The following is a 72089-nucleotide window of genomic DNA, read 5'->3' as shown; positions in this document are numbered from 1 at the left end:
AAACAATCACAGTTCGGCAAGAATGAAAAAGCCCAGGAATAGTTAAAGCCTCGTAGTAGCCAAGAGTCGATAAGAAGTAATCAATATCTAAACAGTAGGCAGTAAAAACCATAGGAAATTCGGACTAAATAAGAAGATTATAGTAGTATAAACAGCAGAAGGCTGCAGAAATATGACTACTCTTATAGAGACCCGTGGAAGGACCAAGGGAATAGAGCTTCAAGGTAAATATTCCTACTCTTATAGAGACCAGTGGAAGGACCGAGGGAATAGAGCGTCAAGGTAAATATTACTAATCTTATAGAGACCCGTGGAAGGACCAAGGGAATAGAGCTTCAAGGTAAATATTACTACTCTTATAGAGACCCGTGGAAGGACCAAGGGAATAGAGCTTCAAGGTAAATATTACTACTCTTATAGAGACCAGTGGAAGGACCAAGGGAATAGAGCTTCAAGGTAAATATTACTACTCTTATAGAGACCCGTGGAAGGACCAAGGGAATAGAGCTTCAAGGTAAATATTACTACTCTTATAGAGACCAGTGGAAGGACCAAGGGAATAGAGCTTCAAGGTAAATATTACTACTCTTATAGAGACCAGTGGAAGGACCAAGGGAATAGAGCTTCAAGATAAATATTACTACTCTTATAGAGAGCAGTGGAAGGACCAAGGGAATAGAGCTTCAAGGTAAATATTACTACTCTTATAGAGACCAGTGGAAGGACCAAGGGAATAGAGCTTCAAGGTAAATATTACTACTCTTATAGAGAGCAGTGGAAGGACCAAGGGAATAGAGCTTCAAGATAAATATTACTACTCTTATAGAGAGCAGTGGAAGGACCAAGGGAATAGAGCTTCAAGGTAAATATTACTACTCTTATAGAGACCAGTGGAAGGACCAAGGGAATAGAGCTTCAAGGTAAATATTACTACTCTTATAGAGACCAGTGGAAGGACCAAGGGAATAGAGCTTCAAGGTAAATATTACTACTCTTATAGAGACCAGAGGAAGGACCAAGGGAATAGAGCTTCAAGGTAAATATTACTACTCTTATAGAGACCAGTGGAAGGACCAAGGGAATAGAGCTTCAAGGTAAATATGTGGGTGTTTGCTTTGTTTAAAGAGTCATAAAGAAGTGTGTTAAGCGATTTACCTTTGCAACATTACGTGTCATAGCATAGCACATAGCATAGCACATAGCATAGCACATAGCATAGCACATAGCATAGCGCATTAAGGCTTGATTGAGCATTATTGATGTATTGGTAAACTGTATAACCATTGAATTGTAATAACGTGTATAAAGACCAAAAACGGATTGACTTAATAAAAGCTTGAAACTTTGACAACCAGGCCAGATTAACGATCTGGAGAGCAAATGCCTCGGACACTCTCACGGAACAGAAAGTGACCCTGGTTATAGGTTAAAGTAATTGCACTAAAGAATATTTCATTGTGTGGACAATAATATATCTTTGGAAAAGTCAATACATATAACAATACTAGTTTCCAAGTGACTACTAGCTGACCAGCATAATAACTAACAGAAGATTAGTTATTAGGTATTGATATATAAAGCAAAGAGGACCCAAGGTTAGGGAGTATAGGAAGAGTCTATAAACATAAAGTAATAAAGTACTCATCTATCCAAGGCCCCACACCCGACCGGCAAATAAGGGAGTGACAACGTGAACGAATGAACAAACCCAACTCACGCGAAGGGCCATTACGAATAAATAGAAGAGTTGGTAGGGCCGCATGGCAAGGCCCTTGTTACACCGAAGTGACTAATATCCTAAAGTACTCTGCCTAGCCAGGGGACGGTATAGAGGCTTTTACTGCAGGCGACGGGCAACAGTCAGCACCGTGACAGATGAACCTCATCTACATGGCAAGGAGATGTCAGGGGGTCAGTATGCCGACAGAGGGAATTTGGCAGATTCCATTTTGCATGTGTGTGGGTGTGTGGGTGTGTTTTGGCACATTAGTGTGTGTTATCACAATGGTGATACATTCCCATTCTTGTCCACTTAACTCCAGAGTGAGAGTGAGAGTGAGAGAAAGAATTCTGGAGACAGAGAGAGTGAGAGAGGGGGCAAGCTGGAGTCAGAGAGAGAGAGAGAGCAAGCTGGAGTCAAAGAGAGAGCGAGAGAGGGCAAGCTGGAGTCAAAGAGAGAGAGAGAGGGCAAGCTGGAGTCAAAGAGAGAGAGAGAGAGCAAGCTGGAGTCAAAGAGAGAGCGAGAGAGGGCAAGCTGGAGTCAAAGAGAGAGAGAGAGAGGGCAAGCTGGAGTAAAAGAGAGAGAGAGCTGTAGTCAGAGAGAGAGAGAGCAAGCTGGAGTCAAGAGAGAGAGAGAGGGGGAAAGCTGGAGTCAGAGAGAGAGAGAGAGTCAGAGGAGCAAGCAAGCTGTAGTCAGAGAAAAGAGAGAGAGAGAGAGGGCAAGCTGGAGTCAAAGTCAGTCAGAGAGAGAGAGCAAGCTGTAGTCAGAGAGAGAGAGAGAGGGCAAGCTGTAGTCAGAGAGAGAGAGAGAGGGCTGTAGCTGGAGTCAGAGAGAGAGAGAGAGAGAGAGGCAAGCTGGAGTCAAAGAGAGAGAGAGAGAGGGCAAGCTGGAGTCAAAGAGAGAGAGAGAGAGAGGGCAAGCTGGAGTCAAAGAGAGAGAGAGAGAGGGCAAGCTGGAGTCAGAGATAGAGAGAGAGAGAGGGCAAGCTGGAGTCAGAGATAGAGAGAGAGCAAGCTGGAGTCAGAGAGAGAGAGAGAGAGAGAGAGAGGGGGCAAGCTGGAGTCAGAGAGAGAGAGAGAGAGAGAGGGCAAGCTGGAGTCAGAGAGAGAGAGAGGGCAAGCTGGAGTCAGAGAGAGAGAGAGGGCGAGCTGGAGTCAGAGAGAGAGAGGGGGCAAGCTGGAGTCAGAGAGAGAGAGAGAGAGGGCAAACTGGAGTCAGAGAGAGAGAGAGCTGGAGTCAGGCAGACATGGCTCTCAAGAGAAGACAGGCTATGTGCTCACTGCCCACAAAATGAGGTGGAAACTGAGCTGCACTTCCTAACCTCCTGCCCAATGTATGACCATATTAGAGAGACATATTTCCCTCAGATTACACAGATCCACAAAGAATTCGAAAACAAATCCAATTTTGAGAAACTCCCATATCTACTGGGTGAAATTCCACAGTGTGCCATCACAGCAGCAAGATGTGTGACCTGTTGCCACGAGAAAAGGGCAACCAGTGAAGAACAAACACCATTGTAAATACAACCCATATTTATGCTTGTTTATTTTATCTTGTGTCCTTTAACCATTTGTACATTGTTAAAACACTGTATATATATATAATATGACATTTGTAATGTCTTTATTGTTTTGAAACTGTAATGAAACTGTAATGTTTACTGTTAATTTTTATTGTTTATTTCACTTTATATATTCACTTTAAATATTACCTACCTCACTTGCTTTGGCAATGTTAACACATGTTTCCCATGCCAATAAAGCCCTTGAATTGAATTGAATTGAATTGATAGAGATAGAGAGAGAGAGACTGAGAGAGAGAGAGAGAGAGAGAGAGAGAGAGAGAAGGTTAGTGAGAGAGCGAGAGAGAGAGGGCGAGAGAGAGAGAGAGAGAGAGGGCGAGAGAGAGAGGGCGAGAGAGAGAGGGCGAGAGAGAGAGAGAGAGAGAGAGAGAGAAAGGTTAGTGAGAGAGCGAGAGAGAGAGGGCGAGAGAGAGAGAGAGAGAGGGCGATAGAGAGAGAGAGAGGGCGATAGAGAGAGAGAGAAGGCGAGAGAGAGAGAGGGCGAGAGAGAGAGAGGGCGAAAGAGAGAGGGCGAGAGAGAGAGGGCGAGAAATCGCTTGATTCAGATTTTCTAGGATGGATAGGGCTGAGTAGTTGTCTATAGAAAGACAGTGTGTGTACTAGATGGTTTATTTATAACATATGAATTGTGTTTATAGAAAGACATTGTGCACCAGATGGTTTATTTATTCCAGATGTGAACAGATGGTTTATTTATTCCAGATGTGAACAGGAGCTTGTGGAAGTCAAGCCCCGCCCCTTCTCAGAGCTCCTCCAGGGTGGAGCTGTTAGCCCCTCCCACTCAGCAGAGTGTCTGGGTCCTACTTGAGGAGATATCCCCCCTTTGTCTTTACACTGCTGCTATTCACTGTTTATTATCTATACATAGTCACTTTGCCCCTACGTACATGTACAAATGACCTCGACTAACCTTTTCCCCTACACAAAGCCTTGTTATTGTTATTTTATTTTGTTATTGTTACTTTTTATTTAATTACATGTTTTACGTTAGTTTATTAAGTAAATGTTTTCTTAACTTTTCAAGTAAGCATTTAACGGTAAGGCAATACCTGTTGTATACGGCGCATGTGACAAATACAATTTGAATTGATAATGGATAAGGGACTATCACTGTCACTCACTAGCATTGTGCTGTATAATGTTATAGGGACTACCACTGTCACTCACTAGCATTGTGCTGTATAATGTTATAGGGACTACCACTGTCACTCACTAGCATTGTGCTGTATATTGTTATAGGGACTACCACTGTCACTCACTAGCATTGTGCTGTATATTGTTATAGGGACTACCACTGTCACTCACTAGCATTGTGCTGTATATTGGTAAAGGGACTACCACTGTCACTCACTAGCATTGTGCTGTATATTGGTAAAGGGACTACCACTTGCAAAAATAACATTTATTAGAAGTGCACAGGCTTTGGTCACAGGTTCTCTGTATCATGATGACTTGGTCACCACCTCCTGTTTCTCTTCTTCCTCTTCCCTAACATCCCTCTCTTCTCTCTCCATCACTTTCCTCTCCTCCGTCGTCATCTCAGTCATCTCAACACCAACGTCCTCTTCCCTCTCTCTGTTCACTCTTTCCTCTCCTTTGTCTCTATTGCTACCTTTCTCGATCTCACTCACGTCTTTCTCCTCCTCCTCCTCCTCCACCTCCTCACCCCTCTCTCTTTTCACTCTTCTTTGTCCTCGGTCTTTATCGCTACCTTCCTCTTTCTTTCCCTCTTCCCCCTCTTCTCTATCTTCCTCCTGTTTCCTTCTGGCATCTCCCTTGACAATGACAGACAGAGACAGGTGACGGTTGACATCTATCCAGTGCAGTAGAGGATGCTGGGTAACGGCGCCCTGTTCGATGGCAGCCACCCAGAAGTGTGTGTGTCGTTCTCTCTGCTGGTCTCTGAAGCGGTGCACTAACACGCATGACACAGTCAGCACCAACACACACACCATCAGGGCCGAGAAGTAGCCGATGTACCACACATACCCACCTGGAGGGAGAGGAGAGAGTTTTAAGGATCAGGGTATTTGATCATTGATAGAAAGAAAAGATCTTCTCTTTAGAAAAATGAAAAAACATAGTTTAATGCTGGAGTGGCTGTATACATACTCTATATGACCAATGTTAAACTCACAGAATTGCCTTTTTGGTTGTTTATGGATGACATTCTTGCTTACCAAAACTGCATTTAAACTAACAGACATTCCTGCTTACCAAAACTGCATTTAAACTAACAGACATTCTTGCTTACCAAAACTGCATTTAAACTAACAGACATTCTTGCTTACCAAAACTGCATTTAAACTAACAGACATTCTTGCTTACCAAAACTGCATTTAAACTAACACATTCCTGCTTACCAAAACTGCATTTAAACTAACAGACATTCTTGCTTACCAAAACTGCATTTAAACTAACAGACATTCTTGCTTACCAAAACTGCATTTAAACTAACAGACATTCTTGCTTACCAAAACTGCATTTAAACTAACACATTCCTGCTTACCAAAACTGCATTTAAACTAACAGACATTCTTGCTTACCAAAACTGCATTTAAACTAACAGACATTCTTCTTTGTTATTGGTTGTATCAGTGGCCCATACTGGTTTGCAAAGGTCTTGGGTAACGTTAGCGGATAGTCACTAGAACACAATACATCTCTGACTTTGTTGTCATTGTTTAGAAACATATAGTTGGTTTAGTTTGACTTTTCTACTTACTCTTATGAAGTGTCATTGGATGGAGCTTCTGTACAAGTTCCAGCTGGCTCTAGGCTGCAGCTCTCTGTTTCTGCAGTGAGATTGCACCTATACAAGGATCCAAGGATGGTTTGGTTGCTAAGGGACACAAACATTCTCAGCACCAGAATGTGCATGTTTTGAAATGTTTTGTATTCTGTTAGAACTCTTCTATTTCTGGGACTCAGGCTGATGTTCTGATTCTCTCATTAATAATCATGGTGAAATGGGTTAATGGGTTTATGAAAGGGAGTCATATATCTAGAAATCTGAGGCTGATGTTACTAGACTTGGTTGAGTATTGTGATCTATTGGATAACTTCACTGTTATCTTATTTTGGGATTTTCAGAAAGCTTTTGATTCAGTAAGTCACAGTTTCATCTTTGATTGTCTTTAGCATTTGAAGTTTGGTCATTTTTGATGCTATTAAAACTCTGTATAATGATGGCCATAGCTGTATCAAACTCCATCATGGAACATCCTCAAGGTTGAACATTTACAAAGGAATACGACAAGGTTGTCCAATCTCACCTTTTTTTATTTTTGTTAGTATCTCAATTCTTATGCTCAATAGTTCATCAAAGTCAATTTGAAGGCATGACACCTCACTTTTGGGGAAAAATGTGTCACAAACTAGATTAGCATTGGATATTGTGAAGCAGTTCTCCATAATCTCGGGTTTGGTATTAAATCTTTCCAAATGTGAGATGTATGTTCTGAAGGGAGCTGTCTATCCAGCAGATTGTAACATCTCTGAAAAAGATACTGTAACCTACTTCGGTGGAAAGATGACCAAAAATGTTAAGGCTTTGAATTATCTTAATTTGAACCCTGTAACTGAATCTGTCAAAAAAATATTTTCCTCATGGTTAGGGGGAATTTACGTCTTCAAGGAAGGGTGTTTTAATCCAAAGCAGAGGGGCTCTTTTTTCATCTATTGACATTCCCAAATCCACTTGCTGTTCCTTAGATAGGTGTTTGTACAACTTCATATGGAAAAACAAGCCACATAAGATAAAAAGAGATGTTATCACCAACAGGGTTTGTGACGGCGGTCTAAATGTCTCAGACTTCACTCTCTTCAATCAGATATCAAAAAGTCAACTGGGTTAACCTCTTGAAACTAGGGGGCACTATTTTTATTTTGGAAAAATAACGTCCCAAAGTAAACCGCCTATTTCTCAGGACCAGATGCTAGAATATGCATATAATTGACAGCTTAGGATAGGAAACACTCTAAAGTTTCCAAAACTGTCAAAATATTGTCTGTGAGTATAACAGATCTGCAGAGGGAATTTGGTTATCAACAGCACAATACATCAAACTCAACAAATGTATCGATAAGGGGGTTTGTTGCTGTTTAGGTTGGCGCAATGTGGCACAACGACAAAACATGTATTATTATATACTGTTAATGTTTTTCCTCATAGTCCTGGACTATCGGACCCCCATTTTATTACGTTTGCAATCGCAACAAATTGTCTGCTCAGACCCCAACCAAGGAGCATCAAAAGTTGTGCTATAAATTTTCAGACAACCCAAAGATTCCTTGATGCCCTTCCAGACTCCCTCTGCCTACCCAAGGACGTCAGAGGACAAAAATCAGTTAACCACCTAACTGAGGAACTCAATTTAACAATGCGTAATACCCTAGATGCAGTTGCACCCCTAAAAACATTTGTCATAAGAAACTAGCTCCCTGGTTTACAGAAAATACCCGAGCTCTGAAGCAAGTTTCCAGAAAATTGAAACGGAAATGGCGACACACCAAACTGGAAGTCTTCCGACTAGCTTGGAAAGACAGTACCATGCAGTATCAAAGAGCCCTCACTGCTGCTCGATCATCCTATTTTTCCAACTTAATTGAAGAAAATAAGAACCATCCAAAATTTATTTTTGATACTGTCGCAAAGCTAACTAAAAAGCAGCATTCCCCAAGAGAGGTTGGCTTTCACTTCAGCAGTAATAAATTCATGAACTTCTTTGAAGAAAAGATCATGATCATTGGAAAGCAAATTACGGACTCCTCTTTAAATCTGCATATTCCTCCAAAGCTCAGTTGTCCTTAGTCTGCACAACTCTGCCAGGACCTAGGATCAAGAGAGACACTCAAGTGTTTTAGTACAATATCTCTTGACACAATGATGAAAATAATCATGGCCTCTAAATCTTCAAACTGCATACTATTCCAACTAAACTACTGAAAGAGCTGCTTCCTGTGCTTGGCCCTCCTATGTTGAACATAATAAACGGCTCTCTATCCACCGGATGTGTACCAAACTCACTAAAAGTGGCAGTAATAAAGCCTCTCTTGAAAAAGCCAAACCTTGACCCAGAAAATAAATAAAAAGTATCGGCCTATATCGAATCTTCCATTCCTCTCAATTAAAAAAAAAAGCTGTTGCGCAGCAACTCACTGCCTTCCTGAAGACAAACAATGTATACGAAATGCTTCAGTCTGTTTTTAGACCCCATCACAGCACTGAGACTGCACTTGTGAAGGTGGTAAATTATCTTTTAATGGCGTCAGACCGAGGCTCTTCATCTGTCCATGTGTTCCTAGACCTTAGTGCTGCTTTTGATACCATCGATCACCACATTCTTTTGGAGAGATTGGAAACCCAAATTAGTCTACACGGACAAGTTCTGGCCTGGTTTAGATCTTATCTGTCGGACAGATATCAGTTTGTCTCTGTGAATGGTTTGTCCTCTGACAAATCAACTGTAAATTTGGGTGTTCCTCAAGGTTCCATTTTAGGACCACTATTGTTTTCACTATATATTTTACATCTTGGGGATGTCATTTCGAAAACATAATGTTAACTTTCACTGCTATGCAGATGACACACAGCTCTACATTTCAATGAAACATGGTGAAGCCCCAAAATTGCCCTTGCTAGAAGCCTGTGTTTCAGACATAAGGAAGTGGATGGCTGCAAACTTTCTACTTTTAAACTGGGACAAAACAGAGATGCTTGTTCTAGGTCCCAAGAAAAACAAAGAGATCTTCTGTTGAATCTGACAATTAATCTTGATGGTTGTACAGTCGTCTCAAATAAAGCTGTGAAGGACCTTGGCGTTACTGACCTTGGCGTTACTGATCTCTTTATTGAAGAACATATCAAGACTGTTTCAAGGACAGATATTTTTCCATCTTCGTAACATTGCAAAAATCAGAAACTCTGTCCAAAAATATTGCAGAAAAATGTATGTTTTTGTTACTTCTAGGTTAGACTATTGCTACGCTCTACTTTCCGGCTACCTGGAAAAAGCACTAAATAAACTTCAGTTAGTGCCAAATACGGCTGCTAGAATCCTGACTAGAACCAAAAAAATGATCATATTACTCCAGTGCCAGCCTCCCTACACTGGCTTCCTGTTAAGGCAAGGGCTGATTTCAAGGTTTTACTGCTAACTTACAAAGCATTACAATGGCCTTGCTTCTACCTATCTTTCCGATTTGGTCCTGCCGTACATACCTACACGTACGCTACGGTCACAAGACGCAGGCCTCCTAATTGTCCCTAGAATTTCTAAGCAAACAGCTGGAGGCAGGGCTTTCTCCTATAGAACTCCATTTTTATGGAATGGTCTGCCTACCCATGTGAGAGACGCAGACTCGCTCTCAACCTTTAAGTCTTTACTGAAGACTCCTCTCTTCAGTGGGTCATATGATTGATTGTAGTCTGGCCCAGGAGTGTGAAGGTGAACGGAAAGGCTCTGGAGCAACGAACCACACTTGCTGTCTCTGCCTGGCCGGTTCCCCTCTCTCCACTGGGATTCTCTGCCTCTAACCCTATTACAGGGGCTGAGTCACTGGCTTACTGGTGCTCTTCCATGCCATCCCTAGAAGGGGTGCGTCACTTGAGTGGGTTGAGTCACTGACGTGATCTTCCTGTCTGGGTTGGTGCCTCCCCTTGGGTTGTGCCGTGGTGGAGATCTCTGTTAGCTATACTCAGCCTTGTCTCAGGATGGTAAGTCTCAGGATGGTAAGTGGTGTGGGGGGCTGTGCTTTGGCAAAGTGGATGGGGTTGTATCCTGCCTGTTTGGCCCTGTCCGGGGGTATCATCGGATGGGGCCACAGTGTCTCCTGACCCCTCCTGTCTCAGCCTCCAGTATTTATGTTGCAGTAGTTTATGTGTCGGGGGCTAGGGTCAGTCTGGAGTACTTCTCCTGTCTTATCTGGTGTCCTGTGTGAATTTAAGTATGCTCTCTCTAATTCTCTCTCTCTGAGGACCTGTGCCCTAGTACCATGCCTCAGGACTACCTGGCATGATGACTCCTTGCTGTCCCAAGTCCACCTGGCCGTGCTGCTGCTCCAGTTTCAACTGTTCTGCCTGCGGCTATGGAACCCTGACCTGTTCACCGGACATGCTACCTGTCCCAGACCTGCTGTTTTCAACTCCCTAGAGACAGCAGGAGCGGTAGAGATACTCTTAATGATCAGCAATTATATTAGTATAAAAAATGAAAAGCCAACTGACATTTACTCCTGAGGTGCTGACTTGTTGCACCCTCGATAACTACTGTGATTATTATTATTTGACTATGCTGGTCATTTATGAACATTTGAACATCTTGGCCATGTTCTGTTATAATTTCTATCTGGCACAGCCAGAAGAGGACTGGCCACCCCTCATAGCTTGGTTCCTCTCTAGGTTTCTTCCTAGGTTTTGGCCTTTCTAGGGAGTTTTTCCTAGCCACCGTGCTTCTACACCTGCATTGCTTGCTGTTTGGGGTTTTAGGCTGGGTTTCTGTCCAGCACTTTGAGATATCAGCTGATGTAAGAAGGGCTATATAAATACATTTGATTTGATCTGAATGGAACTGAGTCCAGAGAATGATGTATAAATTGAGCATTTTTAATCCTTTTATTTAAACTTTTTCCACTCTTTTGAGACCTCGAAGATCAATTTCCTAACAAAAGCCTGTTGAATAAGCGAAGTACATTTCAATGGTTTTACAAAAACTTCAACATAAATGAAACAACCACAGTAACTGATGCAGTCTGGTAAATCTATGAAATTTCTGTTCTTCATGACCATTTCCTTAAAGGTACTATAATTGATTGTGCTCTGCTTTTGTGCACTTGTACCCTGAAGAGATGTTTTCAGGGACATTGGTTCAGCCTGTCATGGTAACAAGGTTTTGTGTTTTGAAATTTGCAACTGTTTATATTAGTAGTTGCATCCTGTACTTTTTATTTGTTTTTCAATATTTATTTTGACTGGGAATTAATACTGAGACTAGGATCTCTTTTATAGAAGAGCCCTGCATAAATCCATAAAACATATACAACATATATTAAGAAAAACAGACACATTTATCAACATAGAGGTCTCTGATCACTACTCTGAACTGACCGAGGGGGGACTGAACATCTCATTTCAGAGAACTCTGTAAATTGTTCCAATAATAATCCCCCCCATGCAACACAATGAAGATATAATCTGTTCCTCTCCACAGACCCAACTGGAGAACTCAAGACCGCTAAAGAGGTACAGCATATCTGATGAATGTGTTGAATGTATTGATACTTCAAACTGGAAAAAATCAACTAAATATATATACTGTATTTATTTTTGCTTTTTCAGATTGTTGAACTCTACACCAGTTGTTTTGGAAGAGTGGTTTTGGAAGAGTGGGTGCTGTGTATTACTATACAGTGTTATCTGAAATTATTCACAACGATTGACACCCTTAATAAAGATGAGCAATAATACTGATCTATATTGTTTATTCAAATGCATGGGAAATTATATATTTTTTTATACTAATATAATTGCTTCAGATAAAAAGAGATGTTGTTTCACAGGTAATACATTTTTTCTCAAAAAAAGGTAGTCAAAATGATTGACAACCCTAAATATTCTTATGAATACAATAGTCAAAAGTTTATTTGATCCCATATTCCTAGCACACAATGACTACATTCAACTTGCGACTTCAACCATTTTGAATGCATACACAGTTAGTTTTGGTGGTTTCAGATAGTTTTGTGCCCAATAGAAATGCATGGTACATGTATTGTGTCATTTTGAAGGCACTTTTATTGTACATAAGTATATAATGGTTCTAAATACTACATTAATTTTGGATGCTGCTATGATTACTGATAATCCAGAATAAATCCAGAATAATGATGTGTGATAAAGTTAGAGGGTGAAAGATCATTCACCCTTGACATGCTAACCTCCTGTTATTGGAAAGGTCGAGAGGTTAGCGTGTTGTTACGAGATGTCTCCAAGCCAATAGTTGGCACTGCTGTTAAGAGTATCCGTCTGTCGTAGACGGGGGATAATAACAAACATAGAATGCCAAACGACTTACCCTGTCAATACTGTGGTTCAGTACATGCCAAACAACTTACCCTGTCATTACTGTGGTTCAGTACATGCCAAACAACTTACCCTGTCATTACTGTGGTTCAGTACATGCCAAACAACTTACCCTGTCATTACTGTGGCTCAGTACATGCCAAACAACTTACCCTGTCATTACTGTGGTTCAGTACATGCCAAACAACTTACCCTGTCATTACTGTGGTTCAGTACATGCCAAATGACTTACCCTGTCATTACTGTGGTTCAGTACATGCCAAACGACTTACCCTGTCATTACTGTGGTTCAGTACATGCCAAACAACTTACCCTGTCATTACTGTTGTTCAGTACATGCCAAACAACTTACCCTGTCATTACTGTGGTTCAGTAGATGCCAAACGACTTACCCTGTCATTACTGTGGTTCAGTACATGCAAAAGCCAAATGCCCAGCATACGGTGTCACCTGTAAAACATGTGGCAAATGAAACCATTTTGCCAGAGTTTGTAAACAAGCACAACACAAACCTCAACTCAATCTATTAGAGCAGGTATTCCCAAACTGGGGGGGTATGTGCCATGCTGTCGGGCGTATGCCAAATAAAAATGTGATTCACATTCAAAAAAAAATCTTCACATTTTCAAACATCCCATTTATATTTTCCAAAGGAGCTGTACATTTAGGTTTTACATTGAGGTTATTTTCTCGCCTGAGTAGCCTCGTTTCACTGACCAAATATTTTTTTTTACCATTTAGTGTTCAGCAAAATAACAACCCAACGTCAAATACAAGTAGCCTAGTCAAATAATTAACATCCAATCACATGAACCATTACTCTCTCGTGGGAAACATTTAGAAACATGACAATTTGAAAAATAAGCTACAGGAGTTTTTTGAGTGAGAATAAAGATGACTTTTGAGTGGTAAGACATGTATAAAAGCAACAGAAACCATTAATAATAAGGGTCTAGAAGCGTCTTCCATGGTGAGCTACCGAGTGGCTAGGACAGACAAGCCACATATTAAGTCCTCCACAATAGTTCTTCCTGCTGCCACGGATATGGCTTGGACAATGCTGGGGGAAAAGGCCCACAAAAACTATACTGACAATGCCTTCATCAAACAACAGCATTTCATGACACATTAGTGACATGGCAGGAGATGTTTTGAAACAATTACTGCTTCGCATACACGCCAGTGAATTATATGTAAAAGCTGGATGAGTCAACAGACGTGGCGGGCCTGGCACAGCTCTGGTATATGTCCGTTATGTTTGTGGGGTGTCAATTAAGGAATAGATCCTCTTCTGCAAACCACTGGAAACCAGGGAACAAGAGAGGATATTTTTTAAGTACTGGACAGCTTTGTGACATCAAATGGACTTTGGTGGTCAAGTTGTGTTGATATTTGTACTGTTCATGCAAAAGCCATGACAGGGAGACATAGTGGAGTGGTAACGCGCGTGCAAGCTGTTGCTCCCTACGCCACTTGGGTACACTGCAGCATCCACTGAGAGGCTCTTGCTGCCACGGGAATGCCTGACAGCTTGAAAGACTTTTTGGACACTACAGTGAAAATGGTTCACTTTGTTAAAGCAAGGCCCCTGAACTCTCGTGTATTTTCTGCATTATGTAATGATATGGGCAGCGACCATGTAACACTTTTACAACATGTTTTATTTATTTCACCTTTATTTAACCAGGTAGGCTAGTTGAGAACACCTTTATTTAACCAGGTAGGCTAGTTGAGAACACCTTTATTTAACCAGGTAGGCTAGTTGAGAACACCTTTATTTAACCAGGTAGGCTAGTTGAGAACACCTTTATTTAACCAGGTAGGCTAGTTGAGAACACCTTTATTTAACCAGGTAGGCTAGTTGAGAACACCTTTATTTAACCAGGTAGGCTAGTTGAGAACACCTTTATTTAACCAGGTAGGCTAGTTGAGAACACATTTATTTAACCAGGTAGTCTAGTTGAGAACACCTTTATTTAACCAGGTAGGCTAGTTGAGAACACCTTTATTTAACCAGGTAGGCTAGTTGAGAACACCTTTATTTAACCAGGTAGGCTAGTTGAGAACACCTTTATTTAACCAGGTAGGCCAGTTGAGAACAGATTTATTTAACCAGGTAGGCTAGTTGAGAACACCTTTATTTAACCAGGTAGGCTAGTTGAGAACACATTTATTTAACCAGGTAGGCTAGGTGAGAACACCTTTATTTAACCAGGTAGGCTAGGTGAGAACACCTTTATTTAACCAGGTAGGCTAGTTGAGAACACCTTTATTTAACCAGGTAGGCTAGTTGAGAACACCTTTATTTAACCAGGTAGGCTAGTTGAGAACACCTTTATTTAACCAGGTAGGCTAGTTGAGAACACCTTTATTTAACCAGGTAGGCTAGTTGAGAACACCTTTATTTAACCAGGTAGGCTAGTTGAGAACACCTTTATTTAATAGGCTAGTTGAGAACACCTTTATTTAACCAGGTAGGCTAGTTGAGAACAAGTTCTCATTTATAACTGCGACCTGGCCAAGATAAAGCAAAGTAGTTTGACACATACAACAACACAGAGTTACACATGGAATAAACAAACATACAGTCAATAATACAGTAGAAAAAGTCTATATACAGTGTGTGCAAATGAGGTAAGGTAAGGGAGGTAAGGCAATAAATAGGCCGTAGTGGCGAAGTAACTACAATATAGCAAATTAAACACTGGAGTGATAGATGTGCAGAAGATGAATGTACAAGTAGAGATACTGGGGTGCCAAGAGAAAGATAAATAAATAAAAACAGTATGGGGATGAGATAGTTGGGCTATTTACAGGTGCTGTGATCTGTGAGCTGCTCTGACAGCTGGTGCATAAAGCTAGTGAGGGAGATATGAGTCAGGTGTGCTGTGTGCCCTGCCTCCAGTCCACTTACTGATATCTGAACAAGCGTCATCGGAATTGCAACAAGCTGTTCTATGAAAATGGAATTTAATCAGAAGACACTGCCAGATTCCTGGATAGGGCTGCGCTCAGAGTATCCTGCCTTGGCAAATCACCCTGTTAAAACCTCTTGCTCCTACCCCCTACTTTTTCGAACATTCTGTTAAAAATCGCGCAACATTTCAGCGCCCTGCTACTCAGGTCAGGAATATAGTATATGCATATGATTAGTATGTGTGGATAGAAAACACTCTGACGTTTCTAAAACTGGTTAAATCACGGCTGTGACTATAACAGAGCGTCTGTTTCATCGAAAAGCGCAGGAAAATCTGATCACTGAAAATGGAAAAAAATATCCATGCGCCACTTCCAGGATTGTTAAAGGTGAACCGTATTAAATGAGGCCGAGGTTGCAGTACCTACAGTTTCCACAGGATGTCTAGAGTCTTCTCATTTGCTTCGGATTTGATTCTTGGTCGAACCGACCCAAGGGAACCGATTCCCTCCGGCCTCCAACAGGATGTATTGGTTGAGTTTTTTCCGGGCATTTTTTCCAGACGACCACCTATAGAATTTACATCGCCTCCTGATGAATTTTATCGCTTATTAACGTGTACTAATACCTAAAGTTGCATTACAAAAGTATTTCGAAGTGTTTTGTGAAAGTTTATCGTCGACTTTTTTACTTTAAAAAAATGACGTTACGTTATGAAACGCTATTTTTTTCCGTTTATCACACAGTCTTCATAGATCGATATCTAGGCTATATATGGACCGATTTAATCGAAAAAAAGACCCAATATTGATTATGGGACATCAAGGAGTGCCAACAAAGAAGATGGTCAAAGGTAATGAATGTTTTATATTTTATTTGTGCGTTTTGTGGAGCGCCGACTATGCTAATTATTTTGTTTACGTCCCCTGTGGGTCTTTTGGGGTGTTACATGCTATCAGATAATAGCTTCTCATGCTTTCGCCGAAAAGCATTTTAAAAATCTGACTTGTGGCCTGGATTCACAACGACTGTAGCTTTAATTTGATACCCTGCATGTGTATTTTAATGAACGTTTGAGTTTTAACGAGTGCTATTAGCATGTAGCGTAGCGCATTTGCATTTCCTGATGTCTAGATGGGACGTCTGCGTCTCAAGTAGGAGCAAGAGGTTTTAAGACACTGCCAGATTCCTGGATAGGGCTGCGCTCAGAGTATCCTGCCTTGGCAAATCGCCCTGTTAAGACACTGCCAGATTCCTGGATAGGGCTGCGCTCAGAGTATCCTGCCTTGGCAAATCGCCCTGTTAAGACACTGCCAGATTCCTGGATAGGGCTGCGCTCAGAGTATCCTGCCTTGGCAAATCGCCCTGTCAAGACACTGCCAGATTCCTGGATAGGGCTGCGCTCAGAGTATCCTGCCTTGGCAAATCGCCCTGTTAAGACACTGCCAGATTCCTGGATAGGGCTGCGCTCAGAGTATCCTGCCTTGGCAAATCGCCCTGTTAAGACACTGCCAGATTCCTGGATAGGGCTGCGCTCAGAGTATCCTGCCTTGGCAAATCGCCCTGTTAAGACACTGCCAGATTCCTGGATAGGGCTGTGCTCAGAGTATCCTGCCTTGGCAAATCGCCCTGTTAAGACACTGCCAGATTGCTGGATAGGGCTGCGCTCAGAGTATCCTGCCTTGGCAAATCGCCCTGTCAAGACACTGCCAGATTACTGGATAGGGCTGCGCTCAGAGTATCCTGCCTTGGCAAATCGCCCTGTTAAGACACTGCCAGATTCCTGGATAGGGCTGCGCTCAGAGTATCCTGCCTTGGCAAATCGCCCTGTTAAGACACTGCCAGATTCCTGGATAGGGCTGCGCTCAGAGTATCCTGCCTTGGCAAATCACCCTGTTAAGACACTGCCAGATTCCTGGATAGGGCTGCGCTCAGAGTATCCTGCCTTGGCAAATCGCCCTGTTAAGACACTGATGCCCTTAGAGAGTGGATTCTCGGCCCTCACTAGCATGAAAACTAAATACAGGCACATACTGTGCGTGGAAAATGATTTAAGACTGAGACTCTCTCCAATACAACCCAACATTGCAGAGTTATGTACATCCTTTCAAGCACACCCTTCTCATTAACCTGTGGTGAGTTATTCACAATGTACGATGAACAAATAAGGTTTTATATGTAAGATGGCTAAATAAAGAGCTAAATTATTGATTCTTATTATATTATTATTTATGCCCCTATAAGAACTCTTTGTCACTTCTCACCAGCCGGGTTGTTACAAAAACTCACACTCAAAAACTCACACAAACGTATCGTATAGTGTGTGTGAGGCAGGCTTACAATGATGCCATAAAACTACATTTGAGAGTGCGCTGACCCTGGTGCTAGAGGGGGTATGCAGCTGGAGGTTGAATGTTTGAAGGGGTACGGGACTATAAAAAGTTTGGGAACCACTGATGTAGAGGAAGATAATGAGTCAGATGACCAAACAACAATAGAAGGTTGAACAGTAACGTGTTACATCTCACAGGTTCATTCAGGCAAAACATTTTTTTAAATTAACCTTAAGGCAGCTCCACTCAGTGATGAGCCATTGACATATGACCCCAGCCATACAATGAAATATCAACTAGACACAGGATCAAAAGCGAATGCCATAAGCTATGGCGACCTACTGTACAGCGAGTCATGCAAGACGACAATCCGATTCTCCAACCCAGCAAAGCTACACTCAAGCTATATGACGTCACACTGATAAAGCCAACAGGAGAATGTAATCTCAAATCAGACCACGATGGAAAAATGTTTCATATAAAATGTCCGGTCATGGAGACATCCCAGCTTCCTCTGCTGTCATCTGACACGTGTGAACAGCTCAGCCTACTACATGTGCACCACAGCCATGTGTTACATCACGCCGACACCCCAAAGCACCACATCCACTGAGCTCATCATTTTGAGGCTGTAATCGAACCCACAATTGGTGATGGTCCAGATACTCAACTAGTCTAAAGAAGGTCAGTTTTATTGCTTCTTTAACCAGGACAGTTTTCAGCTGTGCTAACATAATTGCAAAAGGGTTTTCTAATGATCAATTAGCCTTTTAAAATGATAAACTTGGATTAGCTAACACAACGTCCATTTGGAACACAGGAGTGATGGTTGCTGATAATGGGCCTCTGTACGCCTACAGTATGTAGATATTCCATTAAAAATCAGCTGTTTCCAGCTACAATAGTCATTTATAACATTAACAGTGTCTACACTGTATTTCTGATAAATTATATGTTACTTTAATAGACAAAAAAATGTGCTTTTCTTTCGAAAACAAGGACATTTCTAAGTGACCCCAAACTTTTGAACGGTAGTGTTACTCTGAGACACACCAGCACCAGGGCAAATATCAGGCCACCTGTGAGACACTCCAGAGACTGTTGTTTAACCTCTTGAAACTAGGGGGCACTATTTTCATTTTTGGAAAGATAACGTTCCCAAAGTAAACAGGCTATTTTTCAGGACCAGATAATAGAATATGCATATAATTGACAGCTTAGGATAGAAAACACTAACGTTTCCAAAACTGTAAAAATATTGTCTGTGAGTATAACAGAACTGATATTGCAGGCGAAAGCCTGAGAAAAATCCAATCAGGAAGTGACTCTTATTTAGAAACCTCTGAGTTCCTATGCGTCCCTATTGAGCAGTGAAAGGGATATCAACCAGATTCCATGGCCTTCCTAATGTGTCTAGTGTCATAAGGCATAGTTTCAGGCTTTTATTTTGATAAATGAGCGTGAGCGGCAACATTGCGTCAGTGGTCAGCTGGTGGCTCTCAGAGTGATTTGTGCGTAATAGACAAATGCGGCCATTGTTTCTCTCGCTCCTACTAAGAAGCCAACTGACCCGGTTGATATATTATCGAATAGATATTTGAAAAACACCTTGAAGATTGATTATAAAAAACTTTGCCATGTTTCTGTCGATATTATGGATCTAATTTGGAATATTTTTTGGCGTTGTCATGACCGCAGTTTCCGGTGGATTTCTCAACCAAACGTGAAGAACAAACGGAGGTATTTCGGCTATAAAAATAATCTTTATGGAACAAATTTAACATTTGCCTTCTAACTGGGAGTCTCGTCAGTGAAAACATCCGAAGATCATCAAAGGTAAACGGTTAATTTGATTGCTTTTCTGATTTTTGTGACCAAACTTCCTGCTGCTAGCTGGACATAATACTATGCTAGGCTATCGATAAACTTACACAAATGCTTGTTTTGCTTTGGCTGTAAAGCATAATTAAAAAATCTGAGATGACAGGGTGATTAACAAAAGGCTAAGCTGTGTTTCACTATATTTCACATGTGATTTCATGAATATGAATATTTTCTAGTAATATTTTTTGTCCTTTGCGTTATGCTAATTGGTGTCAGTTGATGACAATTCTCCCGGATCCGGGATGGGTAGTTCCAAGCGGTTTAATCTATAGATTCTATATATTGTGGCAAGCCTCTTCAAGGTTATGAGCGTTTGTCACAAATTAAGTGGAAAACTGTCACCAAATCACCCCTCTTTCGAACAGGACAGTACCTGTGTGTTTGTTTCTCCGTCCTGGTCCACCCAGGCCAAGGGCAAGGTCAAGGATAGCAGGGTTCGGTACACTAATCGGGTTCTCGGTAGGTACAGGTCCAAACGCCAACAGGTAAGTCCAAAACAGTCCAGCTCATACACGGCAAATCCAGCCAATCTTTATTGTCTCTTTCTCTATGGTTCATAGATCCTTCCAGTCCCCCCTGGTTTTTCTTGACCCTTATCTGTGGGTCGGCTCCACCGACAAGGGTTCCCCTTGCTTCTGGGACTTGTAGTTTTGGCAGTCGGCCATTTTGTGATCTGTAGTTCTGATCGGGGTGGCCATTTTAGTGATCGGGCAGAGCCAGTTTATTTATTCTGCTCTCGCATATCTGCCATTTATCACTCAAACCCCTTCTTTGCCACAATATATATATATATATATTTTTGTTAACAGTGTAATGTTTTCATTGGCAAGGGTCTAACCCCAGTTCTCCTGTTTATGAGGAGTTATCTTCATTTGTTGTGTGAAGGAAGACGTTATGAGATGTTGCCAAGCCAATAGACAGCGCCGCTGGTATGTGTATCTGAGTGTGATACTATATAGTACGAGTGAGCCAAGTTCGGCATTACTTACTATGCACTGAATGGAGATGTATGCATGCTACACAGTGAGGGTAATCAACATTACCTCGCTCTTGGATAGAAGATTTTTGAACTTTCTCACCTGTGTTCATAAAGGGCCTGATTGGGACTGATTGGGATTTCTTACGCACTTCTCGGTAGTTTGTATTGAGACTTACCTTATGAAGGCACATAACAGGCTTTGCAGGCGTGGTTCCATTTTGCATGATGAATAAATGGAATTCAACTGCTGAAAACCCTCCCACTTGGTGGCCAACAGATTTTCTTGTGGAGTTTTCATTCAGTAGAGATTTCAGTACATTTATTTTAAGCCATCCCTTTAAATACGGTGTACACTTTCATTTGAATTTTGTCAATACACACAACATTTTTGGGGGAGAATGGGTTCAGAAAATAGGGATCAATGAAAGAATGCCATCTATGCATATTCGTCTCCGTAGACACTCTGGTTTTGTAGATTATTTAGGGACATTTTAGGGTCAGGATAGTATGTATGATTCATGAAATAAAACTGGTTTTGAGATCATTTACGCAATAAATATATTGATGAATAAAAAATACAGTGGTTTGATTCATCCTGAAAGTTATCATATTCAAATTCAGGTGGATAAAAAATGTAAATAGGGGTTGAACAATAGTCCTATAAATCTACCATAATTCCCACCAATCATGGAACTGTACGGCAACCTTCCAGCCGTTGTGAACCGTTAGCCAGGTGCCAGGTTTAACCTGCTATGTGGTGGTCTGAGTTCCATAATGATTCAAAATGGGCTACATATCCTAAATTACAACACAAAGTTAGCCTAATATAATCCACTAATGCTAGTGACCCTCAGGAACAACGACAAGGACATGGCAGAGGAAAGAAAGGTTAAAGGAATGATGCTAAATGATGCTAAATGTAAGGTACAAATTGAAGACCTCTCCATCCCGGTTGACAACTCCAGTGTCGCCCTCCCAGAGTGCAAAGAACCTTGGCGTGACCCTGGACAACACCCTGTCGTTCTCTGTAAAACATCAAAGCAGTGACTCGCTACTGCAGGTTCGTGCTCTACAACATCCGTAGAGTACAACCCCACCTCACACAGGAAGCGGCGCAGGTCCTAATCCAGGCACCTGTCATCTCCCATCTGCACTACTGCAGGTTCATGCTCTACAGCATCCGTAGGGTACAACCTCACCTCACACAGGAAGCGGCGCAGGTCCTAATCCAGGCACCTGTCATCTCCCATCTGCACTACCGCAACTCACAGTTGGCTGGGCTCCAGGCTTGTGCCATCAAACCCCTGGGTTTTCAACTTTCTCAAGTTCTCTCATGTCCCCCTGCTCCTCCGCACACTCCACTGGCTTCCAGTCGAAGCTCGTATCCACTACAAGACCTTCTAGCTCTGACTATACTGATAGCTAAGTAAAAATGTCGTTTCTCTGCCTGTGATATGTATGTGGCTGTCCCACCTAACTATCTTAAGATGAATGAACTGTAAGTCACTCTTGATAAGAGCGTCTGATAAATGACTCAAATGTAAATGTAAGTAAAGTGACCGTTATAAATGTATGTGGGTATTACTGAGGGTGGGTCCCGATAGCGGCCAATATTTAACATGACAAAAATTGTAAAACAAAAACGGGGAAAAAAGCCTGGGCATAGGCTATAATTAACATGTTCTAGCTGGTTCTCTACTACACACCTGTAGCTGGTTGTCTACTACACACCTGTAGCTGGTTCTCTACTACACACCTGTAGCTGGTTCTCTACTACACACCTGTAGCTGGTTCTCTACTACACACCTGTAGCTGGTTCTCTACTACACACCTGTAGCTGGTTCTCTACTACACACCTGTAGCTGGTTCTCTACTACACACCTGCAGCTGGTTCTCTACTACACACCTGTAGCTGGTTCTCTACTACACACCTGTAGCTGGTTCTCTACTACATACATGTAGCTGGTTCTCTACTACACACCTGTAGCTGGTTCTCTACTACACACCTGTAGCTGGTTCTCTACTACACACCTGTAGCTGGTTCTCTACTACATACATGTAGCTGGTTCTCTACTACACACCTGTAGCTGGTTCTCTACTACACACCTGTAGCTGGTTCTCTACTACACACCTGTAGCTGGTTCTCTACTACACACCTGTAGCTGGTTCTCTACTACACACCTGTAGCTGGTTCTCTACTACACACCTCTAGCTGGTTCTCTACTACACACCTGTAGCTGGTTCTCTACTACATACATGTAGCTGGTTCTCTACTACACACCTGTAGCTGGTTCTCTACTACACACCTGTAGCTGGTTCTCTACTACACACCTGTAGCTGGTTCTCTACTACACACCTGTAGCTGGTTCTCTACTACACACCTGTAGCTGGTTCTCTACTACACACCTGTAGCTGGTTCTCTACTACACACCTGTAGCTGGTTCTCTACTACACACCTGTAGCTGGTTCTCTACTACACACCTGTAGCTGGTTCTCTACTACACACCTGTAGCTGGTTCTCTACTACATACATGTAGCTGGTTCTCTACTACACACCTCTAGCTGGTTCTCTACTACACACCTCTAGCTGGTTCTATACTACACACCTGTAGCTGGTTCTCTACTACACACCTGTAGCTGGTTCTCTACTACACACCTGTAGCTGGTTCTCTACTACACACCTGTAGCTGGTTCTCTACTACACACCTGTAGCTGGTTCTCTACTACACACCTGTAGCTGGTTCTCTACTACACACCTGTAGCTGGTTCTCTACTACACACCTCTAGCTGGTTCTCTACTACACACCTCTAGCTGGTTCTCTACTACACACCTCTAGCTGGTTCTCTACTACACACCTCTAGCTGGTTCTCTACTACACACCTCTAGCTGGTTCTCTACTACACACCTCTAGCTGGTTCTCTACTACACACCTGTAGCTGGTTCTCTACTACACACCTGTAGCTGGTTCTCTACTACACACCTCTAGCTGGTTCTCTACTACACACCTCTAGCTGGTTCTCTACTACACACCTCTAGCTGGTTCTCTACTACACACCTCTAGCTGGTTCTCTACTACACACCTGTAGCTGGTTCTCTACTACATACCTCTAGCTGGTTCTCTACTACACACCTGTAGCTGGTTCTCTACTACACACCTGTAGCTGGTTCTCTACTACACACCTCTAGCTGGTTCTCTACTACACACCTCTAGCTGGTTCTCTACTACACACCTGTAGCTGGTTCTCTACTACACACCTCTAGCTGGTTCTCTACTACACACCTCTAGCTGGTTCTCTACTACACACCTGTAGCTGGTTCTCTACTACACACCTCTAGCTGGTTCTCTACTACACACCGCTAGCTGGTTCTCTACTACACACCGCTAGCTGTTCTTGCACATTCAGTTTTTTCCTGTTGATTTGTTCTCTGCCATGTTCCTCAAACAAGGTGAGTAGCAGCTCTGCTTTAGTTTCATTCTAGTCAACTCAGAAATGCAATATACAACACGAATTTAAAAACAACACAACATATAAATTAAAAGGGCCATTTTACATTCCATGTCCAATTCCTGGTTGGTCATAATGGCCAGTCAAGCTTAGATCACGGATCAAGACTAAGGGCTCAATTCAATCCGTATTGCGAAAGATACACATTGAAATTTAAAGGCAATGTTCCTGCATTCACAGAGACTGCCTTCACTATAAACGCTGCATATGTCGGCTCAAACAAAAATTACCTTTACATTTGAATGCAGACCTTCTGTGATACTTCTGCAATATGGATTGAATCCAGGCCTTAATTGGGACCTGATACATGGTTTTGTCTGTCCGAAAGGTGCGGGAACCACCATTCAACTGGAGAACCAACAAAATCCAGCCTCTCAGCTGTGGTTGTAATTCTTCCTGGTGCTTGGCATCGCATTGGGACCTTCCAGTTCGATGACCTGCTCCTTGGTGTCATTACAGTCTCTGCCTCTTGCGGAGCTCCAGGATCTGGGGTATGTGGGCTCCAAGACGGGGGACCCCTTGGCGCCTCTTGACCCCAGCGGGGCTGCCCACGTCGAACTGCGCTCCTCGGAAGAGCTGGGCCTGACGTTGACACAGCCCCAAGCGGCTCAGCAGAATCAGGACGTCCCCGTGGAAGGCTCGTGTCAGGATACCGTACAGGAAGGGGTTGGCACATGAGTTCAACGGGTAAAATAGCACCAGCAGCACCTGGAAGAGATGGAGAGATAAAACGATGAGTCAATAAATGAGGATGATGATGAGCAGATTTATTAAGTTGATGATGAAGATGAGGATGAATGATGAGATGATGATGATAATGAGAGAATGGATAGATGATGATGATGGATGACGTTGATCAGAGGATGATGGTAAAGAGAGAATGGATGATGATGAGAGGATGGATGATGATGATGATAGGATGAATAAAAAGAGGAGTGATGTGGAGGACCTTGGAGTCGGTGACGGTGATGAGTGGGTGGTGCAGCACAGCAGACAGGCCATAGAAGGAGATGGGTGCCAGACACAGGAAATTGGTGAAGATAAGCACGGCCATGCGTTTGGCCATGCTGGCGTCCCCTCGGCTTGACGGGTGCTGTGGGTTGTGCACCATGCAGTAGATATGTACGTAGCACACGCTCACCAACACGAATGCGAGCACGTTCAACATTAGCAGGGTGACCACGTAGACCATGGCTGCGGTTGAGTCTGTGTCCATGGGCAAGCAGATGCTAACCCTCTGGTAGCTGCTAACGCCAGCTAGCGGTAGCACGGCTAACACCAGGCAGAGCAGCCATCCGGCTAGCATTAGCACAACTATGTGGCGTAGTCGCACTTTCCTCTCGGGCCTCATGGCGAAGGTGATGGCGTGCCAGCGCTGGAGAGTAATGGCGGTCAGCGTGTAGACCGACAGCTCGCTGGCGAACACTGTGAGCACCCCAGCCAGTTGGCATCCGGCACCAGTCTGCCAGTCAATGGCGTAGTGGTGGTACTGGGAGCGCGTGTAGAGGTCCACAGATGCGATGAGCAAGAGGTACACACCCATGAAGAGATCTGCCATGGCCAGGTTGCACAGGAGGAAGCGGGTGATGGTCAGTTTGTAGTGGCTGGTCAGCAGGATGAACAGGAACAAGAGGTTAGCCAGAACGGCTAGCAAGCTAACCAGCCAAACAGACACCCGCAGGAAGCCCAGGCTCATCACGTCCTCACAGGGGTTGAAGGCATCGGGCAGAGGGGTGCAGGGGACCCCCTGGTCCTCCCTGTCGTCATCGCACAGGGTATAGTCAAAGCCTTCGTCTGGGCCGTCCGTAGGGAACACTATGTAGAAGCACTCACCGGAGGGGGGACAGCTGTAGTTATCGTAGTAGTACTGGTAGTCGTAGGGGCTGCTGCTGGTGGGATGGAGGTGTTGGGGTTCTCGGGGGAGGGGCTGCTTCTGGTGGGATGATGGTGCTGGGGGTCTTGGGGGAGAGGTTGCTGCTGGTGGGATGGAGGTGTTGGGGGTCTCGGGGGAGGGGCTGCTTCTGGTGGGATGATGGTGCTGGGGGTCTCGGGGGAGAGGTTGCTGCTGGTGGGATGATGGTGCTGGGGGTCTCGGGGGAGAGGTTGCTGCTGGTGGGATGGAGGTGTTGGGGGTCTCGGGGGAGGGGCTGCTTCTGGTGGGATGATGGTGCTGGGGGTCTCGGGGGAGAGGTTGCTTCTGGTGGGATGATGGTGCTGGGGGTCTCGGGGGAAGGGTTGCTGCTGGTGGGATGAGGGTGCTTGGGGTGCTGCCCCTCGTAGGCCTCAGAGGGGGTTCCAGAGGGCCTAGTTGATTGTTGTCGTCTTGTAGAGCTGGTCAGGTTGCAAATGACGGACTCCACGTGTCTAGAAGATTAAATATCTACATGAGCATGGTCCAATACAATGAGGGAAATAAGTACAGAATCGTTCCACCTCAAAAAGCACAAGAAGGAAGTTTCCGACACCGATCATCTCAGATTGTTCTGAAATTGTTTCTGTGGTTAGAAACAGATAACATTAACATTCCTGAAACCTTATTTTGTTGATAGATTATTTGAAGTTGGAGAAATTAAGCGTACTCAATATGGTAGCCAACATCGGATTTGGACCAAACCTTTTCTTAACAATGGTTAACGGACAAGAGCCACCCATGGACCCCCCAAAGCCCACACTAAGCCCACCCCCAACGGCCGGTATACAGTATCAGTTCTCTGTTTGACAAGTACTATGAAGCTGTGGCTTGGAGTATTGGTAATTCATAGTATGCAATGTTTTATTTTTTCCTGTTCAGAAAAATTTGCCATCGAAGATCCCTGCATTTCTCCCCCATACAGTGTGAAACTACCGGGTTTTGTCCACTAGATGCCACTGCTCTTGCTTTTACTACCACACTCTTTCATCCATTTCTCTGTTCTCTTGTGTTTATTAAATGGGATCACACATTTTTTTACAACTTTGGGAAGAAAACCAATGTCTTTTGCTCATGATGAAGACAAACTTTGTGCTCATTCTCAGAAGTGGCGCCGCCATGAAAGCAACTCAGTTTGTACATCTCTTAGCAACCAAATCTTTAACCCAACTCCTCTTGATTAGTCCAACAATGACAGCTCTCTGAGAGGGCTTTTCCTATGGTGCAATTATCACATGAGGACTTTTGCTACAAGCCCAAAACTGTGATGGCTAGTAACTAAAATGTTGTGAGAACCCTACTAAATTAATACAATTACACAGCAGTCTCTAAATGTTGTTTGATTAGTGACATTTAACCTTAAACCCAACCCGCTACCATTATCAGCAGCAACACACTATACAGCATTTGGGGCTTTAACCATTGAAGACCCTCAGAGACCATAAGATTTGTGGTGGAAAATTACAAAACTACATAAAGAATTGTCTCTTGTTAAACAGTACCAGTCAAAAGTTTGGACACACCTACTCATTCAAGAGTTTCTTAATTTGTACTATTTTCTACATTATATAGTTATAGTGAAGACATCAACACTATTAAATAAGGCATATGGAATCATGTAGTAACCAAAAAAGTGTTAAACAAATCAAAATATATTTTAGATTCTTCAAGGTAGCCATCCTTTGCCTTGATGACAGCTTTGCACACTTTTGGCATTCTCTCAACACGAGAGCCACCAAATCTGTCAGGAAATGAGCTGGCAACCAAAGGGATGCTTGTATCAAATCCTAGCTGTCATTGCTTACTGTTGTTCCCTTGAGCAAGGCACTTAACCCCCCCACAACAAAGCTGCTTGAGTGCCCAGTGGGGCAGCTCCCTGCACCTCTCCAAAAACCAGTGTACATTTGATGTTGGAAGTTTACATACACTTAGGTTGGAGTCAGTAAAACTCCTTTTTCAACCACTCCCCAAATTTCTTGTTAACAAACCAGTTTCAGCAAATTGGTTAGGACATCTAATTTGTGCATGACACATTTAATTTTTCCAACAATTGTTTACAGACAGACTTTATCACTTATAATTCACTGTATCACAATTCCAGTGCGTCAGAAGTTTACATACACTAAGCTGACTGTGCCTTTCTTCCAAGATTGATTAAACGATGCGTGTGTTTCTGATCGTCCTCAGGATTGCTGTGAACCTATATAACATGCTAACGCTTGGTTCTGAACATAGTTTGACAACATATAGTCGACATATAATATGTAATTTCGACGTTTTGGTGCGCATCCACTCGACTTTTTGGCTGCATTTCAACCGAAATATGTCGTGTTTGATAACCGAAAGACACAGACTTCAAAACTAAAGCTGTTTTTGGTAAGTATAAACCCTTCCACGTCTTCTGATGGAAGAACAGCAAAGGTAAGGGAATATTTATGTGGTAAATTTGGGATTCTGTGGACTCCGAGATAGGAGCCATAATGCTAATTTCTGAGCGCCGACTCATATTATAGCCTAGTGAACGAAATCTGTAACGTTAAAAATAAATGTAACACAGCGATTGCATTTAGAAGAAGTGTATCTTTCTATATATATGTAGAACATGCATATTTAGTCAAAGTTTATGATGTGTATTCCTTGTTAGCTGACGGCATCTGCCGGAGCTATCGTCATTTCTCCGGACATTTGAGTAGCATTTTCTGAACAATGCGTCATTGTAAACAGAGATTTATGGATATATATAGCATATTATTGAAAAAAACATAAATGTACTGTGTAACATGTTATATTACTGTCATCTGATGAAGATTTCAAAAGGTTAGTGAAATTATTTTTCTTTTAATCCTGCGTTTGGTGATTGCATATTTTGTTCAATTTGGCTATGGAAATTAGCTGTGTCTTCGGTGTGTCTTCGGTGGTGGTTTGACATAAATATGTGCTATGTTTTCGCCGTAAAACATTTTAGAAATCTGACTTGCTGGGTAGATAAACAAGTTGTTTATCTTTCATTTGAGCTATTGGACTTGTTAATGTGTGGAGGTTAAATATTTTTAAGAATATTTTTTGCGTTCCATGCGCCACATTCCAGCTGACGGTTGGGAGGGCAAGTTCCCAATTGGGACTCAAGATCCTCAACAGTTTATAAACAGTTTGGAAAAATCAAGAAAATGAAATCATGGTTTAGAAGCTTCTGATAGGCTAATAGGCTAATTGACATAAATTGAGTCAATTGGAGGTGTACCTGTGGACGTATTACCTTCAAACTCAGTGCCTCTTCACTTGACATCATGGGAAAATCAAAAGAAATCAGCCAAGACCTCAGAATGTCTGGTTCATTCTTGGGAGCAATTTCCAAACACCTGAAGGTACCACGTTCATCTGTACAAACAATAGTATGAACGTATAAACACCATGGGACCACACAGCCATCATACCGCTCAGGAAGGAGACGCGTTCTGTCTCTGAGAGATGAACGTACTTTGGTGCAAAAAGTGCAAATCAATCCCAGAACAACAGCAAAGGACCTTGTGAAGATGCTGGAGGAAACAGGTACAAAAGTATCTATATCCACAGTAAAATGAGTCCTATATCGACATAACCTGAAAGGACGCTCAGCAAGGAAGAAGCCACTGCTCCAAAACCGCAATAAAGAAGCCAGACTACGGTTTGAAACTGCACATGGGGACAAAGATCGTCCTTAATGCAGAAATGTCCTCTGGTCTGATGAAACAGAAATAGAACTGTTTGGCCATAAAGATCATCGTTATGTTTGGAGGAAAAAGGGAGAGTCTTGCAAGCCGAAGAACACCATCCCAACCGTGAAGCCCAGGGGTGGCAGCATCATGTTGTGGGGATGCTTTGGTGCAGGAGGGACTGATGCACTTCACAAAATAGATGTCTTCATGAGGACAGAAAGTTATGTGGATATATTGAAGCAACATCTCAAGACATCAGTCAGGAAGTTAAAGCTTGGTCGCAAATGGGTCTTCCAAATGGACAATGACCCCAAGCATACTTCCAAAGTTGTGGCAAAATGGCTTAAGGGCAACAATGTCAATGTATTGGAGTGACCATCACAAAGCCCTAACCTCAATCCTATTGAAGATTTGTGGGCAGAACTGAAAAAGTGTGTGCGAGCAAGGAGGCCTAAAAACCTGCCTCAGTTACACCAGCTCTGTCAGGAGGAATGGGCCAAAATTCACCCAACTTATTGTGGGAAGCTTGTGGAAGGCTACCCCAAACGTTTGAACCAAGTTAAACAATTTTAAGGCAATGCTACCAAATACTAATTGAGTGTATGTAAACTCCTGACCCATTGGGAATGTGATGAAAGAAATAAAAGCTGAAATAAATCATTCCCTCTTACTATTATTCTGACAGGTCACATTCTTTAAAAAAAAGTGGTGATTCTAACTGACCTAAGACAGGGAATTTTTACGAGGACTAAATGTCAGGAATTGTGAAAACTGATTTTAAATGTATCTGGCTAAAGGGTATGTAAACCTCTTGACTTCAAGATGAAGTAAGGATGGATGAAGTAAGGATGGATCTAAATGATTAATAATGTACTAACTTGCGCACCCAGACATAGAAGTACGTCGGGTGGGAAAATAATAAATACACATTTTCTGAGTTGGTCCCCTTTATGGATCATTTGATAAGAGATAAGGTTAACGCGTGTTACGAATCCCTTTTGGCCCGACAGCCTAGGGGGGATGGTAACGAGACTCGTAACATAACTCATGCAAATTATAATAGTGAAAAAGTAAGAGTGAGAACAAAATAACCACAGACAACTAAATTACCGTCAAACAAATACCAAAACAAAACCAATACTCACAGGTGGGGACAAAGTGACATGTAGTAGTGAAAACCAAACAAGAGATCTACAGACAGATGGCATTGACAAGAGATCTACAGACAGATGGCATTGACAGAGAGATCTACAGACAGATGGCATTGACAGAGAGATCTACAGACAGATGGCATTGACAAGAGATCTACAGACAGATGGCATTGACAGAGAGATCTACAGACAGATGGCATTGACAAGAGATCTACAGACAGATGGCATTGACAGAGAGATCTACAGACAGATGGCATTGACAGAGAGATCTACAGACAGATGGCATTGACAGAGAGATCTACAGACAGATGGCATTGACAGAGAGATCTACAGACAGATGGCATTGACAAGAGATATACAGACAGATGGCATTGACAGAGAGATCTACAGACAGATGGCATTGACAGAGAGATCTACAGACAGATGGCATTGAGAAGAGATATACAGACAGATGGCATTGACAGAGACATCTACAGACAGATGGCATTGACAAGAGATCTACAGACAGATGGCATTTACAGAGATCTACAGACAGATGGCATTGACAAGAGATCTACAGACAGATGGCATTTACAGAGATCTACAGACAGATGGCATTGACAAGAGATCTACAGACAGATGGCATTGACAGAGAGATCTACAGACAGATGGCATTGACAGAGAGATCTACAGACAGATGACATTGACAGAGAGATCTACAGACAGATGGCATTTACAGAGATCTACAGACAGATGGCATTGACAAGAGATCTACAGACAGATGGCATTGACAGAGAGATCTACAGACAGATGGCATTGACAGAGAGATCTACAGACAGGTGGCATTGACAGAGAGATCAACAGACAGATGGCATTGACAGAGAGATCAACAGACAGATGGCATTGACAGAGAGATCAACAGACAGATGGCATTGACAGAGAGATCAACAGACAGATGGCATTGACAGAGAGATCAACAGACAGATGGCATTGACAGAGAGATTGAGCTCTAGAGCAAACAACAGACAAGTTTTTTTAAACCAAGGGTAATGGAAACAGGGGGAGGTGTGTCTTCTGATTAGCGACTGATTTACGACTGATTGGGGAATGATGATTGCCACCTGTGAGGAGGGGATAATGAGAGAAAAGAAATACACACACACACAGGATACACACATAGAATACCTGTATCCGTAACAACGCGTTGTATGACTGTCTAAATGCTTATGGGATTATTTTCTGTCCAGGTATTACATTTAGAGAAAACTGCCCTTAAATTCTAAAGAAAATATTATCTGCTTTTATTACAAGGTGCCAGATCTGGATTTGAGTCAATGGATGTTGATTTAATTTGTTTGACTGCAAATCTATTAATTTTGCACATGTGAGAATCTCTGCAGATAAACGCTTGGACCTTTAATTAATTAAAACATCTTGAAACTAGGGGGCAGTATTTATATTTTTGGATGAAAAACGTACCCAAAATGAAATTGCCTATTTCTCATGCCCAGAATCTAGAACATGCATATAATTATCAGATTAGGATAGAAAACACTCTCAAGTTTCCAAAACGGTCAAAATATTGTCTGTGAGTATAACAGAACTGATATTGCAGGCGAAAACCTGAGGAAAATCCAACCAGGAAGTGGCTTCTATTTTGAAAGCTCCATGTTCCATAGCCTGCCTTCGCTCCATTTAAAGGGATATCAACCAGATTCCTTTTCCTATGGCTTCCTCAAGCTGTGAACAGTCTTTAGACATAGTTTCAGGCTTTTATTTTGAAAAATGAGCGAGAAAGAAACCATCCCGTCAGTGGATGGCTGGGTGCCAGCAGAGTTTTTCATGCGCAACAGACATTTTCTCTCTCTCGCCTATGGAAGAAGTTACATTCCGGTTGACATATTATCGATGATATATTGTAAAAACAACCTGAGGATTGATTATAAAAAACATTTGACATCTTTCTACGCACTTTACAGTTACTATTTGGAATTTTTGTCTGCGATGTCGTGATCGCTTGTTACAGGAATTATATTCCTCTATGTTTTAATACCCAATTAAAATGAAACACTCTGTCAATTCATAAGAATTTGTAAGACTCTTATTGGTATAAAATGGACAGAGACCAGTCTTAAAAATCAACCAGCAGCGTTTATTCTCGAGAGTACTGCCCATGATACATTTTACCACAGGTTATAAACTGAAAATGACATCATTAGTTTTCGTACTAGCCCGTCTCATCTCCGCTCCAGTACAATGGCTGTATGGTTCTCAAGCCTTCCCACATCGTCTCTCCCTACTAAGATAATTTACGATCAGAGCCAAGGTCTGCCTGTGTAGATAAGCATTCTAGCCAGTCTAGCGATAAGTTCATTCATTTCTTCCAAGGAACAGACAGTCTTTGTTCTAATTCTTGATTATATTTACACACATTATATTAAGTACTAGGATTAAAAAGAAAATTCATACATATACAGTAACCTAATAGTATTCTGATTAGTCAGTCCTGATTGAAATGTATACATAATTTGTCATTATTGATAAAAATTCACTTAACACCGCTCGAGCCTGTGGATTTCTGAACATAATGCGCCAAACAAATGGAGGTGTTTTGGATATAAAAATAATCTTTATGGAACAAAAGGAACATTTATTGTGTAACTGGGAGTCTCGTGAGTGCAAACATCGGAAGATCATCAAAGGTAAGCAATTTAATTGATTGTTTTTCTGACATTCGTGACCAATCTACTTGGCTGCTAGCTGTTTGTAATATTTTGTCTACTGAGAGAGATGTTCTTACATAAACGCTTGGTATGCTTTCGCCAAAAAGCTTTATTGAAATCTGACACGCCAGGTGGATTAACAACAAACTAAGCTGTGTTTTGCTACATTGCACTTGTGATTTCATGAAAATTAAATATTTTTTGCAATTTAATTTGAATTTGGCGCTCTGCAATTCAGCGGAAGTTGATGACAATTATCCCGCTAAAGGGATAGGTGCACCAAGAGGTTTTAAAGCTATTTTTCTGGGAATTGTGTCGTTACAATGTGCCTGACGTTATGACTACAGACAATTGTAAATGGGGTTATTTGCGGGATTACTTGTTCATTTCAATAGCATTGGGTCTATGGTACTTACTACAATCTGGGTTAAAGATTGTAGTTCAACTACTGTTATGTTTTGCTTGGACAGATGCGGCCGCCAGTGTTTGATTAAGATATAAACTGAACGTTTTAACAACTTGCTTAGTTCAAATTGAAAGATTAATTTATTCAACATAAATAGCGAGGCGATTTCGGTGTAATAGATTGTCTGTTGCCTAAATGGTCTGCTGGAATAACATATTGAGAATGGATTCGTATTTACATAACTGAATCAAAAAAGAGACAGTTAACTAAATCTAATGAATTCTAATAATAGCGGAGAGGTATTTGCGATTGAGCTGTGCCCACCGAAATGTTTTTATCTTTATTTTGATAGATTGACTGATGGATTGACTGATGGATTGACTGTTTTACAGACTTGGCGCATTACATGTTATTTTTAAAGTCTTGGACATTTCATAAGTGTGAATTAGTGGTTAGTGATACAAATATAGTCATATTGATAAGGAGGATTGATGTAAACTTAACGAGTGTTGACAGTATGTGAATGGTGATATGTTATTAGTGTTTTTTTTATAGCGCTCTAATGATGCAATATTTTAGTCATTTGAAAAGCTGAGGTTTCAATACAAGGTTAAATGATGAGTAGAGGGATTGAGCCTTGAGATTGTAAAAAAGATTAGCTGTGGTTGACAGAGAGCAGGCACTGGGACGTTTGAACTAGAAGTATGAGAAACATTCTTTGACGTTTGCTGACTATTGTTGCTTGGTTTTATAGCTTAGGTAACACCAGTGATTTTGAGCAGGAAGTTAATGTAATCTAACATTATAATCTGTTTCCATTACGTGAAACAATATTCTGTCATTAGGTTGGATTAACTTTGAGTTTATTTGTATTTTTACAGGGACAGTGCACATTAATCACAGTTGTGTGAGTCTGATGGCAGGGTATTCCAGACATGGGAACTTCTCACAGAGAAAGCATATTGACCAAAGGTGCTTTTACAGTCACCTCTCATGGCAGACCTTGTGGACCTGCTCCCCATAGGTTTGGGCTTTCTGTTTAGCAAAACTACTGAGTGGAGGGGGAGGAGCCAGGCCATTTAGGATCTTGAATACAAGATATTCGTCAGTGTACTTTCCAACTCAAGACTTCCTGCTTTCTGAGAATCTAACAGTGATGATGGCTACTGGGCTTCCTATCATGCACTTTGAGAGCCTGTTTGCAGACAGACTGAATGGGTGTTAATGTTGTACTACAAGCTTGGACCCAACTCGTCAAGCAATATGTTAAGTGAGGGAGTATCATAGATTTGAAGTACAGTTTTACTACCTCTGTAGTATTAGAAATTATTAGAAACATTTTTCACCTGCTTTTTAAAACAGAGTTTGGAATCAAGTATGATGCCAAGGTACTTAAAATCGGATAATACCTGGAGCTTCTCCCCTGACAAATAGACATCTGGTATCAGTTGTCCTCTTTGTGAGGAACATGCAAACTGTTTTTTTTTACATTGAGATGCTAACATGAGTCCCTGAGAGCAACTTTGTAACCTGGACCATTAGAGTAGTGAGTTCTTGTGCAGCTTGTTGTTTGCTCTTTGCATGCACATATATCACTGTATCATCTGCATACATTTGAACTTCAGACCCAGTACAGACAGAATGTACAGGCTGAACAGTTCATTTAGACTATTACGCTGATGAGACAGCACCAACTTTTTGAAGGTTCTAGATTTGTTACACAACAGGGTTATATTTTTACTAAATGAATGAAACAGATTCAAATGATTAGGGAAAGGTGGAAAGGGGTTACGGGTGTTTAATGTTTATTTCACTTAATGAAACACTGTAGTTTCTGATGTGTTTTGAGTAGGATACTTCCTTCAGGGACTGATGGAATTCCCCTACACTATGTATGTTAAGGAAGACGTAGGCGAGCACGTCTCAAACTACTTTTTATTAAATGCCAGGGATCAAATATTGATTCCTTACGCTGAGAAATTGACTATATTTGCGACAGAAAAAAATTATGTATTACATTTAGTAATGGATCATTTTATATGGTTATGGAAAAGAGAGACCAGTCATATGATATGGGAGTGAATTGTTAGACTCGGTGGAGAGATAGCACGTGTCTAAGGATAGCATATGCTAAATTAAGAGCACATAAACATTGAGTTAGAATAAAACAAACGATTAATGATTTCAGGGAATACAGTGGATTTATCATTATTGTCAGGTTTTGTTGAACCTTTTGGGTTGCTGAATCAGTGTAGCATAGTGAATGCTAACGAAATGTTGTGTTTTTCTTTCACGGGAAGATGGGAGAATCAATGTCTCCCTTTGAAATGTTTCCCGGGGATATGGTATTAGAGAGGGCAGTAAGTGAGACTGAGGCCGTAAACTACCAAATGAAATAAGGCCTGGCCATTTTTGTGTGTTTTTACCTTAAGGTGTGCAAATACCCACACAACACACTTGTTATGACTATTTGTTGGTGCTTTTAAAACACTATGTTTTATTTACTGTGTGTTCTATTTCCCTTGGGTTTAATGAGTTTCCATTAGTCTCAGTTCCAAGGTATCTTAAAGGGGCACACACGTGGAATTTTCTGAAGTTTTTATTTTCTGAGTTTTAATTCATTCTTTTCATGAATTGTTTTCACAAAGAAATGTACTGGAAACCTGGGATACGAGATGTATGAAATGTATGAAATGTTTTTCTTTATGTCTAATATAATAAGAAACACTTCTTTGAAGGGTTTGTATGACCTCTGACCTCTGTCCTGACTTTCCAGTGTTGTTTGATCACCCACATTGGAAAGCCATTTGGATAATGAGTTTATGGTAATTTGTAATACTGATTTGAAGGTAATTTGTGATATTAATAATTATGATGAAGTTTATAGTTCTTAGCCATATTTGTGATTTGGACCAATGTGAAGAAGGAGAGGACGTTGCCTTTTTACTAAGGGTAGGCTGCCTTAAGTCTATTTTCCTATGACCGTATTGGTACAATTATTTTTCTTTATGGAGTTCTTAAGAGTAGTGATTTTAATTTGGTTTTGTTATTTTAAATGATGTTGTTTTATTTACTGACCAGTAGTAGTGTTTTTTTATTTTATTTTTTTTTACAAATTACTCACATGGGGAGTCATGTGTCAAAATGGGGAGGGAACTGTCCTCTGAGGTTTTGGATGGAAGTTTACACGCCATGAGTGATATTTTGGAGTGTATTGAGTGATATGTGAAGAAGTGTACTTTTGTGTTGTTTGTTCTGTTCTGATACAAATCTCACCAGATTAGGTCTGCCAGATTATTGGGATTTCTCCCGTTGGGTTATAGGTCTAACATCCTGATCCTGTGGCTCTGCGATGTAGTTGACAGTGTGATGGGGAGTATAAACCAATTTCAAAAAAGACATTTCAATAGAATGTGTTGTTATTCTCTTTGACAGATGTTTAGACATTGGTATTAATAATAATTGGTAAATGTAATAATTTATCATATAGTTAATGCTTGTCTGGATTTCCTGAATCAAAATGTAACTGAACTGAACAGTTGTTCTCATCTGTCCTCTCGAGGTTATCATGAGCGGTGATGTCAGTCGGTGTGTTAATGCATGGAAGAGATAATTGGACCGAAGAGTGTGTGCCTCAAAAAAAAAACTCTAACTGGCTGAAGAAAAGCATCAAAGGTGTTCAATACGACCCTGTCCACAACACTTCTACCAAGAGACCTGAGTCCTGAACTAGCAACCAGTGTAAAGCATCCGATCGGAGCTATCAACTGCTTTTCTCTCATGTCTTTTCTCAGGAGTGTGACAGAAATCCTCATGGAGTGAGCAAGGGGAGAAATCTGTTCCAAACGTCTCTTAAGTTGCTGGTATACAGGTTGACAAATGGACAAGATATAATGGGTGGTGGCGGCCCAGGTGAGACATTGAAATTTGGACCTTATCATGGCCATCCACTTTGAACAGTAAAGCTGTCAGAAGAAGACAATGAAGACACCAGAAGATTGAGTACCTGAAGGGGAGATAGGTTGATTGTAGAGGTCTACACACTACATACAATTATAGTCATTTAGATCAAGAATGCGTTAAGATACTGATCTGTATTATAATCGTGATAAGAAATGTAATAGTAGAATTATAGGATAATTATACTGGATGTTAATATAAATGTACTTTCTGCCAATGTTGATGTGTGTTAATTTGAGGGGTTTTGACTTTGAGTGATAGGACCAATTTGAATCACTGAGCAATGTCATTCTAAATTTTGGTTGAATAATTAATTGGGTTTTGATTATGATTTGGAAACTGAAGGATTGATTTGAGTTTAGTATCTTAATAACTATATGAGTGAAGAAATTAATGTATTATGATTTGATTGTTTGGATTGTTGCTATGAATTAAATATGGTGACACTATTCTCAGCATTCCTTCGTGAATGGAGAGGGTGAACTCTGATCCGGAGAGTGAAACTGATCCTAATCTATTTGATCTATAGGCATTGCCATATAAATAGTGGAATCATGATGCTTATCTTGGGTCATGTTCATTAGGCACCAACGGAATACATTTTACTTAAACCAGGAGGCACAACCTGGACATGTCCAACAAGATATGCTAATCTTAGTTTCTGGGATGGAAATAGTTATTTCCACCATGCTGATCCATTGGAGTGTGATAGATAACTAAGGCTTATTTTATTAAACTCCATTGTTGCATGCACTGCATTATGCATTAAATATGTGCTTTTCACTGTCTATGAAGATATAGCTTTGAATCTCATAAACTGTATGCATCTTTAGTTTTTCTTCGTGGGTTCGTGCAAGTGACTGTGTATCATAACCTCCCCAGACAAATTGGTAGAGTGCTTAGAATAAGTGTTGGAGGATGAAATGGGAGTCAGTGCTAAGTTTCTTGGGAGGAAGCTGAGCCAGTGATACAGCAGCCGGTCATGTGCAGGAACCCATGAGTTATTGCTTTTATGCTTCTTGGTTTATGTAGAATGTATGCATTTTCTACATGTGAATGAATGTTCTCAAATCTTGAAATGTTCTTTTAAGTTGAGAGGACTCTCAAAACGGGGGAATGAGAGCAAAATTGCAAGATTATGTTACAATACTTTTATTGCATCAAATGGTTGTTTTATTGCAACAGAATAAAGGGTTGTTATAAAGCTCATCGGTGTGTGTTCTACTGAGGATGGGCCTCTGGGAGATCTACCACGTCTTTGAGGATACCGCATTCCGGTGCATGAGTTTGTTGTTCTATACGGTAATCAGGGAGAGATGGCTCCCGTATGGAGTTGGGGGCAGACACTGGTCTCTACACAATGAGTATCTTTCATACAAATCTTAACCTTGTGACCCATTCCATACATGTTGTTGTGTCATGTAAACTGTAAGGAGGATGGACTTTGCTATAAAATGCTGTGGCTCAAACCAGCTGGTTGAGTTCTCAGTGATCACCTCCAGGGGTGATTACCGACCAGCTGGTTGAGTTCTCAGTGATCACCTCCAGGCGTGATTACCGACCAGCTGGTTGAGTTCTCAGTGATCACCTCCAGGGGTGATTACCGACCAGCTGGTTGAGTTCTCAGTGATCACCTCCAGGGGTGATTACCGACCAGCTGGTTGAGTTCTCAGTGATCACCTCCAGGGGTGATTACCGACCAGCTGGTTGAGTTCTCAGTGATCACCTCCAGGGGTGATTACCGACCAGCTGGTTGAGTTCTCAGTGATCACCTCCAGGGGTGATTACCGACCAGCTGGTTGAGTTCTCAGTGATCACCTCCAGGGGTGATTACCGACCAGCTGGTTGAGTTCTCAGTGATCACCTCCAGGGGTGATTACCGACCAGCTGGTTGAGTTCTCAGTGATCACCTCCAGGGGTGATTACCGACCAGCTGGTTGAGTTCTCAGTGATCACCTCCAGGGGTGATTACCGACCAGCTGGTTGAGTTCTCAGTGATCACCTCCAGGGGTGATTACCGACCAGCTGGTTGAGTTCTCAGTGATCACCTCCAGGGGTGATTACCGACCAGCTGGTTGAGTTCTCAGTGATCACCTCCAGGGGTGATTACCGACCAGCTGGTTGAGTTCTCAGTGATCACCTCCAGGGGTGATTACCGACCAGCTGGTTGAGTTCTCAGTGATCACCTCCAGGGGTGATTACCGACCAGCTGGTTGAGTTCTCAGTGATCACCTCCAGGGGTGATTACCGACCAGCTGGTTGAGTTCTCAGTGATTACCTCCAGGGGTGATTACCTAACCAGCTGGTTGAGTTCTCAGTGATCACCTCCAGGGGTGATTACCGACCAGCTGGTTGAGTTCTCAGTGATCACCTCCAGGGGTGATTACCGACCAGCTGGTTGAGTTCTCAGTGATCACCTCCAGGGGTGATTACCGACCAGCTGGTTGAGTTCTCAGTGATCACCTCCAGGGGTGATTACCGACCAGCTGGTTGAGTTCTCAGTGATCACCTCCAGGGGTGATTACCGACCAGCTGGTTGAGTTCTCAGTGATCACCTCCAGGGGTGATTACCGACCAGCTGGTTGAGTTCTCAGTGATCACCTCCAGGGGTGATTACCGACCAGCTGGTTGAGTTCTCAGTGATCACCTCCAGGGGTGATTACCGACCAGCTGGTTGAGTTCTCAGTGATCACCTCCAGGGGTGATTACCGACCAGCTGGTTGAGTTCTCAGTGATCACCTCCAGGGGTGATTACCGACCAGCTGGTTGAGTTCTCAGTGATCACCTCCAGGGGTGATTACCGACCAGCTGGTTGAGTTCTCAGTGATCACCTCCAGGGGTGATTACCGACCAGCTGGTTGAGTTCTCAGTGATCACCTCCAGGGGTGATTACCGACCAGCTGGTTGAGTTCTCAGTGATCACCTCCAGGGGTGATTACCGACCAGCTGGTTGAGTTCTCAGTGATCACCTCCAGGGGTGATTACCGACCAGCTGGTTGAGTTCTCAGTGATCACCTCCAGGGGTGATTACCGACCAGCTGGTTGTGTTCTCAGTGATCACCTCCAGGGGTGATTACCGACCAGCTGGTTGAGTTCTCAGTGATCACCTCCAGGGGTGATTACCGACCAGCTGGTTGTGTTCTCAGTGATCACCTCCAGGGGTGATTACCGACCAGCTGGTTGAGTTCTCAGTGATCACCTCCAGGGGTGATTACCGACCAGCTGGTTGAGTTCTCAGTGATCACCTCCAGGGGTGATTACCGACCAGCTGGTTGAGTTCTCAGTGATCACCTCCAGGGGTGATTACCGACCAGCTGGTTGAGTTCTCAGTGATCACCTCCAGGGGTGATTACCGACCAGCTCCATTACTGCACTAATTAAATAATACAGTTGAATTGTTTTGAAGAAATGTTAAGTCTATCTTTCTTGATTACAATAATTCCACCACAAATGACTCCTCATTCTTAATGTATAGGAAAAGAGGAGAGATATACGGAGAGGCTGGCTCTATAATAGTCAATTTCTTTACCTTTATTTAACCAGGCAAGTCAGTTACGAACAAATTCTTATTTTCAATGACGGCCTAGGAACAGTGGGTTAACTGCCTGTTCAGGGGCAGAACGACAGATTTGTACCTTGTCAGCTCGGGGGTTTGAACTTGCAACCTTCCGGTCACTAGTCCAATGCTCTAACCACTAGGCTACCCTGCAACCTCTACACTCTAACCACTAGGCTACCCTGCCACCTCTACACTCTAACCACTAGGCTACCCTGACGCCCCAATGAGCTGGATACATGTTGCTTGATGACATAAGGCCGGGATAAATAATTCATCCACGGACACTGGGACTTAAATGTTTAATTAGAGCAGGGCTGCCCAACCCTTTTCCCGGAGAGCTACTGTCACTTAGTGTTGTTGTTCCAAACCTTATCTAGCACACCTGATTCTAATGTTTAACTGCTTGATAAACTGAATCAGGTTAGTTGTTACTGACGCTGGATTGAAAATCTACAGGAGTGCAGCTCAGCAGGAAATAGGGTTGGGCAATCCTGAAATGAAAGCAACTAACAAAATATGAAATCCACACATCCACTGATTTCAAAGGTCAAATAATATGTTTGGCAAAAATATAAAAGAGGACTTTTATACACTTTTTCACACCTGCTCCCATGTGTGTTTTACTAAAAACGTGTTTTGTAACGTTGTTTAAACCAACACTTGACAGCATCTGCAGATCGTAGTGTGTGAAGAGTTATTTTGTTCTCCCTATTCTGAGTACCCAATTCAGCATCCCCCCAACACATACACACAGACACACACACACACACACAGCCATGTGCACACACACGTGTACACACATCGGTGAAAGAAGCGTGAAACAGGAGCGTGGGAAACCGGTCTGTTGTATAAAAGTTTTTTTATTTCTTACCCTCTCCTCCTCTTCACTTTGCTCAGTCCACAGCAGTGACTGGGGTAGGTGAGCTCAGCACTCTGCAGATGCTGGAAGGCCCTCAGGGGGGGTAGTTTCTTGAGGGCCCAAGTGTTTTTAGCTTTCAGTTTCTGAACAGCCTCCAGACCCATTGTGGGTAAGGAGTTCACTCTTGATTCGGAAACGTCTCTGGGGGGGACAGAGGAGGGGAGCGGAATTCACTTTCTATTCTCAGCTCACAACCAAACCCAAAAACAATGATGTGTTTTAGTTGTTTCCAGTCTGAATGTGAAATCTCCTGTGTTTTCCTGCACTTCATTTTTTTTTCTTCTATTTTTGTACATTTTACCCCTTTTTGTTCCCGAATTGCATGACATCCAATTGGTATTTACAGTCTTGTCCCATCGCTGCAACTCCCATACGGACTTGGGAGAGGCGAAGGTCGAGAGCCTTGCATCCTCCGAAACATGACCCTGACAAGCCGCACTGCTTCTTGACACACTGCTCGCTTAACCCGGAAGCCAGCCTCACCAATTTGTTAGGAAGAAACACCGTACAACTGGCAACCGAAGTCAGCGTGCATGCGTCCAGCTGCCAAAAGGAGTCGCTAGAGCACAATGGGACAAGAACATCCCAGGCGGTCAAACCCTCCCCTAACCGAGACGACGCTGGGCCCGAATGTGTGACGCCTCATGGGTCTCCCTGTCGCGGCCGCCTGCAACACAGCCCGGGATTAAACCCGGATCTGTGGTGATAAGTGTGGCGATGCAGTGCCATAGACTGGGAGGCCCCTTGGGAGGCCACTTCCTGCACTTTTGAATGGAAAACTTTTCAGACAAAGTTGAATAAAAAGGCTCCTGAAAGGGATTAGGGGACTTTGGCACAGTTGCATGGCTTGATGTCTTTCCAACATCTTTTTGATTTCTTAAAACCTCTATGGGATCAGTGTCCCCCCTGTGGGACGGTTGAGCTAACGTAGACAAATGTGATTAGCATGAGGTTGTAAGTAGCAAAACAAATTCCCAGGACATAGACATATCTGATATTGGCAGAAAGCATATATTCTTGTTAATCTAACTGCGCTGTCCAATTTACAGTAGCTGTTACAATGAAAGAACACCATGCTATTGTTTGAAGAGAGTGCACAATTATGAACTTTAAAATGTATTAATAAACCAATTAGGCATATTTGGGCAGTCTTGATACAACATTTTGAACAGATATACAATGGTTCTTTGGATCAGTCTAAAACTTTGCACGTACACTGCTGCCATCTAGTGGCCAAAATAGAAATTGCGCCTGGGCTGGAATAATACATTATTGCATTTCTCTTGCATTTCAAGGATGATGGTACCAGATCTAATGTGTTATATTCTCCTACATTAATTTAACATTTCCACAAACTTCAAAGGGTTTCCTTTCAAATGGTATCAAGAATATGCATATCCTTGCTTTTAGGCGAAAATTGAAAAAAATGGTCGGATCCTTAAGAGGTCAAGAGTAAAAGCCTTTCACTCACAGAAGAGTTGGCCCGCTGATCACGCCAGAAAATGTCCTCTCGTCCAACCGCACCAGATCCACATTCCTATAGAGGTAACTAAATAGAAAAGGTGGACAGAATGAGAAAGAGAGGAGAAGAGTGTAGAATGGAAGAAAGGGTTATTAATGTAACGGAGAGAAGAACAGCTTCTGCTAAGCTAATACTGCTAAGCTAATACTGCTAAGCTAATACTGCTAGGTTAGTACACTGATGCCGGCTTCACAAAGACAGTGAGAGGAAGGTTGAGTAAACAGATGGGTGACATATTACTTAAAGCCTGCAGTTAAAATAATTTATAACCCCTGCCATGATAATGCTTTATAACCCCTGCAGTTATAATGCTTTATAACTCCTGCCATTATAATGCTTTATAACCCCTGCAGTTATAATGCTTTATAACCCCTGCAGTTATAATGCTTTATAACTCCTGCCATGATAATGCTTTATAACCCCTACCGTTATAATGCTTTATAACTCCTGCCGTTATAATGCTTTATAACCCCTGCCATTATAATGCTTTATAAACCCTGCCATTATAATGCTTTATAACTCCTGCAGTTATAATGCTTTATAACCCCTGCCATGATAAGGCTTTATAACCCCTGCAGTTATAATGCTTTATAACTCCTGCCGTTATAATGCTTTACAACCCCTGCAGTTATAATGCTTTATAACCACTGCCATTATAATGCTTTATAAACCCTGCCATTATAATGCTTTATAAACCCTGCCATTATAATGCTTTATAACTCCTGCAGTTATAATGCTTTATAACCTCTGCCATGATAAGGCTTTATAACCCCTGTCATTATAATGCTTTATAACACCTGCCTTTGCATCAATAGTTTTATTTCTGCCAGGAAGAGTTTCGATCAGTAAAATGCTCAGGCAAATATTCTAAAGAGACCTCCAGATTGTCTTGTTTACAGACTCCCCCCTTCAGCAAATCACATTGTCACTACTCACCTCTTCACCATGCTAGCTGATGGTGTGCTGAGCGTTCTGACACAATAATAGTTGCCATGCATCACCCAGGTGGGTGCCACACATTGGTGGTGGATGAGGTGAGATTCCCCGTTACTATTTAAAGCACAGTTGGTTGAAAGGTGCTATATACATCCATTAGTATTACTATTGTTACTACATACACTTCCTCCAGTCTGGTTCCATTGAAGGCGTAGGGTTGGATGTCCGTCAGACCGTTGCTGTTCAGCATCCTGCCAAACAACACGGCAGCTAATGGGGATCCATAATAAATACAAATACAGGTGTTCACTAGAGTTACAGCATTGTCTTTCATCTTCCTAGTTTCTTCTGTTACATACACAGCCATCTGGCCAGAGAGATAAACTGTAGCTAGGTTGCACTGACCTGTTAAACCCTGACATGATGTAATAGTAATTCTCTGAGAGAACATTTGTGATACCACCTACTAGGACAGAGCTGTTGAGTTAGTATGTTAACGACCAGAGGAAATGGATCAGGCCAAGCTCCAATCATACACATAGTATGTACAGCAGAACTAGATGATACAATCCACAGTCCACTTACAGGGTGATTTCATTCTCTGAGATCCCATTGAATGAGTTGGCAGGAATTTCTCTGATGAAGAGGTTATCCACAATTTCCCTGAGAGAGAGAGAGAGAGAATCAATGTCTGTTGGTGAATGTCTGTTCTGATTATTATCTACCAGCCCCAATGTCTGTTGCTGAATGTCTGTTCTGATTATTGTCTACCAGCCCCAATGTCTGTTGCTGAATGTCTGTTCTGATTATTGTCTACCAGCCCCAATGGCCAAACTTTATTGAGCTAGTAATGCTACATTGTTACTGATGCAATGGCTGGAAACATTGTTTTATATCACTGGCTCAACTACAGATCATACTCTTTCACAAAGAGGAGAAATTCTATGGTGGACGGTGAACAGAGGGAGGATAGAGCTTTGAATTAGAATAGTCGAATGGTCATCAACCTTCTCATGACGGGATAAATGTGGCGGCAGGTAGCCTAGCTGCTAAGAGCGTTGGGCCAGTAAATGACAGGTCGTTGTTTCGAATCCCCAAGCCGACTAGGTAAAAAATCTCTCATGTTAGTCGCTCTGCTAAATGACTAAAGTCTAAATAAATGTCAGTCATTTTGGTCAACCATGGTTTTTTTCAAATGCACTCTGTTTTTGTGGGGGCCACAGTGTCTCCTGACCCCTCCTGTCTCAGCCTCCAGTATTTATGCTGCAGTAGTTTATGTGTCGGCGGGCTAGGGTCAGTTTGTTATATCTGGAGTACTTCTCCTGTTCTATTCGGTGTCCTGTGTGAATCTAAGTGTGCGTTCTCTAATACTCTCCTTCTCTCTTTCTTTCTCTCTCTCGGAGGACCTGAGCCCTAGGACCATGCCCCAGGACTACCTGACATGATGACTCCTTGCTGTCCCCAGTCCACCTGGCCGTGCTGCTGCTCCAGTTTCAACTGTTCTGCCTTATTATTATTCGAACATGCTGGTCATTTATGAACATTTGAACATCTTGGCCATGTTCTGTTATAATCTCCACCCGGCACAGCCAGAAGAGGACTGGCCACCCCACATAGCCTGGTTCCTCTCTAGGTTTCTTCCTAGGTTCTGGCCTTTCTAGGGAGTTTTTCCTAGCCACCGTGCTTCTACACCTGCATTGCTTGCTGTTTGGGGTTTTAGGCTGGGTTTCTGTACAGCACTTTGAGATATCAGCTGATGTACGAAAGGCTATATAAATACATTTGATTTGATTTGATTTGGTTGTTAGTTGGCTTGCCAAACAGTTTTAGGATCATAACATTTTGCATGCGGGAAAAGAGTAGGCTACCTTCGCTTCAATTAGCTCAAAGTGTATGTTCTTATACAGATTTTTTTAAAATAAAACCTGTATAAACTATATTTATATTATATGACAGTATTAAGTTGGCAATAATTATATTATACCATTTCTGATACATCACTTTTATTCTCCTGCATAGTAAAATCAGGATTATGCCTCTACTGCCAATCATTCCAACTTGACCGGTTTGGGATTTCTCCCTTACCAATATGAGGGTTTATGACATAGCCCCTCTAGTAATTTAATAGGATCTCTATGAGATAGAGATACTCCTGGGTCTCTGCACCACGGCCTTTATTTTTACAGTACCTGTCTACAATTGGCTTAAGTGGCTGGAGTAGCAAGACATCAAGACGTCGGGACTAGAGGTTGACACAAAGGGAGTAAAAATAGAATTCCTGTCCCGTCTTGTCAAAAATAAACCAAGACTGTTCTCAGAGCAGATCTGGTTGTAGCTAGATACATTAAGTTGAAGTGGCGTCCTAGACAGTTTTGGTATTTTAGCTAAAATTAACCATAACCCTTTTCTTAACCTAAACCTAATGATCCTAACCTGCTGTGTATGCTCATCAAAACCAGCAGACCTGCCCTGACAGCATTGTGAGTAACCATAGCAACTGCTCTGTTTGGCTGCTGTTCAGTTCTCACCAGACATTAGCCTGCCCTGCACACACAGCTAATAGCAACTACATGACCAGATTTTGGCAATGAAGGCAGGCCTCTTCTACTTACTCAGAGGCAGATGAACTCATGATATGGCCTTGTGCAATTGTCTCCGAGTGTTTCTTGAAAATTAAGGCTTGACCGGAAGCGTTGTTGGTACTAGGAAGAGCTAGCTACGCCGCTTCAGGGCGCTTGTCCCGCTCTCCGGTTGGTATTTAATTAAACCGCTACCGCGTACTCATTCCTTAATGCCAAAGAAAAACTCTAATAAATATAGTTAAAACATGACTCTTTCTCTTAAATTGCATTAATGTTGGTGATGGGACCTTGGCTGCAACAAGACGCTGCAACATTCACTGACGTAAATTAGTGAATGGCTATAAATTGAGTGAAGAGCGAGGGTGGGGGGAAATTACAATATTATTTATATTTGTATTAAGCCCACTATATTAGGCCTACACAGTTAATTTGTTTAATGAAATGCTCCACACTGCCCATACAGTATTTCTACACTCCCCATACAATATTTCTACACTCCCCCTCCAATAAAGTATTTCTACACCCCCCATACAGTATTTCTACACCCCCATACAGTATTTCTACATCCCCCACCCCCATACAGTATTTCTACACCCCCATACAGTATTTCTACATCCCCCATACAGTATTTCTACATCCCCCCATACAGTATTTCTACATCCCCCATACAGTATTTCTACATCCCCCATACAGTATTTCTACATCCCCATACAGTAGTTCTACACCCCATACAGTATTTATACACCCCCATACAGTATTTATACACCCCCCATACAGTATTTCTACATCACCCCCATACAGTAGTTATACACCCCCATACAGTATTTCTACACCCCCATACAGTATTTGTACACCCCCATACAGTATTTGTACACCCCCATACATTATTTGTACACCCCCATACAGTATTTCTACATCCCCCATACAGCATTTCTACACCCCCATACAGTATTTCTACACCCCCATACAGTATTTCTACACCCCACCAATACAGTATTTCTACACCCCCATACAGTATTTCTTCATCCCCCACCCCCATACAGTATTTCTACATTCCCCCATACAGTATTTCTACACCGCATACAGTATTTCTACATCCCCCCATACAGTATTTCTACATCCCCATACAGTATTTCTACACCCCCATACAGTATTTCTACACCCCCAACACAGTATTTCTACATCCCCCCATACAGTATTTATACACCCCCATACAGTATTTGTACACCCCCATACAGTATTTCTACACCCCCATACAGTATTTCTACACCCCCATACAGTATTTCTACACCCCCATACAGTATTTCTACACCCCCATACAGTATTTCTACACCCCCATACAGTATTTCTACACCCCCCAAACAGTATTTCTACATCCCCCATACAGTATTTCTACATCACCCCCCATACAGTATTTCTACACCCCCATACAGTATTTCTACACCCCCATACAGTATTTCTACACCCCCATACAGTATTTCTACATCCCCCCAAACAGTATTTCTACATCCCCCATACAGTATTTCTACATCACCCCCATACAGTATTTCTACATCCCCCCATACAGTATTTCTACATCCCCCCATACAGTATTTCTACACCCCCATACAGTAGTTCTACACCCCCATACAGTATTTCTACACCCCCATACAGTATTTCTACACCCCCATACAGTATTTCTACACCCCCATACAGTATTTCTACACCCCCATACAGTATTTCTACATCCCCCATACAGTATTTCTACACCCCCATACAGTATTTCTACACCCCCATACAGTATTTCTACATCCCCCCAATACAGTATTTCTACACCCCATACAGTATTTCTACATCCCCCCCATACAGTATTTCTACATCCCCCATACAGTATTTCTACATCCCCCATACAGTATTTCTACACCCCCATACAGTATTTCTACACCCCCCAATACAGTATTTCTACATCCCCCATACAGTATTTGTACACCCCCATACAGTATTTCTACATCACCCCCATACAGTATTTCTACATCCCCCATACAGTATTTCTACATCCCCCCCATACAGTATTTCTACACCCCATACAGTATTTCTACATCCCCCCATACAGTATTTCTACACCCCCATACAGTATTTCTACACCCCCATACAGTATTTCTACATCCCCCATACAGTATTTCTACACCCCCATACAGTATTTCTACACCCCCATACAGTATTTCTACATCCCCCATACAGTATTTCTACGCCCCCATACAGTATTTCTACATCCCCCCATACAGTATTTCTACACCCCCATACAGTATTTCTACATCCCCCATACAGTATTTCTATATCCCCCATACAGTATTTCTACATCCCCCCATACAGTATTTCTACATCACCCCCATACAGTATTTCTACATCACCCCCATAGAGTATTTCTACACCCCCATACAGTATTTCTACACCCCCATACAGTATTTGTACACCCCCATACAGTATTTCTACACCCCATACAGTATTTCTACATCCCCCCATACAGTATTTCTTCATCCCCCACCCCATACAGTATTTCTACATCCCCCATACAGTATTTCTACACCCCATACAGTATTTCTACATCCCCCCATACAGTATTTCTACATCCCCATACAGTATTTCTACACCCCCATACAGTATTTCTACACCCCCCAAATACAGTATTTCTACATCCCCCATACAGTATTTATACACCCCCATAAAGTATTTCTACACCCCCATACAGTATTTCTACACCCCCATACAGTATTTCTACACCCTCCATACAGTATTTCTACACCCCCATACAGTATTTCTACATCCCCCATACAGTATTTCTACACCCCCCATACAGTATTTCTACACCCCCCATACAGTATTTCTACACCCCATACAGTATTTCTACACCCCCATACAGTATTTGTACACCCCCATACAGTATTTCTACACCCCATACAGTATTTCTACATCCCCCATACAGTATTTCTTCATCCCCCACCCCATACAGTATTTCTACATCCCCCATACAGTATTTCTACACCCCATACAGTATTTCTACATCCCCCCCCATACAGTATTTCTACATCCCCATACAGTATTTCTACACCCCCATACAGTATTTCTACACCCCCCAAATACAGTATTTCTACATCCCCCATACAGTATTTATACACCCCCATAAAGTATTTCTACACCCCCATACAGTATTTCTACACCCCCATACAGTATTTCTACACCCCCATACAGTATTTCTACACCCCCATACAGTATTTCTACATCCCCCATACAGTATTTCTACACCCCCCCATACAGTATTTCTACACCCCCATACAGTATTTCTACATCCCCCATACAGTATTTCTACACCCCCATACAGTATTTCTACATCCCCCATACAGTATTTCTACACCCCCATACAGTATTTCTACATCCCCCATACAGTATTTCTACACCCCCATACAGTATTTCTACATCCCCCATACAGTATTTGTACACCCCCATACAGTAGTTCTACACCCCCATACAGTATTTATACATCCCCCCCATACAGTATTTCTACATCCCCCATACAGTATTTCTACACCCCCATACAGTATTTCTACACCCCCATACAGTATTTGTACACCCCCATACAGTAGTTCTACACCCCCATACAGTATTTATACATCCCCCATACAGTATTTATACACCCCCCATACAGTATTTCTACATCTCCCCCCTCCTCAGTTAAAAACTATTCCTGTACTGCAGATTACTGTGGACTGTTGATCCTGCCATCTCCTGTCCCGATCTTGAATCTAAAAACTTCACACGGATGGGGCCTATACCGTTAGGTGATGGGGACTAAACTGTTAGGTGATGGGGACTAAACTGTTAGGTGATGGGGACTAAACTGTTAGGTGATGGGGACTAAACTGTTAGGTGATGGGGATTGTACTGTTAGGTGATGGGGACTGTACTGTTAGGTGATGGGGACTGTACTGTTAGATGATGGGGATTGTACTGCTAGGAGATGGGGACCGTACTGTTAGGTGATGGGGACTGTACTGTTAGGTGATGGGGACCATACTGTTAGGTGATGGGGATTGTACTGCTAGGAGATGGGGACCGTACTGTTAGGTGATGGGGACTGTACTGTTAGATGATGGGGATTGTACTGCTAGGAGATGGGGACCGTACTGTTAGGTGATGGGGACTGTACTGTTAGGTGATGGGGACCATACTGTTAGGTGATGGGGACCATACTGTTAGGTGATGAGGACCATACTGTTAGGTGATGGGGACTGTAGCGTTTAGGTGATGGGACCATACTGTTAGGTGATGGGGACCATACTATTAGGTGATGGGGACTGTAGCGTTTAGGTGATGGGACCATACTGTTAGGTGATGGGGACTGTAGCGTTTAGGTGATGGGACCATACTGTTAGGTGATGGGGACTGTAGCGTTTAGGTGATGGGACCATACTGTTAGGTGAGGGGGTTAATACTGTTTGGTGATGGGGACTGTAGCGTTTAGGTGATGGGGACTGCACTGTTAGGTGATGGGAATTGTACTGTTAGGTGATGGGGACCGTACTGTTAAGTGATGGAGAATGCACTATTAGGTGATGGGGACTATACTGTTAGGTGATGGGGACTGTACTGTTAGGTGATGGGGTTAATACTGTTTGGTGATGGAGACCTTACCATTAGGTGATGGAGACTGCACTATTAGGTGATGGGGACTATACTGTTAGGTGATGGGGATTGTACTGTCAAGTGATGGGGACCATAATGTCAGGTGATGTGGACTGTACTGTTAGGTGATGGGGACGATACTGTTAGGTGATGGGGACTGTACTGTTAGGTGATGGGGACCATACTGTTAGGTGATGAGGACCATACTGTTAGGTGATGAGGACTGTACTTTAATAACAAGATGATACCTTTTTATTCATAATGAATTTCCTATAAATAACCCTTTCATCTGATCCCCATCATTTGTCTCATCGCAGCACTCTTGCTATTTCTGTCTGTATGCAGTTCACACACGCACACACACACATTAAGGGAAAAAAGAGGGGCACAAAGGCTGGGCAATTAGATGTCCATTATGGGTAATTTTTCTCAATGGAGAAGATTGTCTTGATATTTTTCTCTTTCATGTCTTATGTTATCAAGGGCAGAACATTTGAAACATGGTGGTGGTGGTGATGGTAGTTGTGATGGTGGTGATGGTGTTGATGGTGGTGGTGATGGTGGTGGTGATGATTGTGATGGTGGTTGTGGTGGTGGTGATGGTGGTGCTGATGGTGGTGATGGTGATGATGGTGGTGGTGGTCCTGTCTCAGCCTCCAGTATTTATGCTGCAGTAGTTTATGTGTCGGCGGGCTAGGGTCAGTTTGTTATATCTGGAGTACTTCTCCTGTCCTATTCGGTGTCCTGTGTGAATCTAAGTGTGCGTTCTCTAATTCTCTCCTTCTCTCTTTCTTTCTCTCTCTCGGAGGACCTGAGCCCTAGGACCATGCCCCAGGACTACCTGACATGATGACTCCTTGCTGTCCCCAGTCCACCTGGCCGTGCTGCTGCTCCAGTTTCAACTGTTCTGCCTTATTATTATTCGACCATGCTGGTCATTTATGAACATTTGCACATCTTGGCCATGTTCTGTTATAATCTCCACCAGTTAGCCGTGAGCCAGGCGCATCTCCAGGCTAGCAAACTAAATTACTACAACTACAATGCCTCTTTCGCCATCTGGCTTGGATCCTTTGTCGATACGGCGCCCCACCGCACCACCACGACTGGTCTGCCGACGAATACTTAATCCGCTGTGCCTTCAACCGGCCTCCGGCCTACTAACTTTAAACCCCGTGCTAGCGTAGTATCTACTACTCCACGGCTTCGTGCTGCTGCTCCAGTTTCAACTGTTCTGCCTTATTATTATTCGACCATGCTGGTCATTTATGAACATTTGAACATCTTGGCCATGTTCTGTTATAATCTCCACCCGGCACAGCCAGAAGAGGACTGGCCACCCCACATAGCCTGGTTCCTCTCTAGGTTTCTTCCTAGGTTCTGGCCTTTCTAGGGAGTTTTTCCTAGCCACCGTGCTTCTACACCTGCATTGCTTGCTGTTTGGGGTTTTAGGCTGGGTTTCTGTACAGCACTTTGAGATATCAGCTGATGTACGAAGGGCTATATAAATACATTTGATTTGATTTGATTTTGGTAGTGGTTGTGATGGTGAAAATGATGGGGGTGGTGATGATAGTGGTGAAGGTGGTGATGATGGTATTGGTGGTGATGATGGTGGTGGTGAGGATGGTGGTGGTGGTGGGGGTGGTGGTTGTGATGGTGGTAATGATGGGAGTGGTGGTGATGGTAGTGGTGGTGATGGTGGTGTTGTGATGGTGGTGGTGGTGGTGATGGTGGTGATGATGGTGGTGATGATGGTGGTTGTGATGGTGGAAATGATGGGAGTGGTAATGATGGTGGTGATGGTGGTGGTGGTGGAGATTATGGTATTGCTGGTGATGGTGGTGATGATGGTGGTGGTAGTGGTTGTGATGGTGGAAATGATGGGAGTGGTGATGATGATGGTGGTGATGGTAGTATTGGTGGTGATAATGGTGATGGTGGTGGTGATGGTGGTATTGGTGGTGATGATGGTGGTGGTGGTGATGGTGGTGATGGTGGTGATAATGGTGGTGGTAGTGGTTGTGATGGTGGAAATGATGGGAGTGGTGATGATGGTGGTGATGGTGGTATTGGTGGTGATAATGGTGATGGTGGTGGTGATTGTGGTGGTATTGGTGGTGATGATGGTGGTGATGGTGGTGGTGATGGTGGTGATGGTGGTGATAATGGTGATGTTGGTGGTGGGGATGGTGATGATGGTGCTGGTGGTGGTTGTGATGGGGTTAATGATGGGGCGGTGATGATAGTGGTGATGGTGGTGGTGCTGCTGATGATAGTGGTGGTGTTGATGATGGTGGTGGTGATGGTATTGGTGGTGATGATGGGGGTGGTGATGATGGCGGTGGTGATGATGGCGGTGATGATGGTATTGGTGGTGACGATGGTGGTGGTTATTGTGGTGGCGTTGGAATTGGTGGTTATGATGGTAGTGGTTGTGATGATGGGTGTGATGGTGGTGGTGATGAGGATGGTGGTGGTGGTGATGATGGTGATGTTGGTGGTGGGGGTGGTGATGATGGTGCTGGTGGTGGTTGTGATGGGGATAATGATGGGAGTGGTGATGATGGGATGGTGATGGTGGTGGTGATGGTATTGGTGGTGGTGGTGATGATGACGGTAGTGGTGGTGGTGGAAATTATGGGAGTGGTGATGATGGGGGTTGCGATGAGGGTATGATGGTATTGGTAGGGATGACAGTGGTGGTGATGGTGGTGGTGTTGGTATTGGTGGTGATGACGATGCTGGTGGTTGTGATGATGGTATTGGTGGTGATGATGGTGGTGATGATGGTGATGTTGGTGGTGGGGGTGGTGATGATGGTGGTTGTGATGGGGCTAATGATGGGAGTGGTGATGATGGGGTGGTGATGATGGTGGTGCTGGTGGTGGTGGTATTGGTGGTAATGATGGTGGTGGTGATGGTATTGGTGGTGATGATGGTGGTGGTAGTGATGATGGCGGTGGTGGTGGAAATTATGGGAGTGGCGATGATGGGGGTTGTGATGATGGTGGTGAAGATGGTATTGGTGGTGATGATGGTGGTGGTGATGGTGGTGGTTGTGATGGTGGTGATGATGGTGATGGTGGTGATGATGGTGGTGGTGATGGTGGAAATGATGGGAGTGGTCATGATGGGGGTGGTGATGATGGTGGTGATGTTGGTATTGGTGGTGGTGATGATTGGTTTTGATGGGGATGATGGTATTGGTGGTGATGATTGTGGTGATGTTGGTGGTGGGGGTGGTGATGGTGGTGTGGGTGGTGGTTGTGATGGGGCTAATGATGGGAGTGGTGATGATGGGGTGGTGCTGCTGATGATGGTGGTGGTGATGGTATTGGTGGTGATGATGGTGGTGATGGTGGAAATTATGGGAGTGGTGATGATGGTGGTGATGATGGTATTGGTGGTGATGATGGTGGTGGTGATGGTGGTGGTATTGGTGGTGATGATGGTGACGATGCTGGTGGTTGTGATGATGGTATTGGTGGTGATTATGGTGATGGTGTTGGTTTTGGTGGTGATGATGATGGTATTGGTTGTGATGGTGGAAATGGTGGGAGCTGTGATGATGGGGGTGGAGATGAGGGTGGTGATGATGATATTGGTAGTGAGTGATGATGGTGGTGATGGTGGTGTTGATGGTGGTGGTGATGATATTGGTGTTGACGGTGGTGGTGATGGTGATGGTGGTTGTGGTGATGGTGGTAGTGATAGTGCTGCTGATGTGGTGGTGGTGATGTTGGTGGTGGTGATGGTATTTGTGGTGATGGTGTTCGTGGTGGTATTGGTGGTGGTGGTGGTGGTTGTGATGGTGGACATGATGGGAGTGGTGATGATGGGGGTGGTGATGATTGTATTGGTGATGATGATGGTGGTGATGATATTGGTGGTGATGGTGGTGGTGCTGGGGGTGATGTTGATGGTGGTGGTGATGATGATGGTATTGGTGGTGATGATGTTGGTGATGGTGGTTGTGGTGATGATGGTGGTGATGGTGGTGGTGGGGGTGGTGATGATGGTGTTGGTGGTGGTTGTGATGGGGATAATGATGGGAGTGGTGATGATGGGGTGGTGATGATGGTGTTGCTGGTGGTGATGGTGGTAGTGATGGTGCTGCTGATGATGGTGGTGGTGATGTTGGTGGTGGTGATGGTATTGGGTGGTGATGGTGGTGATGATGGTATTGGTGGTGATGATGGTGGTGGTGGTGATGATGACTGTGGTGGTGATTATGGTGATGGTGTTGGTTTTGGTGGTGATGGTGGTGATGATGATGGTATTGGTGGTGATGGTGGTTGTGATGGTGGAAATGGTGGGAGTTGTGATGATGGGGGTGGAGATGAGGGTGTTGATGATGATATTGGTAGTGAGTGATGATGGTGGTGATGGTAGTGTTGATGGTGGTGTTGGTGTTGATGGTGGTGATGGTGGTTGTGGTTGTGGTGATGGTGGTAGTGATGGTGCTGCTGATGTGGTGGTGGTGATGTTGGTGGTGGTGATGGTATTGGTGGTGATTATGGTGGTGATGGTGATGGTGGTGTTTATGGTATTGGTGGTGGTCATGGTGGTGATGATGGTGGTGATGGTAGTGTTGATGGTGGTGTTGGTGATGATGGTGGTGATGGTGGTAGTGGTTGTGATGGTGGTGCTGGTATTGGTGATGGTATTGGTGGTGGTGATGGTGGTGATGGATTTGGTGGTGATGGCGAATGGTGGTGGTGATGGTATTTGTGGTGATGGTGTTCGTGGTGGTATTGGTGGTGGTGGTGGTGGTTGTGATGGTGGACATGATGGGAGTGGTGATGATGGGGGTGGTGATGATGGTGGTGATGATTGTATTAGTGATGATGATGGTGGTGATGATATTGGTGTTGACGGTGATGGTGATGGTGGTTGTGGTGATGGTGGTAGTGATAGTGCTGCTGATGTGGTGGTGGTGATGTTGGTGGTGGTGATGGTATTGGTGGTGATTATGGTGGTGGTGATGATGGTGGTGATGGTTGTTGTGATGGTGGTGATGGTGGAGATGATGGTGGTGATTGTGATGGTGGAAATTATGGGAGTGGTGATGATGGTATTGGTGGTGATGATGTTGGTGATGGTGGTTGTGGTGATGATGGTGGTGATGGTGGTGATGTTGGTGGTGGGGGTGGTGATGATGGTGTTGGTGGTGGTTGTGATGGGGATAATGATGGGAGTGGTGATGATGGGGTGGTGATGATGGTGGTGCTGGTGGTGATGGTGGTAGTGATGGTGCTGCTGATGATGGTGGTGGTGATGTTGGTGGTGGTGATGGTATTGGTGGTGATTATGGTGGTGGTGGTGATGGTGGTGTTGATGGTATTGGTGGTGGTGATGGTGGTGATGGTATTGGTGGTGATGATGGTGGTGATGGTTGTTGTGATGGTGGTGATGGTGGAAATTATGGGAGTGGTGATGATGGGGATGGTGATGATGGTATTGGTGATGATGGTGGTGGTTGTGATGTTGGAAATGGTGGGAGTGGTGATGATGGGGGTGGTGATGGTGGTGATGGTGGTGGTGATGGTATTGGTGATGATGATGGTGGTTATGGTTGTTGTGATGGTGGTGATGGTGGTATTGGTGGTGATGGTATTGGTGATGGTGATGGTATTTGTGGTGATGGTGGTGCCGATGGTGATGATGGTGGTTATGGTGGTGATGATGATGGTGATGGTATTGGTGATGGTGGTATTGGTGGTGATGGTGGTTTGTGATGTTGGAAATGATGGGAGAGGTGATGATGGGGGTGGTGATGATGGTGGTGGTGGTGATGGTATTGGTGGTGATGATGGTGGTGATGGCATTGGTGGTGATGATGGTGGTGATGGTATTTGTGGTGATGGTATGGTTATGATGGTGGTGGTGGTCATGGTATTGGTGGTGGTGCTGGTATTTGTGGTGATGGTGGTGGTGCTGGTAGTGGTCGTGGTGATGATAATTGGGGTGGTGGTGTGGGGGCGATATAATAGAAAAGCCCAGCCAGAAGGACCAACAAGCGGACACACTTACAAGATGAAGTCGTCCTGGCTGGAACGGATCTGGCCCAGAGCAGGGAAGGAGGGCAGGCCAGTGTTGAAGATACCCCTGCAGAGGAACAAATACTGTCTCAGTCTCCATCAGGGCTAGGCTACCCATAAAGATACAATATTAACCAAGATGGCCGTGGTGTAGTCGCCTGTATGACAATTTCCATTCTAGGGTTTTATCTAGTGTTCTGGAATGACACGGCAGGGTTTATTTACAAACGAGCACCATGCACACTTAACTCTGCTAATGACTTACCAACTGAGCTAATTGATCAACATCTGTGATTGGCTAAATTCCACCTAACTGGGCATGCAAGCTCAAGCTAATAACTTCACATTCATTATCTCCAGTACCATATACCCAGTTTCTCATTGATAAAAAAAAGTGTTTTTCTACATTATGTCCTAAAAAAAAGAAAAAAAGAAAAAGAAGCGATAAGACTGCGAAACAACTTGTTTTTTAAACAAACTCTTGCCCTGACTCTATGCACACACACTGGTTTCTACCCATACTTTCACACATGCTTACGCTTACACACACACACACACACACACACACACACACACACACACACACACACACACACACACACTCACACAAACACACACACACACACACATGCATTCTGATGACAAACACAAACACTCACACATACAGTGGGGCAAAAAAGTATTTAGTCAGCGACCAATTATGCTAGTTCTCCCACTTAAAAAGATGAGAGGCCTGTAATATTCATCATAGGTACACTTCAACTATGACAGACAAAATGAGAAAAAAAAAATCCAGAAAATCACATTGTAGGATTTTTTATGAATTTATTTGCTAATTATGGTGGAAAATAAGTATTTGGTCAATAACAAAAGTTTATCTCAATACTCAATACTGTTATATACCCTTTGTTGGCAATGACAGAGGTCAAACGTTTTCTGTAAGTCTTCACAAGGTTTTCAGACACTGTTGCTGGTATTTTGGCCCATTCCTCCATGCAGATCTCCTCTAGAGCAGTGATGTTTTGGGGCTGTTGCTGGGCAACACGGACTTTCAACTCCCTCTAAAGATTTTCTATGGGGTTGAGATCTGGAGACTGGCTAGGCCACTCCAGGACCTTGAAATGCTTCTTACGAAGCCACTCCTTCATTGCCCGGGCGGTGTGTTTGGGATCATTGTCATGCTGAAAGACCCAGCCACGTTTCATCTTCAATGCCCTTGCTGATGGAAGGAGGTTTTCACTCAAAACCTCACGATACATGGCCCCATTCATTCTTTCCTTTACACAGATCATTCGTCCTGGTCCCTTTGCAGAAAAACAGCCCCAAAGCATGATGTTTCCACCCCCATGCTTCACAGTAGGTATGGTGTTCTTTGGATGCAACTCAGCATTCTTTGTCCTCCAAACACGACGAGTTGAGTTTTTACCAAAAAGTTCTATTTTGGTTTCATCTGACCATATGACATTCTCCCAATCTTCTTCTGGATCATCCAAATGCTCTCTAGCAAACTTCAGATGGGCCTGAACATGTACTGGCTTAAGCAGGGGGACACGTCTGGCACTGCAGGATTTGAGTCCCTGGCGGCGTAGTGTGTTACTGATGGTAGGCTTTGTTACTTTGGTCCCAGCTCTCTGAAGGTCATTCACTAGGTCCCCCCGTGTGGTTCTGGGATTTTTGCTCACCGTTCTTGTGATCATTTTGACCCCACGGAGTGAGATCTTGCATGGAGCCCCAGATCGAGGGAGATTATCAATGGTCTTGTATGTCTTCCATTTCCTAATAATTGCTCCCACAGTTGATTTCTTCAAACCAAGCTGCTTACCTATTGCAGATTCAGTCTTCCCAGCCTGGTGCAGGTCTACAATTTTGTTTCTGGTGTCCTTTGACAGCTCTTTGGTCTTGGCCATAGTGGAGTTTGGAGTGTGACTGTTTGAGGTTGTGGACAGGTGTCTTTTATACTGATAACAAGTTCAAACAGGTGCCATTAATACAGGTAACGAGTGGAGGACAGAGGAGCCTCTTAAAGAAGAATTTACAGGTCTGTGAGAGCCAGAAATCTTGCTTGTTTGTAGGTGACCAAATACTTATTTTCCACCATAATTTGCAAATAAATTCATTAACAACCCTACAATCATGTTGTCTGTCATAGTTGAAGTGTACCTATTACAGGCCTCTCTCATCTTTTTAAGTGGGAGAACTTGCACAATTGGTGACTGACTAAATACTTTTTTGCCCCACTGTATGGGACCAGGTAGCTCATTTGGTAGAGCATGGAGCATGGTGCACACATCACTGTAAGTTGCTCTGGATAAAAGGGTTCTGATAAATGATTAAATTAAATTATTATAAATTAGGTAGTCAAAGTGAAGCCCGAATCTAATGCATCTTCCTGTAAAAGGACAGGAGAATACCAACATGAACAAGACAACACTTCATCGATGAAAGGGCTCCTGGAAGACATACTCATTAAGTGACTGGACCATTGTTTCTTGTAGCCATTTCACAGTTCTCTGCTTCTTCCTTTTCTTGAACACGTGTGGAAGGTTTTACTTGACTAATATGGTAGCACCTGAGGTTCTACTTGACTAATATGGTAGCACCTGAGGTTCTACTTGACTAATATGGTAGCACCTGAGGTTTTACTTGACTAATATGGTAGCACCTGAAGTTTTACTTGACTAATATGGTAGCACCTGAAGTTTTACTTCACTAATATGGTAGCACCTGAAGTTTTACTTGAATAATATGGTAGCATCTGAAGTTTTACTCGACTAATATGGTAGCACCTGAGGTTTTACTTGACTAATATGGTAGCACCTGAAGTTTTACTTGACTAATATGGTAGCACCTGAGGTTTTACTTGACTAATATGGTAGCACCTGAGGTTTTACTTGACTAATATGGTAGCACCTGAGGTTTTACTTGACTAATATGGTAGCACCTGAGGTTTTACTTGACTAATATGGTAGCACCTGAAGTTTTACTTGACTAATATGGTAACACCTGAGGTTTTACTTGACTAATATGGTAGCACCTGAAGTTTTACTTGACTAATATGGTAGCACCTGAGGTTTTACTTGACTAATATGGTAGCACCTGAGGTTTTACTTGACTAATATGGTAGCACCTGAGGTTTTACTTGACTAATATGGTAGCACCTGAAGTTTTACTTGACTAATATGGTAGCACCTGAGGTTTTACTTGACTAATATGGTAGCACCTGAGTTTTACATTATTTCTATGGTAGCAGAGGTGGTTTGCAGCTCTCTTAAGGAGCAATCGACCTTATTCACAGCAGAATGTTCGACCATAAACAGCCAGTGTGGGTAGCTGATAAACGGTTGGGTCTTTTTAAAAACCATCACGGCTAGCATTTTTTCTTCTTCTGAGTATCCAAATACAAATATTAATCGTTGCGGTGTGAAGCGGTTTTTGATCTGCAGGGTTTATGCATGGGAGCGTTCTTACCCCATTAAAAATTATGAACATAAAAATATAAAAGAAATCTGTGAATAAGGTCTGAAGCTGTCATGACAGTTAATTGTTGCATCAAAATAGGTTTTTAGTCAACTTACCCGGTAAAATAAGGGTAAATAAATTAAATGAAATAATTTCCCCCACTTACAGGTACTTTAAGTTTGTTAGGTCCTTGAATGCCTCTGGGTCAATGTAAGACAGGCTCCTGATACCCCTTATCTCTCTGTGACACACATAAACACAAACACACACACACAGACACACACAGTAAATTAATGTGATGCGCACACACTTGAACAACAACCAACACCACAGCACACAGTCCAAAATGTCCATAATGTTACCATGTTCTATGTTACCATGTTACCATGACACCATGTTCTATGTTACCATGATACCATGTTCTATGTTACCATGATACCATGTTCTATGTTACCATGTTACCATGTTCTATATTACCATGTTGCTATGTTACCACATTCTATGTTACCATGTTTCATGTTACCATGTTTCATGTTACCATATTCTATGTTACCATGTTCTATGTTACCATGTTACCATGTTCTATGTTACCATGTTCTATGTTACCATGTTACCATGTTCTATGTTACCATATTCTATGTTACCATGTTCTATGTTACCATGTTCTATGTTACCATGTTCTATGTTACCATGTTCTATATTACCATGTTACCATGTTCTATGTTACCATGTTCTATGTTACCATGTTACCATGTTCTATGTTACCATGTTCTATGTTACCATGTTACCATGTTCTATGTTACCATGTTCTATGTTACCATGTTTCATGTTACCATGTTACCATGTTCTATGTTACCATGTTCTATGTTACTATGTTACCATGTTTCATGTTACCATATTCTATGTTACCATGTTCTATGTTACCATGTTCTATGTTACCATCTTGCCATGTTACCATGTTCTATGTTACCATGTTACACGTTACCATGTTCTATGTTACCATGTTCTATGTTACCATGTTCTATGTTACCATGTTACATGTTACCATGTTCTATGTTACCATGTTCTATGTTACCATGTTACATGTTACCATGTTCTATGTTACCATGTTCTATGTTACCATGTTACCATGTTCTATGTTACCATGTTCTATGTTACCATGTTACCATGTTCTATGTTACCATATTCTATGTTACCATGTTCTATGTTACCATGTTCTATGTTGCCATGTTCTATGTTACCATGTTACCATGTTCTATGTTGCCATGTTACCACACTCTATGTTACCATGTTTCATGTTACCATGTTCTATGTTACCATCTTGCCATGTTACACTGTTCTCTGTTACCATGTTTTACGTTATCATGTTACCATGTTCTATATCACCATCTTCTATGTTACCATGTTACCATGTTCTATGTTACCATGTTCTATGTTACCATGTTACCATGTTCTATGTTACCATGTTGCCATGTTACCACACTCTATGTTACCATGTTTCATGTTACCATGTTCTATGTTACCATCTTGCCATGTTACACTGTTCTCTGTTACCATGTTTTACGTTATCATGTTACCAGGTTCTATATCACCATCTTCTATGTTACCATGTTACCATGTTCTATGTTACCATGTTACCATGTTACCATGTTCTATGTTACCATGTAACCATGTTCCATGTTCCCAGTGCCAAACACATTTCTACCATACTGGAATGCAATCATAATCACCCAGGAAGAGAAAAGATAGGGTTGGATCAGTAATCCTCGCCCCTGTTTTGGTAAAAAGCTGAGGGATGGGGCTGGAGACATGTAAGCACTCTCAAATTCATAGACAGAGCTACGCATACAGGGATCCATGATATCCAAAGTATAGTTTTAACTATGTTTTGAGGCTATATAGTGTTTGTTTACATTTACTATGTTTACAAACATTGGAGTAAAACAAGCTTATATTTTGGGATCTGATGGGGTACAACAGCTGAACTAATTTCATGAGACATTTATAAGTTATATTCATTAAGAATCAATGGGTACATCATTATCTTATAAGTCAAAAAGGATATAGCAGCTGAATATTGCCTCTTGAGAAGACACATTTCAGCCGAATGTAGTCAGTTGTGCAACTGAGTAGGTATCCCCTTTCCCTTTCCTTAAGCCACAACCCAGAGTCTGTGCATGTCTACCGTGGCTGTTTGGGAGACTGCAACCACAACAAAAACAGCATCTGTGCAGGGCCGGACTAACCAAATCTGGGGCCCCGTACTCTTTGTGGTAGAAATACATTTTTGCTGTTTTAAAACTAAATTCCAGCAATTCTACACATTTTGCCTTTGAGAGAAAAATGTGCTCGTATTTCCTGTAGATTTACACATTTCGACATGGCTTATGCCTTTTTCTTATGTTGTCTGAGTGACTCAAACAGTTTAACAAAATCAGTGGACGTCACCTGGGGCCCCGGGGCATGTGCTCCGGTCGGTAATTCGGGCCCTGCCTCTGTGCCAGCCGTTGAGAATTCATGTAAATGCATGTTATTTTCCAATATTTTTATTCAGTCTCTCGTTTGGTCATGTAATTGATATTTCTCTGTCTAAACCTTTTAGGCTAAACGAAGATTCAGGCACCTCCTATTCCAATTCCAAACCACATGGTTGGTCTAACAGAGCCTCCAATTCCAAACCACATGGTTGGGCTAAAAGAGCCTCCAATTCCAAACCACATGGTTGGTCTAACAGAGCCTCCAATTCCAAACCACATGGTTGGGCTAAAAGAGCCTCCAATTCCAAACCACATGGTTGGGCTAAAAGAGCCTCCAATTCCAAACCACATGGTTGGGCTAAAAGAGCCTCCAATTCCAAACCACATGGTTGGTCTAACAGAGCCTCCAATTCCAAACCACATGGTTGGGCTAAAAGAGCCTCCAATTCCAAACCACATACCGTTGGGCTAAAACGCAAACTCTTAATGGTAGATTGGAGGCTCTATATGCGCTGCAACCCTGAGCTGAGGTAGATAGATATATGAGATAAGAGAGAAAAGGGTTTCTGAAGAAAAAAGAGGGACTGTGGCGGGGCCACCTACCCTAGAGTACTTACATGTGGATAGCATTGGTCAGCTTGTGAAAAGAATGTCTCTCCAGACTCCTCAGACTTTCATCATCTGATATGTAACTGATTGGGAAAATATAGAATGGACATGTATAACTTTTTCACTGCAAGAACAGATTGGATAGAAATACATTGTGTACAGTCCCGAGCTACATCTACATCCCAGGCTGTTCCCCTGTAGGCCCTATGGAAGTGTATGGAAGTGAGACAATCAATGACGGGCTGTTCAGTTCTAGGATATCATACTTTTACCACTACAGATATAACATAGTAGCATATGTTACAAACGAAAACCTACATGTGAGAGATGTTGATCAAGTTGGCGAAGGCATCCTGAGATATGGAGGTCAGTCTTGTCTCCACAAGCCACCTGTTGTGATAATACATCCATAATCCATTTTTTTTATAGTGCTTTTCATTTCATTTGTGTTGTTCGTGTAATGGTATCCATTCTAGTTTTCACATCTCTATAATATCCATGCAACTCATTATTATACCGCATTAACTTTTTTTGTTGTAATTTAGTTACCTGCAAATACCAAGTAACTATTGCCTGACCTGTTACATCCATAGACATTATATAGTTAATAGAAACATATTTGGGGGCTATGGGGTGATGGTTACAAGTCAGTGTAGATCTGCAGAAAGAGAGAGTGATTGTTCTGTCGACATCGTATCCAATAGAAGCTGATTATTATTATTATTATTATTATTATTAGATTATACACATTTACAAGATGAGAATACCTTCTTTGTATGTTGGGTAATGATAAAAACAGACAGCTGTGTTAAACCCATGAGGTAAGAATCAATAGGTAAATATAAAGAATTCAAATCACCAGTTGAACAGATTTCTTGAATCGCAGACTGTAGCTTAAAACTGAACCCCACTACTAGGTATTATTCGTCGTATGTCAATTAAGTGAACTTCTCTTTCGCTGAGTTATTCCTTTAAATCAACATCACTTCGACTGACTGACAGGGCCGGTAAAAAGAAACAGTAGAAAGATACGGAAACGAGAGTACTTACAGCTCTTTAGTGCTGGGATGGAATGCAGGTAGGACGTCAATTTCGAAGCATGACACTGTTTTCGTACTGTCCCATTTGGTGCAGTCGCAAAAAGTTGGACAAACGTCGATGTTTTCAGTTGAATCGACCGGTGAAGCGATGAAAAGTATAAACATACGAATAATTAGATTCATTTTCAGAAAGATTACTGAATCGATATCCTCGCTCATTATTTGGTATTGCGTGAAGCCTATGAACGCATATTCGGCACATTAAAGTTTAATTTCCAATGTCAAGGTATATTACAGTTGTATTCGCCCGTATAGCATCTCATGTAGACATGTACTCCCAAGTTAAGTCAAAATTGATAGAGATGCGGTACGGGGGCGTTCCGTTCATCTGAAACTTGCGTGCGTTGAACGTGGCTGAATCACACGGCATGGGGTGGGGAGTTACTGTTACGTTGCATTCGGACTTTTCAGGATTTTTAAGTTAATGCGTGGTACTGTAAGTTATTTATTGGGAATATACAGTTCCACTAATATTTTCATATTGGACAGATTGTAGGATCTGGGGCCAGGAGTTTTGTAGATTCATACGAACCATCCAGGGCCCGTTTCCCGATGGCGATGCATTGTACAAAATAACGGCCGTAGACACGTTTCCCAAAACACCACGTAGGGCACTCGATACAAACGGAAATGTACCTGTGTCGTTACAAGAGCTGTCCAATGCTGACAATTATTCCAGAATAAAGGCGAAATAGTTAGCTGTAGCTCTTTAGAGGATACCTATTCAAATGTATCTTTTATTTATATATTTGTGGGGTTTTTTTACAGAGAAGAAATGTTCTGTAGCCTGTTATGTATTTGTCTGTACTATATGTTTGCCATCTGTTATGTAATCTAAGTATTTTCTCGTGCTATTTTCTACGCGATGTTTGATTGATGTAAACTCTGAATTTCTTCAGTTTATGTAAACTGTGTGCAAGAATGAATAAAAATCGAAATCGAAAATATCAACTATCAGCTATAACTAGAATATGATGACAACGGTTTTCGTAATTGCGCAACAAATCATTGTAGCCTAATGGCAGGCAGGAATTGAGCCCTATCAAGGCCTACAGATATTATACAATTGAGTCATACTAAATGATTAAACATGAAGTAGCAAGTTGCTGTGTTGCCATGAAACCTAATATGTTGACCTTCAAGCTATTGGTTAGGCTACAGTGAAATGAGGTGTTGACCTTCAAGCTATTGGTTAGGCTACAGTGAAATGAGGGAGCTTTTAGATGATAGTAATATATAAGTCTAATAGATACAAATATTGAAGCAGCTCAGATGTAGCCTTATGACTCAGTAGCCTTATGACTTAATACTAGGTTGGTCTATCGATTGCACATACAATATATAGACAAACGTATGTGGACGTCCTATCAAATTAGTGGAGTACACAGCCATGCAATCTCCATAGACAAACATTGGCAGTAGAATGGCCTTACTGAAGAGCTCAGTGAAAGGATGCCACCTTTCTAACAAGTCAGTTGGTCAAATTTCTGCCCTGCTAGAGCTGCTCTGGTCAACTGTAAGTGCTGTTATTGTGAAGTGGAAACGTCTAGGAACAACAACGCCTCAGCCACGAAGTGGTAGGTCACACAAGCTAACGGAACGGGACCGCTAACTGCTCAAGAGCATAGGATGTGAAACTCGTCTGTCCTTGGTTGTAATACTAATTTCCGTGTTCCAAACTGTCTCTGAAAGCAATGTCAGAGTAAGAACTGTCCGTCGGGAGCTTCATGAAATGGGTTCCCGCACACAAGCCTAAAATCACCATGCGCAATGCCAAGCATCGACTGGAATGGTGTAAAGCTAGCCACCATTGGACTCTGGAGCAATGGAAACGCGTTCTCTGGAGTGAAGAATCCCGCTTCACCATCTGGCAGTCCAACTGACGTATCTGGGTTTGGCGGATGCCAGGAGGATGCCACCTACCGGAATGTATAGTGCCAACTGTAAAGTTTGGTGGAGGAGGAATAATGGTCTGGGGCTGTTTTTCATGGTTTGGACTAGGCCCCTTAGCTCCAGTGAAGGGGAATCTTAACGATACAGCATACAATGACATTCTAGACGATTCTGTGCGTCCAACTTTGGAAAAGGCCCTTTCCTGTTTCAGCATGACAAATCCCGCGTGCAGAACGCAAGGTCCGTACAGAAATGGTTGTCGAGATCAATGTGGAATAACTTGACTGGCCTGTCCAGCATCACATCAAGCACGTTTGGGATGAATTGGACCGCCGCCTGCGAGCCAGGCCTAATTGCCCAACATCAGTGCCCGACCTCACTAATGCTCTCGTAGCTGAATGGAAGAAAGTCCCCGCTGCAATGTTCCAACATCTAGTGGAAAGCCTTTCCAGAAGAGTGGAGGCTGTTCTAGCAGCAAAGGGGGGACCAACTCCATGTTAATACCCATGATTTTGGAATGAGATGTTCGATGAGCAGGTCTCCACATATGTAGTGTATTTGAAAGTGATGTCAATATTTAGCCTAATAATCTAGCTATTATAATTTGGTTATTTCGGATGTCATTTTTTTTTTAAAGCTTCCTAGCTTTGCTTGTTTATAACATTGCAAAATGTTTAGGCTATTTATATGAAGTCTTCTAGGTTTACTGGTCACAGAGAGATAAACATCTTCATTCTGTCTTTAGTGTATAAATTGACGTGGGAGGGTAAACGATGATCTAAGGATGCACTTAGCTGTTCTATTAGTGGTCTGAGGCAGGCATTAGATATGGAGAGATTTCAAGTGCAATGAAAGATGAAAGATGCTCTTATGAAGGTTCTAATGCTAAACTTAGAAAGATGCTTTTGGGAAACTGAGCCCAAATATCACGAGGTGACATTCTGTTTTGCCAGAGGTTTGTCCCATAGAGGTAGAAAGAGGGCTCCAGATGAATATAACCCATTTTAGAATAGACCTTGCCATTGAGGCCTTCCACCATTTCAAAGTTGTCAACCCAGTGGGCATTTTGTGGGGTTGGTAGAGATCAGCCAATAATAAGAATACTGTCTCCTGCTTAAATTGGGTTGTCTATTGCCCCTTTAAAGACATTTACATGCCATCTGCAGTAGCCACATCGATGTTTGGATTCATTATTAATTATATGCACCCATTGATTCTTGATGCATTAAAAAACATATTTTACCTTTATTTAACTAGGCAAGTCAGTTAAGAACAAATTCTTATTTACAATGATGGTCTAGGAACAGTGGGTTAACTGCCTTGTTCATGGGCAGAATGACAGATTTTTACCTTGTCAGCTCAGGGATTTGATCTTGCAACCTTTTGGTACGAGTCCAACGCTCTAACCACTAGGCATCCTGCCACAACAAGAATATAGCGAAGCCCGTGACTGTGAATACTGAGTTTGGCGTCTGCTCCCGCCCTTCCAGAAACCCCTCTCTCAAAGTTACAGATCACATTCTGTTGTCTCTGCCTGGCCGGTTCCCCTCTCTCAAAGCTACAGATCACATTCTGTTGTCTCTGCCTGGCTTCCCCTCTCAAAGCTTCCCCTCTCTCAAAGCAGATCACATTCTGTTGTCTCTGCCTGGCCGGTTCCCCTCTCTCAAAGCTACAGATCACATTCTGTTGTCTCTGCCTGGCCGCCCCTCTCTCAAAGCTACAGATCACATTCCTCTGCCTGGCCGGTTCCCCTCTCTCAAAGCTACAGATCACATTCTGTTGTCTCTGCCTGGCCGGTTCCCCTCTCTCAAAGCTACAGATCACATTCTGTCTGCCTGGCCGGTCTCTGCCAGATCATATTCTGTTGTCTCCTGGCCGGTTCCCCTCTCTCAAAGCTACAGATCACATTCTGTTGTCTCTGCCTGGCCGGTTCCCCTCTCTCAAAGCTACAGATCACATTCTGTTGTCTCTGCCTGGCCAGTTCCCCCCCTCAAAGCTACAGATCACATTCTGATCATGTTGTCACTGCCTGGCCAGTTCCCCTATCTCCACAGGGATGCTCTGCCACAAATCTTATTACAGGGTTTGGCTTACTGGTGCTCTTCCATGCCGTCCCTAGGAGGGGTGCGTCACTTGAGTGGGTTGAGTCACTGACGTGATCTTCCTGTCCGGGTTGGCTCCCCCCTTTGGGTTGTGCTGTGGGGGAGATCTTTGTGGCCTATACTTGGCCTTGTCTCAGGGTAGTGGGTTGGGGGTTGAAGATATCCGTCTAGTGGTGTGGGGGCTGTGCTTTGGCAAAGTGTGTGGGGTTATATCCTGCCTGTTTGGCCCTGTCCGGGAGTATCGCCGGACCGTGCCACAGTGTCTCCCGACTCTTCCTGTCTCAGCCTCCAGTGTTTATGCTGCAATAGTTTATGTGTCGGGGGGCAAGGGTCAGTCTGTTATATCTGGAGTATTTCTCCCGTCTCATCCCTTGTCCTGTTTGAATTTAAGTATGCTCTCTCTAACTCTTTCTTTCTCGGAGGACCTGAGCACTAGGACAATGCCTCAGGACTAACTGGCTTGAGGACTCCTTGCTGTCCCCAGTCCACCTGGTCGTCCTGCTGCTCCAGATTCAACTGTTCTGCCTGCGGCTATGGAACCCTGACCTGTTCACTGGACCTGCTGTTTTCAACTCTCTAGAGTCAGCAGGAGCGGTAGAGATACTCTGAATGATCGGCTACGAAAAGCATACTGACATTTACTCCTGAGGTGCTGACCTGTTGCACCATCTACAACCACTGTGATTATTATTATTTGACCCTGCTGGTCAACTATGAACATTTGAACATCTTGGCCATGTTCTGTTATAATCTCCACCCGGCACAGCGAGAAGAGGACTGGCCACTCCTCATAGCCTGGTCCCTCTCTAGGTTTCTTCCTAGGTCTGGCCTTTCTAGGGAGTTCTTCCTAGCCACCGTGCGTCTACACCTACATTGCTTGCTGTTTGGAGTTTTAGGCTAGGTTTCTGTACAGCAATTTTTTGGGTGGCAGGGTAGCCTAGTGGTTAGAGCATTGGACTAGTAACCAAAAGGTTGCAAGGTCAAATCCCTGCGCTGACAAGGTACAGCCCCTGTTGTTCTGCCCCTCAACAGGCAGTTAACCCGCTGTTCCTAGGCTGTCACTGAAAATAAGAGTTTGTTCTTAACTGACTTGCCTAGTTAAATAAAGGTAAGATAAACATCAGCTGATGTAAGAAGGGCTTTTTTACAAATACATTTGATGTTATTTTACACAGACATTTTCACACTACACCTCCCATCACTTTTCCCTCTTTACTCACCCTCTCTTCTGAGGTGGTGGAAAAGTACCCAACTGTTATACTTGAGTAAAAGTAAAGATACCTTAATAGAATATGACTCAAGTAAATGTGAAAAACACCCAGTAAAATACTATTTGACTAAAAGTCCAAAATTATTTGGTTCAAAAAATAAATCAAAAACCATCAAGCGCTATGATGAAACTGGCTCTCATGAGGACCACCACAGGAAAGGAAGACCCAGAGTTACTTCTGCTGCAGAGGATAAGTTCATTAGAGTTAACTGCACCTCAGATTGCAGCCCAAATAAATGCTTCACAGAGTTCAAGTAACAGACACATCTCAACATTTACTGTTCAGAGGAGACTGAGTGGATCAGGCCACCATGGTTAAATTTCTGCAAAGAAACCACTACTAATGGACACCAATAATAAGAAGAGACTTGGTTTGGCCAAGAAACAGACATTCAACTGGTGGAAATCTGTCCTTTGGTCTGATGAGTCCAAATTTTAGATTTTTGGTTCCAATCGCTGTGTCTTTGTGAGATGCAGAGTAGGTGAACGGATGATCTCTGCATTTGTGGTTCCCATGTGAAGCATGGAGGAGGAGGTGTGATGGTGTGGTGGTGCTTTGCTGGTGACACTGTTAGTGATTTATTTAGAATTCAAAGCTTACTTAACCAGCATGGCTACCACAGCATTCTGCAGCGATATGCCATCCCATCTGGTTTGTTCTCAGTGAGACTATCATTTGTTTTTCAACAGGACAATGACCCAAAACACACCTCCAGTTTGTGTAAGGCTGTTTGACCAAGAAGGAGAGTGATGGTGCTGCATCAGATGACCTGGCCTCCACAATCACCAGATCTCAACCCAATTGAGATGGTTTGGGATGAGTTGGACCACAGAGTGAAGGAAAAGCATCCAACAAGTACTTAGCATATGTGGGAACTCCTTCAAGACTGTTGGGAAAGCATTTCAGGTGACTACCTCATGAAGCTGGTTGAGAGAGTGTGCAAAGCTGTTATCAAGGCAAAGGTTGGCTACTTTGAAGAATCTCAAATATAACTTATATTTTGATTTGTTTAACACTTTTTTGGTTACTACATGATTCCATGTGTTATTTCATAGTTTTGATTTCTTCACTTTTATTCTACAATGTAGAATAGAGTAAAAATGAAGAAAGACCCAGGAATAAGTAGG

General features: G+C 42.7%; 1 pseudogene; it reads right to left on the bottom strand.

Annotated features, from left to right (window-relative positions):
* Positions 1-21559: 21559 nt before the first annotated feature.
* LOC112236091 lies at positions 21560-66011 on the bottom strand (annotated as a pseudogene).
* Between the last annotated feature and the right edge of the window lie 6078 nt (positions 66012-72089).

This window comes from Oncorhynchus tshawytscha, linkage group LG08 (assembly GCF_018296145.1).
Source record: "Oncorhynchus tshawytscha isolate Ot180627B linkage group LG08, Otsh_v2.0, whole genome shotgun sequence".
Lineage (NCBI taxonomy): Eukaryota > Metazoa > Chordata > Actinopteri > Salmoniformes > Salmonidae > Oncorhynchus > Oncorhynchus tshawytscha.
Note: the sequence above shows the minus strand (reverse complement) of the source record. Positions and strands in the feature narration are given on the sequence as shown.